At 43.6% G+C, this 72,078-nt stretch overlaps 1 long non-coding RNA gene across 1 annotated transcript; it reads left to right on the forward strand.

The window, feature by feature from the left end:
- Window positions 1-25,196: 25,196 nt before the first annotated feature.
- On the forward strand, window positions 25,197-60,547 carry LOC138847919 (uncharacterized). The gene is made up of 3 exons (XR_011385794.1): window positions 25,197-25,660; window positions 58,472-58,673; window positions 59,562-60,547. It is a non-coding gene; the product is annotated as an uncharacterized lncRNA (long non-coding RNA).
- Window positions 60,548-72,078: the final 11,531 nt, after the last annotated feature.

Here is a 72,078-nt window from a genome sequence, read left to right on the forward strand (position 1 = left end):
CACTCTGTCTGCATCCATGTCTGATTTCTGAACTTAGAGGTGCAAATATTATATAACTTTATAACTGTTATACCTATTACTGGATTGACCATTTTGTCATATTTTATCTTTATGTCTTGTAGCAGTTTTTGTCGTAAATCCTGCTTTTACTATTTCCCATTTCTTCAGTTTTAAAGATTTTTTTTATTTATTTGAAAGGCAGAGTTACAGAGAGGCAGAGGCAGAGAGAGAGGGAGCATTGGTTCACTCCCTAGATGGCTGCCATGGCCAGAACTGCACCAATCCAAAGCCAAGAAACAGGAGTTTCTTCTGGGTCTCACAAGCAGGTGCAAGGGCCTAAGGACTTGGGCCATCTTCCACTGTTTTCCCAGGCCAGAGCAGAGAGCTGGATGGTAAGTGGAGCTGGTGGGACTTGAACCAGCACCCATTTAGGATACCAGCACTGCAGATGGTGACTTTACCTGCTATGCCACAGCACTGGCACCAATCCTACTTTTCTTATAGTGATAAAATCTCTTCTGTTTTTGATTGCTACTTTCATGAAATAGCTTTTCTCCATCCTTTAAGTTTCAAAATATGAATATGTTTATATCTGAAGTGAGCCTCTTTTTAAAATGATTTATTTATTTATGAAAGTCAGAATTACACAGAGAGAGAAGAAGGAGAGAGAGAGAGAGGGAGGGAGGGAGGAGAGGTCTTCCATCAGCTTTTTCACTCCTCAAATGGCTGCCATGGCCGGAACTGCACCAATCTGAAGTCAGAAGACAGGAGCTTCGTTTGAGTTTCCCATGTGGGTGCAGGGGCCCAAGGACTTGGGTATCTTCCACTGTTTCCCCAGGCTATAACACAGAGCTGGATGGGAAGTAGAGCAGTTGGGACTCGAATTTTCCCCCATATGGGATGCCAGCACTGCAGGGGAAAGCTTTACCCACTATGCCACAGCGCTGGCCCCTGAAGTGAGTCTCTTATAGATACTATATAGTTTTCTTCTGTCAATTTTTATCCATTCAGGATACCTTTCTCATTGATAAATTTTATCCATGTACTGGCAAATTAATTATGATAATAAAGTGCTTAGTTTTGCAATGTTGTTTTCTGATGTCTCTAGGTCTTATATTTTCTTTTCCTGTGTTGCCTAAATTATTGGTTTACTTTATGTTTAATTGATTTTTTATTACTTTTTCATTTCCTTTTTATACATAAAAATATATTATGGTTATTATGGAGATTATACATATTGTTCTAAAGTTGTAATGATTCATGTTAAACTGATACCAACTTAACTTCAGATACATGCAAATATTCCAGTCCTTAGTAGTTTGTTATTTATGATAATTAATGTTACATCATTAATGTTTGTTCTTAATATCACAGATTATTTCTTTGTATACCATATACTTATTAATATAGATTTATAATATTTTATGATTTAAATTTTATAACCCAGTAGAAGAATGAAAATGGAGTTAGAAACCAAAATTTCAATAATACTGATGTTTATATCTTTTTATTTTTCTTTCCTGCTGAAATTTCTATATTTATATGTCTTTGGTTTAAAATACAGTGTCCTTTTACCTTCACTGAGAAAATCCCACATAGGTCTCCCACAAGTTGCAGGGATGTAAGTACGTAAGCCATCATCTGATGTTTTCCCTGACACATTAGCAGAAAACTAAATCAGAATCAGAGTAGTCAAGACTTGAAGCAGGCACTCCTATGTAGGATGTAGACACAGAAAGTACTAGCCTAATCCTCTGTGCCTTAATGTCTACCCCTTCATTTTGTAAAATTAGAAAATAAACAGTACTGCAGTTTTATTCATTTTCAAGATTGTTTTTGACTATTTAGATCAAACTGAAATTCTATATGAATTGTAGGATGGGCTTTTCCCATCTTTCAAAATTCAGTTGGAATTTTGACAGCCACTTTGTATCTGTACATTATATTGGGTAGTATTGCTATCTTTACAATAGTAATTTTTCCAATGCATGGATGTGGGATATCTTTCCATTTGTTGATGTTTAATTTCTTTCAACCTGGTTTTATAGTTGTCACTGAACAAATCTTTAAACTCATTGGTTAAATTAATTTCTAAGTATCATATATTGGTGTCATTTTAAATGGAATTATTTTATTCATTTTACTTTAACATTGTTCATTATATATTAATGAATAAGAATATACCTGATTTTTCATGTTCCTTTCCTTCATGAATTTTTCTGAATGAATTGTGAGATCTAACTATCTTGTGATCAATGAACTGGGCTTTTCTACAAATAATACCATTCCATCTGTGAAGACACTGAATTTTTTTGTTTGTTTTGTATAGGAACATTTTTGTTTTACTAGCTCTGACCATAATACTGCAATGTTGAAAGCAAACAGGAAAAACAAACATTTTTATTGATTTTAATATTAACAGTAAAGCTTCACTATTTAAGATCAAATATGATGTTAACTATAGTTATTTTCTACATTCTTTTATTTGCTTGAAGAAATTTCCAGTTTATTTCAGGATGGATGATACAGTTTGTAAATTTTCTTCTTGCATCAATTGATTTGATAATGTATGTGCTTTCCTCTTGATTCTGTGGGTATGATACATATATTTATTTTTTAAGATTTATTTTATTTATTTGAAAGACAGAGTTACAGAGAGAGGTAGAGATAGAGAGAGGTCTTCCTTCTGCTGGTTCATTGTAGATGGCTACAATGACTGGAGCTGCTCCAATCTGAAGCCAGGAGCCAGGAGCTTCTTCCTGGTCTCCCACACAGGTGCAGGGGTCCAAGGACTTGGGCCATCTTCTACTGCTTTCCCAGGCCATAGCAGAGAACTGGATCGAAAGTGGAGCAGCTGGGACTAGAAGTGGCTCCCATATGGGATGCTGGTGCTTCAGGCCATGGCTGAACCCACTGTGCCACAGCACCAGCCCTCTCATACATTTATTTTTGTATGTTGAGCCTTCCTCCATTCTATGAATAAAGTCCACCTTCATTTTTAATTTTTTATTTTTTAATATTTTATTAATAACAATTATACATATGTATGAGGTACATTGTGATATTTATTTTTCTCTTCATGCTCCTAGAAGCATTTTTGTAAATTTATTTGTAGATTCAATATTTTTAACATTTTGTCATATTTACTTCATCTGTAAATATTATATATGCATTCATGCATACCATTTTTGTGTTAAAATTGAAATATTAATGTTATATAATTTAGTATTCATTAAATTATTGTAAAGTGAAAAGAAAGGTATATATAGATGGTATAATTCAGTGAAGGCCAAATTTATAACTATGTATATACCAAATAACATGCCATCACACAGTTTTATACTGTATATTAATTTCTTACTTATTAATTTATTGCTCTATATTAATGTTTTGTGTCTTTTTTACTGCATTAACATAATCATCTCCATTTCCATCCATCTTGATACACATATCAGAATTTAATTATCTTTATGAATAATATTCCATCACATATGTGTGTACATGTACATTCACATATGTGTATATATACTAAATTTTAATTATCCATTATCAGTTAATGGACATCTAGGTTGATTCTGTATCTTCTCCATTGTGAATTTGGGTGTTATAAATATGGGAGTGTAGGTATGTGTTTTGTACCCTGACTCTATTTCCTATCTATATATTCCCAGAAACACGATAGCTGAATCCTATGGTAGATTATTTCTCCCTATTGGGGGAGTCTTCATACTGTTTTCCCTAATGGTTATACTAATTTGCAACCATATCTCAATGTATTATGGTAACCTCTTCTCTACAACATCACCAACATGTGTAATTATTTGATTTTTGGAAGATACCCATTTTAATGATAGTGAGATGATACCTTGTTATATTTTTATTGCACTTCTCTCATGGCTAGGATACCTGAAGATTTTTTCATATGTCTGTTGGTCACTTGTATTTCCTCCTCTGAAAAATGTCCGTTCACATCTGTTGCCTATCTCTTTATTAGATTGTCAGTTTTGCTGTTGTTATGTTTCTTGAGCTCATAATTTATTCTGGATAATAATCATTTACCAGATACAGATTGCAGATATTTTCTCCAATTCTGTCCATTTTCTATTTGCTCCTTTCTTCAAGATGCAGAAGTTTATTAGTTTGATATACTCACATTTCTGTATTTTTGCTTTTTGTCCTATGCTTTTGGGGTTCAACAGTATGAAATAGATGAAAGTTACCAAACCAGTAAACTTTACTCTGAAACTTTGTTTAAATGATGAAAATGTGTTTATTTTACTTTTGGTATCAAAAACTACTCATTAAATCTTGATGTGAATGGAAGGGGAGAGGGAGTGGGAAAGGGGAGGGTAAAGGGTGGGAGGGACGGTATGTGGGGGAAGCCATTGTAATCCATAAATCGTACTTTGGAAATTTATATTCATTAAATAAAAGTTAAAAAAATTACTCATTAAAATGTAGAATCATTAGTAAATAGCACAGTACCATATTAATGAAGAAATTCTTTATATCAGCATGCCAGGATTACATCATTTTTTGCACATTGTGGAATACAATATGATGTTAGGAGAATGGGTAATAATTGCAAATTGAGCTTGTATTATAAACACACAAACCACCAGAAAGGGTTCATGTGTAGAAACATTTTATGGGTAGGAGGCAAGATGGCGGAATAGGAAGGGAGCACACTGATAGTTCGGGGAGAGACAGTTTAATAAAAGTGGAGATACTGCAGGTTCAAGGAAGAGTAGGGGAGGAAACAGCAGAAGAAGCTCTTCCGGAACGCGTGATTCACAGTGGACCTGCGTGGAGAGCGTGGGAGCCCACAGTTCGGGACACCAGCGGCAGACTCAACACACCAGCGCTGGAACGCGAGGTGAGCCGAACCTCAATAGCCCGAGACACCGGCAGGCAAGCGGAGAGAGGAGACTAGAGGGAACAACCCCCGGGGCGGGGGGAAAGTTCACCAGGCTAACTGGAAGAGAGAGAGAGAGAGAAAAAAAAAGGTGACTGGTACAGACATGGGTTTCTCTCTCTCCGCTCACCTCTCAAGGGCGAGCAAGACAAAGAACAGGCGCCATCTTGGACATACGTCATAAGCAGAGCGACCTCAGGTCTGCACTGGCCCTGAGCCTAGCAGAAAAACCTGAATCTGGGTGGGGCGAATTAACAGGAGATTAGGACCTAGTAAATTTGTGGTGCTACTGAACTGAGACTGTGAAAAAAGAGATGGTGGGGGAGAATTCACGTGAGTACTCTCCAGAGACGCTACAATTCCATAACTTTGGCAACCCAGTGGGAGACTGAAATAGAATTTGAGCCCACTCTGAGGGCCGAACAGATTCCCTGTGGGGTTCTTGGGAAAGAGCTTCCGATCTCTGGCTCCTGTGGGTATATCATTTGCCTGCTAACTACCTCCAACTTCGTTCAGCTGTGCAGAATTACTTCCCTTTTGAATCAAAAAAAAAAAGAAAGAGAGAGAGAGAGAGAGAGAGAGAGGTTTACCACGCCTAACCTGGGAGTGTCACCTTTGGCACACCAAACAGAGCTCTCAGGCCACACCCATCTCAAGCCCTAAGGCTCCATCAAAAACAGACAGTCTACTTAATCTAGAGTCATAGTATAACAAGAAAAAACACCACAGTGAAGAAACCAAATATCTCCAATATGCCAAATAACAAACGCAAAAACCGAGATAATAGAAACAAGGAAGTCACCATGACGCCCCTAAATGAAAAAGGCACCCCAATTCAAGATTATGAAGATGATGACATAGAAGAAATGCAAGAAGCAGATCTCAAAAAATTGATAAGAACATTAAGAAGTTCTCAAAAACAAATTCTTGAACTACAGAAATCCTTAATGGACAAGATAGAACATCTCTCTTGTGAAAATGAAATATTAAGGAGGAATCAAAATGAAACGAAACAACTAGTACAACAGGAAACTGTGATAGTGACAAGAAATCATAATGAAGTGAAGAATTCAATAGATCTAATGAAAAACACAATAGAGAGCCTTATGAACAGAATGGGTGAAGCAGAAGAGAGAATTTTGGACTTAGAAGACAGAGAACAGGAAAGGATACACTCAGACCAAAGAAAAGAAGAGGAAATTAGAAATCTAAAACATATTGTCAGGAATCTTCAGGATACTATTAAAAAACCCAACATTCAGGTTCTAGGAGTTCCTGAAGGCATGGAGAGGGAGAAAGGATTAGAAGGCCTTTTTACTGAGATATTAGCAGAAAATTTCCCAGGTTTGGAGAAGGACAGAGAAATCCTAGTACAGGAAGCTCACAGAACCCCTAATAAACACGACCAAAAGAGATCCTCACCACGACACGTTGTAATTAAACTCTCCACAGTGAAACAGAAAGAAAAGATCCTAAAATGTGCAAGAGAGAAACATCAGATTACTCTCAGAGGATCTCCAATCAGACTCACAGCTGACTTCTCATCAGAAACTCTAAAAGCTAGGAGGGAATGGCGAGATATAGCCCAGGTACTAAGAGAGAACAACTGCCAGCCCAGAATATTATATCCTGCAAAGCTCTCATTTGTGAATGAAGGTGAAATAAAGACGTTTCATAGCAAACAGAAATTCAAAGAATTTGTTGCCACTCGTCCAGCCCTGCAAAAGATGCTTAAAGATGTGTTGCACACAGAAACACAGAAACACGGTCATCAATATGAAAGAAGGTAAAGGAAGGAAACCTCACAGCAAAAGATCACAGGGAATTCAAAGCATGTATTAGAACTTATCTTTGGCAAATGGCAGGGCAAAGTTACCACTTATCATTAGTCACATTGAACGTGAATGGCCTGAACTGTCCAGTTAAAAGACACCGATTGGCTGATTGGGTTAAGGAACAAAACCCATCTATTTGCTGCTTACAAGAAACACATCTTTCCAACAAAGATCCATACAGACTGAAAGTGAAAGGCTGGAAAAAGATATACCATGCCAACAGAAATTAAAAAAAGAGCGGGCGTAGCCATCTTAATATCGGACAACATAAACTTTACCACAAAAACTGTTAAGACAGACAAAGAGGGACACTATATCATGATTAAGGGATCAATACAACAAGAAGATATAACAATTATCAATGTATATGCACCTAACTACAGGGCACCGGTTTATCTAAAAGATTTGTTAACGGACTTAAAGGGAGACTTAGACCCCAATACAATAGTACTGGGGGACTTCAATACTCCACTCTCAGAAATAGACAGATCAACAGGATACAGTAGATTTAAACAACATTATAGCCCAAATGGATCTAACAGATATATACAGAACTTTCAATCCTACAGCTAAAGATTTTACATTCTTCTCAGCAGTACATGGAACCTTCTCTAGGATTGACCACATACTAGGCCATAAAGCAAGTCTCAGCAAATTCAAAAGAATTAGAATCATACCATGCAGCTTCTCAGACCATAAAGGAATGAAGTTGGAAATTAGCAACTCAGGAATCCCTAGAGCATACGCAAACACATGGAGATTGAACAACATGCTCCTGAATGAACAATGGGTCATAGAAGAAATCAAAAGAGAAATCAAAAATTTTCTGGAAGTAAATGAGGATAACAGCACAACATACCAAAACTTATGGGATGCAGCAAAAGTAGTGTTAAGAGGAAAGTTTATATCAATAGGTGCCTACATCAAGAAATTGGAAAGGCACCAAATAGATGAGCTTTCAACGCATCTCAAGGATCTAGAAAAACTGCAGCAAACCAGACCCAAATCTAGTAGGAGAAGAGAAATAATTAAAATCAGAGAAGAAATCAACAGGATTGAATCAAGAAAAACATTACAAAAAATCAGCCAAACGAGGAGCTGGTTTTTTGAAAAAATAAACAAAACTGACACTGCATTGGCCCAACTAACTAAAAAAAGAAGAGAAAAGACCCAAATCAATAAAATCAGAGATGAAAAAGGAAACGTAACAACAGACACCACAGAAATAAAAAGAATCATCAGAAATTGCTACAGGGACTTGTATGCCAGCAAACAGGGAAACCTATCAGAAATGGATAGATTCCTGGACACATGCAACCTACCTACATTGAACCAGGAAGACATAGAAAACCTAATCAGACCCATAACTGAGACAGAAATTGAAACAGTAATAAAGGCCCTCCCAACAAACAAAAGCCCAGGACCAGATGGATTCACTGCTGAATTCTACCAGACATTTAAAGAAGAACTAACTCCAATTCTTCTCAAACTATTCAGAACAATCGAAAAAGAGGGAATCCTCCCAAATTCTTTCTATGAAGCCAGCATCACCTTAATTCCTAAGCCGGAAAAAGATGCAGCACTGAAAGAGAATTACAGACCAATATCCCTGATGAACATAGACACAAAAATCCTCAATAAAATTCTCGCCAATAGAATGCAACAACACATCAGAAAGATCATCCACCCAGACCAAGTGGGATTTATCCCTGGTATGCAGGGATGGTTTAATGTGCGCAAGACAATCAATGTGATGCACCACATTAACAGACTGCAGAAGAAAAACCATATGATTCTCTCAATAGATGCCGAGAAAGCATTTGATAAAATACAACACCCGTTCATGATGAAAACTCTAAGCAAACTGGGTTTGGAAGGAACATTTCTCAATACAATCAAAGCAATCTATGAAAAAATCACAGCCAACATCCTGTTGAATGGGGAAAAGTTGGAAGCATTTCCACTGAGATCTGGTACCAGACAGGGATGCCCACTTCACCACTGCTATTCAATATAGTTCTGGAAGTTCCAGCCAGAGCTATTAGGCAAGAAAAAGAAATTAAAGGGATACAAATTGGGAAGGAAGAACTCAAACTATCCCTCTTTGCAGATGACATGATTCTTTATTTAGGGGACCCCAAGAACTCTACTAAGAGACTATTAGAACTCATAGAGGAGTTTGGCAGAGTAGCGGGGTATAAAATCAATGCACAAAAATCAACAGCCTTTGTATACACAGACAATGTCATGGCTGAGGAAGAACTTCTAAGATCAATCCCATTCACAATAGCTACCAAAACAATCAAATACCTTGGAATAAACTTAACCAAGGACGTTAAAGATCTCTACGATGAAAATTACAAAACCTTAAAGAAAGAAATAGAAGAGGATACCAAGAAATGGAAAAATCTTCCATGCTCATGGATTGGAAGAATCAATATCATCAAAATGTCCATTCTCCCAAAAGCAATTTATAGATTCAATGCAATACCAATCAAGATACCGAAGACCTTCTTCTCAGATCTGGAAAAAATGGTGCTGAAATTTATATGGAGGCACAAGAGTCCTCGAATAGCTAAAGCAATCTTGTACAACAAAAACAAAGCCGGAGGCATCACAATACCAGATTTCAGGACATACTACAGGGCAGTTGTAATCAAAACAGCAAGGTACTGGTACAGAAACAGATGGATAGACCAATGGAACAGAATTGAAACACCAGAAATCAATCCAAATATCTACAGCCAACTTATATTTGATCAAGGATCTAAAACTAATTCCTGGAGCAAGGACAGTCTATTCAATAAATGGTGCTGGGAAAACTGGATTTCCACATGCAGAAGCATGAAGCAAGACCCCTACCTTGCACCTTACACAAAAATCCACTCAACATGGATTAAAGACCTAAATCTACGACATGACACCATCAAGTTATTAGAGAACATTGGAGAAACCCTTCAAGATATTGGCACAGGCAAAGAATTTCTGGAAAAGACCCAGGAGTCACAGGCAGTCAAAGCCAAAATCAACTATTGGGATTGCATCAAATTGAGAAGTTTCTGTACTGCAAAAGAAACAGGAGAGTGAAGAGACAACCGACAGAATGGGAAAATATATTTGCAAACTATGCAACAGATAAAGGGTTGATAACCAGAATCTACAAAGAGATCAAGAAACTCCACAAAAACAAAACAAACAACCCACTTAAGAGATGGGCCAAACACCTCAATAGACATTTTCCAAAAGAGGAAATCCAAATGGCCAACAGGCACATGAAAAAATGTTCAAGATCACTAGCAATCAGGGAAATGCAAATCAAAACCACAATGAGGTTTCACCTGACCCCGGTTAGAATGGCTCACATACAGAAATCTACCAACAACAGATGCTGGTGAGGATGTGGGGAAAAAGGGACACTAACCCACTGTTGGTGGGAATGCAAACTGGTCAAGCCACTATGGAAGTCATTCTGGAGATTCCTCAGACACCTGAAGATAACCCTACCGTTCGACCCAGCCATCCCACTCCTTGGGATTTACCCAAAGGAATTTAAATTGGCAAACAAAAAAGCGGTCTGCACCCAAATGTTTATTGCAGCACAATTCACAATAGCCAAGACCTAGAACCAACCTAAATGCCCATCAACGGTAGACTGGATAAAGAAATTATGGGATATGTACTCTTTAGAATACTATACTGCAGTAAGAAACAATGAAATCCAGTCAGTTGCAACAAAATGGAGGAATCTGGAACACATCATGCTGAGTGAAATAAGCCAGTCCCAAAGGGACAAATACCATATGTTCTCCCTGATCGGTGACAACTGACTGAACACCAAAAAGGAAACTTGTTGAAGTGAAAGGGACACTATGGGAAACGGTGACTTGATCAGCATAGCCCTGACTGTTAATGAACAACTTAATACATTATCCCTCTTAGTAGTTTTTTTGTCTGTTCTACTTAGTATGACTGGTTTAATTCTGTAATTAATACACAGTTATTCTTAAGTGTTGAAAATTAACTGAAATGTGATCCCTGTTAAACATAAGAGTGGGAATAAGAGAGGGAAGAGATGTATAATTTGGGACATGCTCAAGCTGACTTGCCCCAAATGGTAGAGTTAGAAACATACCAGGGGATTCCAATTCAATCCCATCAAGGTGGCATGTACCAATGCCATCTCACTAGTCCAAGTGATCAATTTCAGTTCACAACTGATCATAATGAAAGGACTAAGAGTCAAAGGGAGCACATAAACAAGTCTAGTACCTGCTAATACTAACCGATAGAATAAATAAAGGGGAGAGTGATCCAACATGGGAAGTGAGATACTCAGCAGACCCATAGAATGGCGGATGTCCTAAACAGCACTCTGGCCTCAGAATCAGCCCTAAAGGCATTCGGATCTGGCTGAAAAGCCCATGAGAGTATTTCAGGCATGGAAAGCCAAGACACTGTGGAAAAATAAAAAACACCTAAATGAAAGATCTCTGTGAGTGAGATCCCAGTGGAAAGAACAGGTCTTCAAAGAAGGAGGTACCTTTCTCTGAAGGGAGGAGAGAACCTCCACTTTGACTATGACCTTGTCTAAACAAGATAAGAGTCGGAGAACTCAAGGGGCTTCCATAGCCTTGGAAACTCATGACAAGAGCCTAGGGTGATTACTGAGGCCATAAACAAGAGTGTCAATTTGTAAAGTCAACAACAGGAGTCACTGTGCACTTACTCCTCATGTAGGATCTCTGTCCTTAATGTGCTGTACATTGAGGCTTAATGCTATAACGAGTACTCAAACAGTATATTTCACTTTGTGTTTCTATGGGGGTGCAAACTGTTGAAATCTTTACTTAATGTATACTAAACTGATCTTCTGTTAAAAAAAAAAGAAGAAATTATCAATTTCCAACTGGACTCTCACTGGCATTAAACATGACAATAGGTCTGATCTGATTTCATCATCATTTAAAAAATCATCTATTATTTTTCACTTTATGTTTCTGTGTGGGAGCAAACTGTTGAAATCTTTACTTAATGTATGCTAAACTGATCTTCTGTATATAAAGAGAATTGAAAATGAATCCTCATGGCGGAGCCAAGATGGTGGAATAGTGAGGGCGCGCACCGATAGTCTGGGAAAATTTAGTTTAATAAAAGGGGAGTTACGGTAGCCTCAGAAAAAAGAACCAGGAAAATATTGCAGACAAAACTCTTCTGGATCCAGTGGGCGTGAATCGGAGGACCTACTGGGAGAACAAGGTCGCCCACCGTGCGCGAAAGCCGAACCGCAGGACCGAGCCGTGGGACTGAGCCGTGGAAGCCGAGCCGCGGGAGTGAGCTGAGCAAGCTGCAGGGTCTGCGCGCAAGTGCTCGAAGGGGAGTGCAACAGCGGGGAGACTTGGGAAGTCCAGGGCTCCGAGTCCACACATCGGCGCTGGAAGGGGAGCAGACCTGCGTGGAGAGCGTGGGAGCCCACAGTTCGGGACATCAGCGGCAGACTCAACACACCAGCGCTGGAATGCGAGGTGAGCCGAACCTCAATAACCCGAGACACCGGCAGGCAAGCGGAGAGAGGAGACTAGAGGGAACGACCCCCGGGGCGGGGGGGACTTCACCAAGCTAACTGGAAGAGAGAGAGAGGGAAAAAAAAAAAAAAGGTGACTGGTATGGACACGGGTTTCTCTCTCTCCGCTCACCTCTCAAGGGCGAGCAAGACAAAGAGCAGGCGCCATCTTGGACATACGTCATAAGCAGAGTGACCTCAGGTCTGCACCGGCCCTGAGACTAGCAGTAAAACCTGACTCTGGGTGGGGCGAATTAACAGGAGATTAGGACCTAGTAAATTTATGGTGCTACTGAACTGAGACTGTGAAAAAAGAGACGGTGGGGGAGAGAACTCACGGAATTCACGTGAGCACTCTCCAGAGACGCTACAATTCCGTAACTTTGGCAACCCAGTGGGAGACTGAAGGAGAATTTGAGCCCACTCTAAGGGCCGAACAGATTCCCTGTGTGGTCCTTGGGAAAGAGCTTCTGATCTCTGGCTCCTGTGGGTATATCATTTGCCTGCTAACTACCTCCAACTTTGTTCAGCTGTGCAGAATAACTTCCCTGTTGAATCAAAAAAGAGAGAGAGAGAGAGAGAGAGAGAGAGAGAGGTTTACCACGCCTAACCTGGGAGTGTCACCTTTGGCACACCAAACAGAGCTCTCAGGCCACACCCATCTCAAGCCCTAAGGCTCCATCAAAAACAGATAGTCCACTTAATCTAGAGTCATAGTATAACAAGAAAAAGCACCACAGTGAAGAAACCAAATATCTCCAATATGACAAGTAACAAACGCAAAAACCAAGGTAATAAAAACAAGGAAGTCACCATGAAGCCCTCAAATGAAAAAGACACCCCAATTCAAGATTATGAGGATGATGACATAGAAGAAATGCAAGAAGCAGATCTCAAAAAATTGATAAGAACATTAAGAAGTTCTCAAAAACAAATTCTTGAACTACAGAAATCCTTAATGGACAAGATAGAAAATCTCTCTCGTGAAAATGAAATATTAAGGAGGAATCAAAATGAAACGAAACAACTAGTACAACAGGAAACTGGGATAGTGACTGAAGTGAAGAATTCAATAGATCAAATGAAAAACACAATAGAGAGCCTTACAAACAGAATGGGAGAAGCAGAAGAGAGAATATCGGACTTAGAAGACAGAGAACAGGAAAGGATACAGTCAGACCAAAGAAAAGAAGAGGAAATTAGGAATCTAAAACATATTGTCGGGAATCTTCAGGATACTATTAAAAAACCCAACATTCGGGTTCTAGGAGTTCCTGAAGGCATGGAAAGGGAGAAAGGATTAGAAGGCCTTTTTAGGGAGATATTAGCAGAAAATTTCCCAGGTTTGGAGAAGGACAGAGAAATCCTAGTACAGGAAGCTCACAGAACCCCTAATAAACACGACCAAAAGAGACCCTCACCACGGCACATTGTAATTAAACTCTCCACAGTGAAACATAAAGAAAAGATCCTAAAATGTGCAAGAGAGAAACGTCAGATTACTCTCAGAGGATCTCCAATCAGACTCACAGCTGACTTCTCATCAGAAACTCTACAAGCTAGGAGGGAATGGCAAGATATAGCCCAGGTACTAAGAGAGAACAACTGCCAGCCCAGAATATTATATCCTGCAAAGCTATCATTTGTGAATGAAGGTGAAATAAAGACTTTTCATAACAAACAGAAATTGAAAGAATTTGTTGCCACTCGTCCAGCCCTGCAAAAGATGCTTAAAGATGTGTTACACACAGAAACAAAGAAACACGGGCATCAATATGAAAGAAGGTAAAGGACGGAAACCAAGGAAGGAAAGCTCACAGCAAAAGATCACAGGGAATTCAAAGCATATATTAGAACTTATCTTTGGCAAATGGCAGGGCAAAGTTACCACTTATCATTAGTCACATTGAACGTGAATGGCCTGAACTGTCCAGTTAAAAGACACCGTTTGGCTGATTGGGTTAAAAAACAAAACCCATCTATTTGCTGCTTACAAGAAACACATCTTTCCAACAAAGATCCATACAGACTGAAAGTGAAAGGCTGGAAAAAGATATACCATGCCAACAGAAATGAAAAAAGAGCAGGCGTAGCCATCTTAATATCAGACACCATAAACTTTACCACAAAAACCATTAAGAGAGACAAAGAGGGACACTACCTAATGATTAAGGGATCAATTCAACAGGAAGATATAACAATTATCAATGTATATGCACCTAACTACAGGGCACCGGTTTATCTAAAAGATTTGTTAACGGACTTAAAGGGAGACTTAGACCCCAATACAATAGTACTGGGGGACTTCAATACTCCACTCTCAGAAATAGACAGATCAATAGGACAGAAGATCAACAAGGATACAGTAGATTTAAACGACACTATAGCCCAAATGGATCTAACAGATATATACAGAACTTTCAATCCTACAGCTAAAGATTATACATTCTTCTCAGCAGTACATGGAACCTTCTCTAGGATTGACCACATACTAGGCCATAAAGCAAGTCTCAGCAAATTCAAAAGAATTAGAATCATACCATGCAGCTTCTCAGACCATAAAGGAATGAAGTTGGAAATGAACAACTCAGGAATCCCTAGAGCATACGCAAACACATGGAGATTGAACAACATGCTCCTGAATGAACAATGGGTCATAGAAGAAATCAAAAGAGAAATCAAAAATTTTCTGGAAGTAAATGAGGATAACAGCACAACATACCAAAACTTATGGGACGCAGCAAAAGCAGTGTTAAGAGGAAAGTTTATATCAATAGGTGCCTACATCAAGAAATTGGAAAGGCACCAAATAGATGAGCTTTCTATTCACCTCAAGGATCTGGAAAACCTACAGCAAACCAGACCCAAATCTAGTAGGAGAAGAGAAATAATTAAAATCAGAGAAGAAATCAACAGGATTGAATCAAGAAAAACATTACAAAAAATCAGCCAAACGAGGAGCTGGTTTTTTGAAAAAATAAACAAAATTGACACCCCATTGGCCCAACTAACTAAAAAAAGAAGAGAAAAGACCCAAATCAATAAAATCAGAGATGAAAAAGGAAATGTAACAACAGACACCACAGAAATAAAAAGAATCATCAGAAATTACTACAAGGACTTGTATGCCAGCAAACAGGGAAACCTATCAGAAATGGATAGATTCCTGGACACATGCAACCTACCTAAATTGAACCAGGAAGACATCGAAAACCTAAACAGACCCATAACTGAGACAGAAATTGAAACAGTAATAAAGGCCCTCCCAACAAAGAAAAGCCCAGGACCAGATGGATTCACTGCTGAATTCTACCAGACATTTAAAGAAGAACTAACTCCAATTCTTCTCAAACTATTCAGAACAATTGAAGAAGAGGGAATCCTCCCAAATTCTTTCTATGAAGCCAGCATCACCTTAATTCCTAAGCCGGGAAAAGATGCAGCACTGAAAGAGAATTACAGACCAATATCCCTGATGAACATAGATGCAAAAATCCTCAATAAAATTCTCGCTAATAGAATGCAACAACACATCAGAAAGATCATCCACCCAGACCAAGTGGGATTTATCCCTGGTATGCAGGGATGGTTTAATGTGTGCAAGACAATCAATGTGATACACCACATTAACAGACTGCAGAAGAAAAACCATATGATTCTCTCAATAGATGCCGAGAAAACATTTGATAAAATACAACACCCGTTCATGATGAAAACTCTAAGCAAACTGGGTTTGGAAGGAACATTCCTCAATACAATCAAAGCAATCTATGAAAAACCCACAGCCAACATCCTATTGAATGGGGAAAAGTTGGAAGCATTTCCACTGAGATCTGGGACCAGACAGGGATGTCCACTCTCACCACTGCTATTCAATATAGTTCTGGAGGTTCTAGCCAGAGCTATTAGGCAAGAAAAAGAAATTAAAGGGATACAAATTGGGAAGGAAGAACTCAAACTATCCCTCTTTGCAGATGACATGATTCTTTATTTAGGGGACCCAAAGAACTCTACCAAGAGACTATTGGAACTCATAGAAGAGTTTGGCAAAGTAGCAGGGTATAAAATCAATGCACAAAAATCAACAGCCTTTGTATACACAGACAATGCCATGGCTGAGGAAGAACTTCTAAGATCAATCCCATTCACAATAGCTACCAAAACAATCAAATACCTTGGAATAAACTTAACCAAGGACGTCAAAGATCTCTACGATGAAAATTACAAAACCTTAAAGAAAGAAATAGAAGAGGATACCAAGAAATGGAAAAATCTTCCATGCTCATGGATTGGAAGAATCAATATCATCAAAATGTCCATTCTCCCAAAAGCAATTTATAGATTCAATGCAATACCAATCAAGATACCGAAGACCTTCTTCTCAGATCTGGAAAAACTGGTGCTGAAATTTATATGGAGGCACAAGAGACCTCGAATAGCTAAAGCAATCTTGTACAACAAAAACAAAGCCGGAGGCATCACAATACCAGATTTCAGGACATACTACAGGGCAGTTGTAATCAAAACAGCATGGTACTGGTACAGAAACAGAAGGATAGACCAATGGAACAGAATTGAAATACCAGAAATCAACCCAAACATCTACAGCCAACTTATATTTGATCAAGGATCTAAAACTAATTCCTTGAGCAAGGACAGTCTATTCAATAAATGGTGCTGGGAAAATTGGATTTCCACGTGCAGAATCATGAAGCAAGACCCCTACCTTGCACCTTACACAAAAATCCACTCAACATGGATTAAAGACCTAAATCTACGACCTGACACCATCAAGTTACTAGAGAACATTGGAGAAACCCTTCAAGATATTGGCACAGGCAAAGAGTTTCTGGAAAAGACCCGGGAGGCACAGGCAGTCAAAGCCAAAATTAACTATTGGGATTGCATCAAATTGAGAAGTTTCTGTACTGCAAAAGAAACAGTCAGGAGAGTGAAGAGACAACCGTCAGAATGGGAAAAAATATTTGCAAACTATGCAACAGATAAAGGGTTAATAACCAGAATCTACAAAGAGATCAAGAAACTCCACAAAAACAAAACCAACAACCCAATTAAGAGATGGGCCAAGGACCTCAATAGACATTTTTCAAAAGAGGAAATCCAAATGGCCAACAGGCACATGAAAAAATGTTCAAGGTCATTAGCAATCAGAGAAATGCAAATCAAAACCACAATGAGGTTCCACCTCACCCCGGTTAGAATGGCTCACATTCAGAAATCTACCAACAACAGATGCTGGCGAGGATGTGGGGAAAAAGGGACACTAACCCACTGTTGGTGGGAATGCAAACTGGTCAAGCCACTATGGAAATCAGTCTGGAGATTCCTCAGAAACCTGAAGATAACCCTACCGTTCGACCCAGCCATCCCACTCCTTGGAATTTACCCAAAGGAATTTAAATTGGCAAACAAAAAAGCGGTCTGCAGCCTAATGTTTATTGCAGCACAATTCACAATAGCTAAGACCTGGAACCAACCTAAATGCCCATATACGGTAGACTGGATAAAGAAATTATGGGATATGTACTCTTTAGAATACTATACTGCAGTAAGAAACAACGAAATCCAGTCATTTGCAACAAAATGGAGGAATCTGGAACACATCATGCTGAGTGAAATAAGCCAGTCCCAAAGGGACAAATACCATATGTTCTCCCTGATCGGTGACAACTGACTGAACACCAAAAAGGAAACTTGTTGAAGTGAAAGGGACACTATGGGAAACGGTGACTTGATCAGCATAGCCCTGACTGTTAATGAACAACTTAATACATTATCCCTCTTAGTAGTTTTTTTGTCTGTTCTACTTAATATGACTGATTTAATTCTGTAATTAATACACAGTTATTCTTAAGTGTTGAAATTTAACTGAAATGTGATCCCTGTTAAACATAAGAGTAGGAATAAGAGAGGGAAGAGATGTACAATTTGGGACATGCTCAAGCTGACTTGCCCCAAATGGTAGAGTTAGAAACATACCAGGGGACTCCAATTTAATCCCATCAAGGTGGCATGTACCAATGCCATCTCACTAGTCCAAGTGATCAATTTCAGTTCGCAATTGATCATAATGAAAGGACTAAGAGTCAAAGGGAGCACATAAGCAAGTCTAGTACCTGCTAACACTAACCGATAGAATAAATAAAGGGGAGAGTGGTCCAACATGGGAAGTGAGATACTCAGCAGACTCATAGAATGGCAGATGCCCTAAATAGCACTCTGGCCTCAGAATCAGCCCTAAAGGCATTCAGATCTGGCTGAAAAGCCCATGAGAGTATTTCAGGCATGGAAAGCCAAGACACTCTGGCAAATGATCTCTGTGAGTGAGATCTCAGTGGAAAGAACAGGTCTTCAAAGAAGGAGGTACCTTTCTCTGAAGGGAGGAGAGAACCTCCACTTTGACTATGACCTTGTCTAAACAAGATAAGAGTCGGAGAACTCAAGGGGCTTCCATAGCCTTGGAAACTCATGACTGGAGCATAGGGAGATTACTGATGCCATAGACAGGAGTGTCAATTGGTAAAGTCAACAACAGGAGTCACTGTGCACTTACTCCTCATGTAGGATCTCTGTCCTTAATGTGCTGTGCATTGAGATTTAATGCTATAACGAGTACTCAAATAATATATTTCACTTTGTGTTTCTATGGGGGTGCAAACTGTTGAAATCTTTACTTAATGCATACTAAACTGATCCTCTGTAAAAAAAAAAAAAAAAAAAAAAAGAAAAGAAAAGAAACTATCAACTCCCAACTTGACTCTCACTGGGATTAAACATGACAATAGGTCTGATCTGATTTCATCATCATTAAAAAAAATCATCTATTATTTTTCACTTTATGTTTCTGTGTGGGAGCAAACTGTTGAAATCCTTACTTAATGTATACTAAGCTGATCTTCTGTATATTAAGATAATCGAAAATGAATCTTGATGTGAATGGAAGGGGAGAGGGAATGGGAAAGCGGAGGCTTGTGGGTGGGAGGGACGGTATGGGGGGAAGCCATAGTAATCCATTATTCGTACTTTGGAAACGTATATTCATTAAATAAAAGTTAAAAAAAAATGAATCCTCATGTGAATGGAAGGGGAGAGGGAATGGGAAAGGGGAGGGTTGCGGGTGGGAGGGACGTTATGGGGGGGAAGCCATTGTAATCCATAAGCCGTACTTTGGAAATTTATATTCATTAAATAAAAGTTTTAAAAAAACATTTTATGCTGTATTTGTTTATTTGAAATTCAAAATTACACAGAGAAAAGAAGAGACAGAGAGGTATCTTCCATACACTATTTTACTCACCAGATGGCCACAACAACCAGTGCTGGGCCAAGCCAAAGCCAGGAGCCAGGAACTTCATCTCATCCACCATGTGAGTAACAGGGGCTCAACCACTTGGGCTATCCTCCAGTCATTTTACCAGGAAATTAGCAGGGAGCTGGCCCAGAAACGAAGCAGCTGGGTCATGAACCAGAGCACATGTGAGATGGTGGCATCACAGGAAGAGGCTTTACTGGCTGTACCACATCACCCCCCCGCCCCCGGAAAGCTTCTTAACTATAAAAATTATCCTACTATCATCTAGTCACTTCTACACGGGCATGGGGCAATGAAAATATGTATTAATCATAACTATGATTATGTACTAGAATGGTGTTAGATAACAAAGTTTTTATTGTTTTCTATAGGTATATATACTAAAATCTAACACTTAATCAATTTTAAGTGCATGATTAAGTGCCAAGAAATACATAACATTGCTTTGTAACATCAGCACCATCCCCCTAAAGAAGTTGTTTAACCATCAGTCAGTAATTCCCTGTCCCCCCCACCAATATATCTAATCAATAACTGCTCTACTTTCTTTTTTTAAAGATTTATTTATCTACTTGAAAATCAAAGTTACTCAGAGAGAGAAGGACAGGCATAGAGAGACAGAGAGAGAGGTTTTCCATCCGCTGGTTCACTCCCAAATTGGCCACAATGGCTGGAGCTGTGCCAATCTGAAACCAGGAGCCAGGAGCTTCTTCTGGGTCTCCCACGCAGCTGCAGGGGCCCAAAGACTTGGGCAATCTTCACCGCTTTCCCAGGCAACAGCAGAGAGGTAGATAAGAAGTGGGCCAGCTGGGACTCAAACTGGCACCCATATGTGATGCTGGCACTGCAGGCTATGGCTTTTCCTGCTATGCCACAGCGTCAGCTCCTGCTCTGCTTTCTATATATATGTATTTGTCTATGTTAGTGCCTCATATAAGTCAATTCATACAATATTTTTTTCTTATTATTGGCTTATTTAATGTAGCATAATGTCTACCAGGTTCATTTATTTAGAGAATTTGTCCAGATTTTTTAAAAATAAGTAGTTTTTTTCACCATGAAACTAGGATATTATCTCATAAAAGTTGCTCGCTTCAGTCTTTGTGAGGAACACAACTCCAAACTAAAGGGCAAGTTCCTCGCTCTGCTCCAAGCCACTCACAGGGGGCAGCTTCCCTTTGTGAAACCAGAAGCTCCCTCCACTAGCTAATCACTACCCCAGATGCCAGTGTGAGGGGTTCTTGGTGGAATCTGGTATTGCTAGAAGAGCTTTGCTGACACAACAAAAGGCTGGCACCAGAGTCTCTGTCCCTGGGGCATGTCTCTCATATACTTGGGCACTGTTGAGCAGGCATGCCTAGAGTAGCCTGGTGAGATGTACATGGCCCCTAAGAACTGGCCTGCAATTCTTTTAGCCCACCATGGGCTGTGGCTGGATAGTTCTGGCTTGTATATTCTGCAAAGAAGAGTCATGCAATGGGCTGTGGGACACCTGGAAGTGAGAGCCCACAAATGATTGTCTGAGCCATTATATCATAGTCATTCCCAGATGTTCCTGTGACAGTGTAGCAACAGGAGCCCCAGGACCCGGGACCAACATACCAACAGACACTAGTCTTTCCCTGGGATGGGGAACTGCATTGCTACCATCAGCATTACTATGGTTTGAAAATAATTTACAGAGGTTTAGTGCCTATTATGGAATAGTGAGAGGGTTGAAACTTTATAGAGTTTAGAGGTGGTTCCTTTGGGGGATTATTGGAATTAGGTAGGTAATCAGGGAAATCTCCCATGATTGAGTACTTGGGTTTAGAGAAAAGACAGAGACTAAGGAGACACTTGTATGCTCCCTGTCTCTTGCAATGCAGTGCCATGCACGGCTTTTAGGATCTGCAAGCAAGGAGGAGACCATCAACAGATGAAGCTCCATATGCTTCAGCCAGAACTGTGAGCCAGAATACATCTCTTCCCTCTATAACTTGCTCAGTATCTTACATGGTGGTATTGGGAACAGAAAAATAATGCATATATAAATACCCATTTGTTTATCCATGCATCCTTTCCTGGAAGCTTGGGTTGCTTCAACCTTTTATTTATTATAAGTAAAACTGTTATGAATATGGATGTATGAATATCTCTTCCAGCATCTCTTTTATCTCCGTCAGGTGAATTTCTAGGGCCAGAATTTATGATAAATTCTGGATAGTGTGGTAATTTGGTTTCTGTTTTCTAGGATATTCAGTACTACTTTTTTTTTAAACTTTTATTTAATGAATATAAATTTCCAAAGTACAGCTTATGGATTACAATGGATTCTCCCCCATAACGTCCCTCCCACCCGCAACCCTCCCTTTTCCCACTCCCTCTCCCTTTCCATTCACATCAAGATTCATTTTCGTTTCTCTTTATATACAGATCAGTTTAGCATACATTAAGTAAAGCTTTCAACAGTTTGCTCCCACACACAAACATAAAGTGAAAAATACTGTTTGAGTACTAGTTATAGCATTAAATCTCAATGTACAGCACACTAAGGACAAGGATCCTACATGAGGAGTAAGTGCACAGTGACTCCTGTTGTTGACTTAACAAATTGACACTCTTGTTTATGGCATCAGTAATCAACCTAGGCTCTTGTCAAGAGCTGCCAAGGCTATGGAAGCCCCCTGAGTTCACTGACTCTGATCATATTTAGACACGGCCATGGTCAAAGTGGAAGTTCTTTCCTCCCTTCAGAGAAAGGTACCTCCTTCTTTGATGACCCGTTCTTTCCACTGGGATCTCACTCGCGGAGATATTTCATTTAGTTTTTTTTTTTTTTTTTTCCAGAGTGTCTTGGCTTTCCATGCCTGAAATACTCTCATGGGCTTTTCAGCCAGATCCGCATGCCTTAAGGGGTGATTCTGAGGCCAGAGTGCTGTTAGGACATCTGCCATTCTATGGGTCTGCTGTGTATCTCACTTCCCATGTTGGATCATTCTCTCCCTTTTTTATTCTATCAGCTAGTATTTGCAGACACTATTCTTGTTTATGTGATCCCTTTGGTTCTTAGTCCTATCATAAGAGAGGGAAAAGATGTGCAATTCGGGACATGCTCAAGCTGACTTACCTCAAGTGGTAGAGTTAGAAACATACCAGGGGATTCCAGTTCAATCCCATCAAGGTGGCATGTACCAATGCCATCTCACTAGTCTCAGTGACCAATTTCTGTTCACAATTGATCATAATGATAGGACTAAGAACCGAAGTACTACTTTCTATATTGGTTCTATGCTTTTATAGCCACACCAGAAATGCTGGTTCACTCCCACAAAATCTGGGACTGGCCCTGTTTAAAGACAGAAGCCTGGGCATCAATGTAGGTATAACACATGGGTTGCAAAACCCTAACAACTTGAGCCATCACCTGCTGCTTCCTAGGATGTGCATCAGAAGAAAACTGGATCATAAGAGGCGCCAGGACTCAAACTGGCACTCAAAATGGAATGCAGAGCTTCCAAGTGACAGCTTAATCCATTGTGTAGCAATTTCCCCTAAGATAAAATATATAAGGGGCCTGCGCCATGGCTCACTAGGTTAATCCTCTGCCTGTGGTGCCAACATCCCATATGGGTGCCATTTCTAGTCCTGGCTGCTCTTCTTCCAATCCAGCTCTCTGCTGTGACCTGGGAAAGCAGTAGAAGATTGCCCAATCCTTGGGCCCCTGCACCTGTATGGGAGACCAGAGGAAGCTTCTGGCTCCTGGCTTCGGATCAGCACAGCTCTGGCCATTGCGGCCATTTGGAGAGTGAACCAGTGGATGGAAGACCTTTCTCTCTGTCTCTACCTCTCACTGTTTATAACTCTAACTCTCAAATAAATGAATAAAATCTTTCTTAAAAAAAGATAAAATATGTGAAACATAAATATATGTTTATCTGTATCAAGCATAATTTAGGTAGTACTGGAAGACATATAATAAAGAGAATTTTCAGAATAATTTTTTTTTTATCACCTGTAAAGTCCATCCTATATATATATATATATATGTGTGTGTGTGTGTACATATGCAATCAACATATGAATATATGACATGATGTGATAGTTTTGCTTTAAATCATATATAATTTAAAGAAATAAAGAGAATATGGGCCAGCATTGTGGCACAGCACATTAAGCTTCTGCCTGTCATGCTTATATCTTGTTTGAACACCAACTTGAGTCCTGGCTGCTCCACTTCCAGTCCAGTCCCCTGATAATGTGCCTAAGAAATGAGAAAAATATGTATTATGTGTTTGGGCCTCAGTCACCTACATGGAAGACCCAGATGAAAGATCTGGCTTAGGTCTGACTTAGCTCCTCACTATTGTGGCCACTTTAGGGTGAGCCAGCAGATGGTAGGTCTTGTTCTTTTTTTATTTTATTTATTTATTTTTTAATTTTTTGACAGGCAGAGTTAGACAGAGAGAGAGACAGAGAGAAAGGTCTTCCATCCATTGGTTTACCCCCCAAATGGCTGCTACAGCTGGTGCACTGCACCAATCTGAAGCCAGGAGGCAGGTACTTCCTCCTGGTTTCCCATGAGGGTGCAGGGCCCAAGCACTTAGGCCATCCTCCACTGCCTTCCCGGGCCACAGCAGAGAGCTGGACTGGAAGAGGAGCAACCAGGACAGAACCGGCGCCCCAAATGGGAATAGAACCCGGGGTGCCAGCACTGCAGGTGGAGGATTAGCCTAGTGAGCTGTGGCACTGGCCTGTAGGTCTTGCTCTTTGTGTCCCTCTCTGTAACTCTGCCTTTTAAATAAGTCTTTTAGAAGAAATCAGGCAAATAAACAAATGTATATTTCCTTTGATCTGTCCACACACATATTTACCAAGATATCTGTGAACTCTAAAATCAAATACAAGTGATAAAGGAGATTATCAGAAAGATCAATATTAAATATATATTACTACATACTAGGAAGAAACAAATAGGAAATATTTAGGGGCAATAGGCAGATGATAAAAAAATGGCAAGAGTAATGGTAAACTGATTACATTAGGTGATAGCTGTTAACATTTTTAAAATCAATATTTAAAAAAACACAAATGACTCAACCGAAAAATGCATCACATATCTGGTGAAAATGTAAGGCTCTGAAGGCAATAAACAGCCATTGAGTCATAACTGTCCTGAAGCAGGTTACTGGCACTGTGCAGGTAGGATCTTGTCAGGAGCAGGAACCAGGGAGGCAGGAGAGAGCCCAGCAGGGGGCAGCACCAGGGGTGAACAGCCCTCCTGCCCCAGGGATGGTGGCACCTGGAGAAATCAGTTTTGGTACAGCACCCAGGACTGGCCTCTTATAGTTTCCTATCTGACAAGACATGAAAAGATGTGTCAGCGCTGTGGAGGAAGTTCTCACAGCTATCTAAACTGTCCAATCAGGAGCGGCTGCGTTAGTGCCTCATAATCACAGGGAATTGTGACGTCACAATTGTCTTCCAGTTCTGCGGCGAGAGAGGTCCAAAGAGGACCTGGTGCAGGTGAGTGTAGGGCGGGCTGCAGGGATGGGGAGGTGGTGTTGGCGGTGAAACAGGCTGGCAGGAAGCGGGCCTCCCAGAGGTCTCTGGAATCTGCGGCCCCATCTCGCTGCCGGCCAGCACGTCCTTGGGCTCCCTCTGGTCCGCAGTCTGGGGGCTGGACTGGCACCCGGGACTCCAGGAGCCCTGTCCCTTCCAGGCAGGGACTCGGCCTGGGAGCCCAGGAGCCTTCTCTGGGCAGCTGTGTGGCGGCAGCCTCGCGTCTTCCTCCATTGTGCACCCGGGAACCGGTAGTCGCTGGGGACAATGCTGGCTGTGCAAATGGCATTCGTGCAGATGAGGCGCTGTCGTTTGTGGGGTCCTCGGTGCCTCCTTTCTCCCCAGGGTAACCTGACTCCCCGTTTTCCGAATACGTCGGAAGCAGGGTCTCAATCATGGACCCTGACCTCTCAGCACAGCTCTTTCTGGGGGTTCTGAGCTCATTTTCTGATGCCAACAGCAGTGTCGTGGACTAGGTAAGTTAAAAACTAAACAGTTTTATTTGGCTCAGGGATTCTGTCCAAGTTTTGGGGGGACAGGAGGACACTGTAATTTGGTAGTTGGTCGACAGGCTGTCATTTGTCTTTGAATTTTAAAAGTAGAAATTTTAGCTAGTCACATTTATGAGGATTTTAAATATTATTTCTGTTATAGGATAACCTTCCCAATCATGTAGATACAAGCCTAGACTCCTAAGCTATTTTTAATTCATATTTTAATATAGGATAATATTTCATGAATATTGGAGATTAGTTAACAAAATTTTTATATCTTCAAGGTCTGCAACCTTATGCTTTGATATGTGAGGGGACATTTAAAAGTTTATGGAAAATTCACATTATCTGCTATCTAACCTTTTTGTGCCCCCTGTGGGATAATTGCTGAGGCAATAAACAGTCCCACATAGAACATGCCGAGAAACTGATAAATTATTTTTCAAGTGGCTGCTGTAGTTTACTGGAAGTGTATGAGGATCCCATGACCTCCATGACTCTGTTAGTGTTTATCTATGGTTGAATTGGTCATTTCAGTGAATGTGAAGTGTTATTTTCCTGAGGTTTACATTTGCATTTCCACAGTGACTGTTATTAATCATATCCTTTTTGAAATATCAAAATGTCTTTCTGAAATCACTGCTTCATTTTTAAAATTGTGTGCTTGTTCTTATCTTTTGTATTTTTTGGTACAAAATCCAAGACTTTTCTCTTAAATTTCTTAGTGGTATTTTCACTTTGATTCTACCTTGAATGTTAATTTATTTTCATCATGTTCGTTGCTACTATACAGAAATATAATTGATACTTATATCTTTAGTTTATATTCTGCAAAATTACAGATTTTACATTGAGTTCTTAATGGATTCCTCAGATTTCTTTTACTTACAGGGTTATGTCTTGGGCATTACAAGTCATAAACATGACTTTTTTGTTTGCATTGCTCTTTTGTTTGCAATCTGGAGATTTTTCTCTTTTATGTGATTTCTTTAGCAGAATCTTCCACTACACTCTCAATTACAAATGATGACAGTATCTGCCTTGTTCACATTGCATAGGAGTTTACTGTAGATTTTCCATTGGTGCCCTTCCTGTGGTGGAAATTCTCTTCAACTAATTTCATTTAGGGTTTAATCATGAGCTGAATTTAGTCAATTTTGTCTTATCAATGACATTATAAAATCTTGATATTTTGTTATCATAGCTTATTTTATTAAATATTGATAATTAATTTTTTTTAACTTGAGAGGCAGAAAGAGAGAGTGAGATCCTATCTTCTGGTTTACTGACCAGATATCAGCCATGACCAGGTCTGGCCTGGAACTGGAACCAGAGACAAAAGCCAAAAACACAGTCCTGGCTTCCATTGTGGGTGGTAGGGACCACAATTACTTGTCCAATCACCACTGTCTCCCATATTCTTCATTGACAGGGTGCTAGAGTCACAAACCAGAACTGAGGATTGAACTCAAACACTAATATGGACTGCGGGCAGCTTTAATGAGCATGTTAACTGAGAGGCCAAATGCCCACCCTTAGCCTCTCCATGCCATTCCTTTGTTCTGTGTCTCTGTTTTTATGTTAATACTGCACATTTTGATTACTTTTCCTTTTGAATTAAGGAAATCTGAGTCCTCTAATTTTGAACTTATTTTCAACTATATTTTGGGTATTTGGATCTTTTGACATTCCATATGAGTTTTCTGTATAGTTGTTAATATTTTCTGTTCAAACAAACTATAGGGGTGTTAAAAAGAAACATTTGAAACTATAGATCACTTAGGAACATGTTGATTTCTTATACACATTTTGTAACCCATGAACACAGGTAATATTCCCATTTATTTGTGTGAGCATTAATTCCCTTCAGTAATCCTTTATAGTTTCAGTGTTTAAATATTTTATTTCCTTGGTTAAGTTTAGTGCTAAACACTGTATTCCTTTTGTGCTATTGAAAATCCAATTGATCTGTTTATTTATTTTTCATTTTAAAATATTTTATTTAAATAGGGTGAACAAATTTCATGATTTTCATATATATATATATAGGTTTAGGAGCATAGTGATACATCCCACCCTAATCTCTCTCCTACCCATGCTTCCAACCTCTTTCTCCCCTTCCTTTCTTATTTTTCTTTTAAATTTTACTATGATATGCTTTCAGTTTATGTTTTAATCCCAAGCTTAACCCTGTACCTTAGAATTCAGTAAATAGTAAATAGAAAAAAAATCACTGTTCCTTGAGTATAGACAAGGCTGTAAACATTATTCAAATCTTAAAATGTCACAGTCACTCATATGCATCTCTTTTTTTGTAATCTATATATTAGTAAACATAAATCAGGAAAAATATATGGTACTTGTCCTTTGGGGACTGGCTTATTTCACTAAACATAATGGTTTGCAGTCCCATCCATTTTAGTGCAAAAGACAGGATTTTTATCTTTTTTTAAGGCTGAATAGTATGCCATAGTGTATATATGGCACATTTTGTTTATCTAGTCATCAATTGACTGACACCTGGGTTGATAGCATATCTTTGTTTGAGTTGTTCAAGATTACTTTACCTATTCAGGGACTCTTTTGTTTCCACAGCATTTTAGCATTGATTGTTCTAGATCTGGCATTTTGATTGGGATTGCAGTGAATCTCTAAATTGCTTTGGGTAGAATTGACATTTTGATGATATTAATTCTTTCAATCCATGAACATGCAAGAGTCTTCCATTTTTTGTGTCTTCTTCTGTTTCTCTCTTTAATGTTTTATAATTTTCATTGTACAAATCTTTCACATCTTGGTTAAATTTATTTCAAAGTATTTATTTTTTGTAACTATTGTGAATGGTACTGTTCTTACAAGCTCTTTTTTCAGACATGCACTATATATACAAAGGCTATTGTTTTTATGTGTTTATTTTATATTTTGCAACTGTATCAGACTCTTTTATGAGTTATAGTCGTCTCTTGGTGGGACTCTTGGTTTCACTATATATAGGATTGTGTCATTTGCAAACAGGGATACTTGGACTTTCTCCTTTCCTGTTGATATTACTTTGGTTTATTTTCCTTGTCAAAATGGCTCTGAATAAAATTTTCAGAACAGTATTGACTATCAATGGTGAGAATGGACATCCTTGCCTGGTTCTTGGTCTTAGAAGAAATGCTTCCTCATTCAGTATGAGGCTGCCTGTGAGTCTGTCATATATTGCCTTGAATATGTTAAGGCATGAAGGTTTTTTCATGAGAGGATGTTGTATTTTATCAAGTTATTCTTCTGCATCTTTTGAGATAATCTTATGTTTTACTTTTATTTGTTAATGTGATCTGTCATATTTATTATGTTCTGTATGTTGATAAATCCCACTTCATATGTGTTGTTGGTTAGCTAGTATTTTGTTGATGATTTTTGTATCAATGATCATCTGGAATATTGGTCTATAGTTCTTTTTCTCTTTTGTATCTTTTTTTTTAAATTTGGAATTTAGTTAATACTGGCCTCACAGAAACAGTTTTGGAGTGTTCCCTCCCTTTCAATGTTTTGAATAGTTTGGTAATTGGAACTAGTTCCTCTTTAAAAGTTTGGTAGAATTCAGCAGTGAAACCATCCCGTTCTGTGCTTTTATTTGTTAGGAGAGTCTTTATCATTGATTCAATCTCCATCTTGATTATTCCTCTGCTTAGGTTTCCCATGGCTTCAGGAATCAATTTTGGGCGATTGCATGTGACCTTTATTACTTACTCAATCTCCATCTTGCTTATTGGTCTCTTTAGGTTCTTATGCCCTCATGAATCAATTATGCAAATTAATATTCCAGTTAGAGTAATATTCTCAGACCAAAAAATGCTGATGAAGATGTGGAAAAAAAGGGGAAGGGGTCCTTATAAATTATTAGAATGAAATCGAATATTACCATTTTAGAGAACTATCCCTCATCTAATCATAAGTGTGAATGAAATTAAATGAACACATGCAAGAGAGCTCCTGTGTCCAACACTATTCTAAATGGCAAGGTATGAAATCAACATAGGTGTCTATTGACACATGAATAGATGAAGAAAATGCAATATATAAAATTAAAAAAATTGTCTATAAAAAGAATGAGTTTCTAACATTAGCCACGAAATGGATTTAACTGGAGGTTATTATGTTAGATGAAATCAGCCAGACATAGAAAGTTGAATGTTACATTTTATCCCTGTCTTGTGGAAGTTTATCAAATGTAGACCTGAGGTTGGAATAATGATTAGTAAAGACTAAGGATTTTGGGGGCAGGATAGAGAAAGGTTGGATAAAGAGTACCAAAACAGAATAAATAAATTTTAATGTTCCACAGCACAAAGAGGTGCCTGCAGCTCATAATAATGTATTTTGTGTTTACTTCTTTGAAAACAAATATATTAGGATCACAAAATGGATTCATGGCAGTGATCATAACATGGGGAAAGTGGCATATTCTCATATACATGGTATAATTCAGAAAAGCAGTATTTATAACTGTATACAAATATATATCCATGTAATTATTATACTCTGTTCATATAATCTTCCACAAATAACAGAAGATATGTGATATAGTTGCTTCTGGGTCTGTCTTTTCACTTAGCATGAGTGTGTCCCTTTTGTGGCAAATGTCAAGAATTCATTCATTTTTTGAGGCTGGGTCATATTATGCCATGTATATATAATATTTGCTTTATCTGACTTTCAGTTTATGGAGATCTTGACTGATTCCATATCCTTTCTGTTGTGGATTTGGCTGCAATAAACATGGGAATGGGAATAACCCTTTGATATCCTGATTTCATTATATTTAATTTTAAATATGCTGATTTCAATAGAATTTTGTTATATTTCCCTGATTCAGATAATTGGATCATAAAAGAAATGCACCTTGAGATTATTGAGGTTTTCCACAATAGTTATGATAATTTGCATTCCCACCATGTTGTAATAGGGTACCCTTTTCTCTACAGCCTTTTCAGCATTTTTTACATTTTGATTTTGGCATCATAGCCATTCTGGCTTGGGTGAGATGAAATCTCATTGTGGTTTTTATTTTCATTTCCCTAATGGCTAGTGATACTAAGCATTTTTATGTTTCTGTTGGTAATCTGTGTTTCTCCCTTTGAAAAATATCCATTGTTATCCTTTGTCCATTTCTTTACGAGATTATATTGTTATTGATTTTGTGGGCTCTTTATATATTCTGGATATTAATATTTTATCAGATACATAATTTGCAAGTATTTTCTTCTATTCTGTCAATTTTCCTTTTGCTTTGTTTCCTTTGCTGTGCAGAAACACAATATGATTGATATAATCCCATTTCTCTATTTTTTGCTGTATTGCTTGCGCTTCTGGGGTGTTATACAAAAATTTTTTTTGCCTAGAGTAATCCTCTACAGCATTTCCTCTATGCTTTCTTCCAGTAGTGTGATAGTTTCAGATGTTAAGGTTATATCCTGCATTCATTTTGAGTCAACTTTTTATATAAAGTAGAGGTCTTGTTTCAATCTTCTGCATGCAGAAATCCAATTTTCCCAGTAACTTTTCAAGGAAATTTTTAGCATGTTTGTCAAAGATTAATTGATTATAAATGAGACGACTGTCCAGCGCCGTGGCTCACTAGGCTAATCCTCTGCCTGCGGCGCCGGCACACCACGTTCTAGGCCCAATCGGGGTGCGGATTCTGTCCTGGTTGCCCCGCTTCCAGTCCAGCTCTCTGCTGTGGCCCGGGAGTGCAGTGGAGGATGGCCCAAGTCCTTGGGCCCTACACCCACATGGGAGACCAGGAGAAGCACCTGTCTCCTGCCTTCGGATCAGTGCTGTGCGCCAGCTGCAGCAGCCATTGGGGGTGAACCAATGGCAAAGGAAAACCTTTCTCTCTGTCTCTCTCTCTCTCTGTCCACTCTGCCTGTCAAAATAAATAAATAAATAAATGAGAAGAGTTATTTCTGGTGTTTCTGTTCAGCATTGAGTTAAATGTTTATGCAAGTGCCATATTGTTTTGATTATAATAGCCCTGTGTCTTGAAATCTTGTATTGTGGTACTTCTAGCTTTGTTTTTATTGTTTATGATTTCCTTGGCCATTTGATGTCTTTATATCTCCATATTGAATTTAGGATTTTTTTCTGTGAGGAATGCCCTTAAAATAATTTTGATAGGGATTACAATTAATCCATAAGTTTGGGGGTTGGTATGAACACTTAGAATAATATTAATTTCTCCAATAGTTGAACCATGGAAAATTGTTTTCATTTTTTGTATCTTCTGTTTATTTCATTAATATTTTATGATTTTCATTGTAGAGATCATTCATATATTCTGTTAAAATTATCCCATTATTTAATGTTTGGTAGCTTTTCTGAATGGCATGGTTCTCTAAGTACTTTCTCAGCCAGATAATTGTTGGTATGTATCAATGATATCAATTTTTGTGTGTTGATTTTGTATCCTAAAATTGCTGAATAAGTTTGTAAATTCTAATAGTCTGTTATGAGTGACTTTTTGTTTCCCAGTATAAAGAATCATATCATCTGCAGTAATATTTTTATTTCCAGCTTTCCAATTTGTATCATTTTAGTTTCTTTTCCTTGCCTTATTTCCTTCAAGAACTATATTGACTAACAGAGGTGTCAGTGGAGATCCTCGTCTGGTTCCAGATCTTAGTCAAAATAGTAGCAGTGTTTCCCCATTCTGCATGATGTTAGCAGTGGGCTTGTCATACTTCCTTTATTGTACTGAGGTATGTTCCTTCTGTACCCATTTCTTACTATTCTATAGTGAAATAGTATTGTATTTTATCAAATGCTTTCTCTTTATCCATTGAGACAATAATTTGGATTTATTCTTTATTTTGTCAATGTTATGCATCACATTAGTCATCAGTGTATGCTGAAACATTCCTGAATCACTTTCAGGTACTACATATAAAAAGTAAAATCACTATTTCATCTCAATTTAAATCCGACTTAAGACATTAGAAATATGAAAATATATATTATGTAGCTGTCTATTAAATATTATGTAATTTCTTATTATAAAATATACTCAATTTGAAATATGAATTTCTATTATCAGCCTTTTCTTTCTTCTATGTCATTTTTACTTAAGTTTTGACAAATTCAATGCCTTTCTTTTTAGTTTTTTTTTCTTTTTTTTTAACTTTTATTTAATGAATATAAATTTCCAAAGTACGACTTATGGATTACAATGGCTTCCCCCCCATACCGTCCCTCCCACCCACAACCCTCCCCTTTCCCACTCCCTCTCCCCTTCCATTCACATCAAGATTAATTTTCGATTCTCTTAATATACAGATCAGCTTAGTATACATTAAGTAAGGATTTTAACAGTTTGCTCCCACACAGAAACATAAAGTGAAAAATAATAGATGATTTTTTTAAATGATGATGAAATCAGAGCAGACCTATTGTCATGTTTAATCCCAGTGAGAGTCAAATTGGGAGATGATAATTTCTTTTTTTTTTTTTACAGAGGATCAGTTTAGAATGCATTAAGTAAGATTTCAACAGTTTGCACCCATAGAAACACAAAGTCAAATATATTGTTTGAGTACTTGTTATAGCATTAAATCTCAATGCACAGCACATTAAGGACAGAGATCCTACATGAGGAGTAAGTGCACAGTGACTCCTGTTGTTGACTTTACCAATTGACACTCCTGTCTATGGCATCAGTAATCTCCCTATGCTCCAGTCATGAGTTTCCAAGGCTATGGAAGCCCTCTGAGTTCTCCGACTCTTATCTTGTTTAGACAAGGTCATAGTCAAAGTGGAGGTTCTCTCCTCCCTTCAGAGAAAGGTACCTCCTTCTTTGAAGACCTGTTATTTCCACTGGGATCTCACTCACAGAGATCTTTTGCCAGAGTGTCATGGCTTTCCATGCCTGAAATACTCTCATGGGCTTTTCAGCCAGATCCGAATGCCTTTAGGGCTGATTCTGAGGCCAGAGTGCTATTTAGGACATCTGAAATTCTATGGGTCTGCTGAGTATCTCACTTCCCATGTTGGATCACTCTCCCCTTTATTTATTCTATCGGTTAGTGTTAGCACGTACTAGACTTGTTTATGTGCTCCCTTTGACTCTTAGTCCTTTCATTATGATCAATTGTGAACTGAAAGTGATCACTTGGAATAGTGAGATGGCATTGGTACATGCCACCTTGATGGGATTGAATTGGAGTCCCCTGGTATGTTTCTAACTCTACCATTTGGGGCAAGTCAGCTTGAGCATGTCCCAAATTATACATCTCTTCCCTCTCTTATTCCCACTCTTATGTTTAACAGGGATCACATTTCAGTTAATTTTCAACACTTAAGAATAACTGTGTATTAATTACAGAATTAAACCAGTCATATTAAGTAGAACAGACAAAAAAACTACTAAGAGGGATAATGTATTAAGTTGTTCATTAACAGTCAGGGCTATGCTGATCAAGTCACCGTTTCCCTTTGTGTCCACTTCACTTCAACAGGTTTCCTTTTTGGTGTTCAGTCAGTTGTCACCAATCAGGGAGAACATATGGTATTTGTCCCTTTGGGACTGGCTTATTTCACTCAGCATGATGTGTTCCAGATTCCTCCATTTTGTTGCAAATGACTGGATTTTGTTGTTTCTTACTGCGGTATAGTATTCTAAAGAGTACATATCCCATAATTTCTTTATCCAGTCTACCGTTGATGGGCATTTAGGTTGCTTCCAGGTCTTAGCTATTGTGAATTGAGCTGCAATAAACATTTGGGTGCAGACCGCTTTTTTGTTTGCCAATTTAAATTCCTTTGGGTAAATTCCAAGGAGTGGGATGGCTGGGTCGAGGTAGGGTTATCTTCAGGTGTCTGAGGAATCTCCAGACTGACTTCCATAGTGGCTTGACCAGTTTGCATTCCCACCAACAGTGGGTTAGTGTCCCTTTTTCCCCACATCCTCGCCAGCATCTGTTGTTGGTAGATTTCTGCATGTGAGTCATTCTAACCGGGGTGAGGTGAAACCTCATTGTGGTTTTGATTTGCATTTCCCTGATTGCTAATGACCTTGAACATTTTTTCATGTGCCTGTTGGCCATTTGGATTTCCTCTTTTGAAAAATGTCTATTGAGGTCCTTGACCCATCTCTTAATTGGGTTGTTGGTTTTGTTTTTGTGGGGTTTCTTGATCTCTTTGTAGATTCTGGTTATCAACCCTTTATCTGTTGCATAGTTTGCAAATATTTTTTCCCATTCTGTCGGTTGTCTCTTCACTCTCCTGACTGTTTCTTTTGCAGTACAGAAACTTCTCAATTTGATGCAATCCCAATAGTTGATTTTGGCTTTGACTGCCTGTGACTCCTGGGTCTTTTCCAGAAATTCTTTGCCTGTGCCAATATCTTGAAGGGTTTCTCCAATGTTCTCTAGTAACTTGATGGTGTCAGGTCGTAGATTTAGGTCTTTAATCCATGTTGAGTGGATTTTTGTGTAAGGCGTAAGGTAGGGGTCTTGCTTCATGATTCTGCACATGGAAATCCAATTTTCACAGCACCATTTATTGAATAGACTGTCCTTGCTCCAGGAATTAGTTTTAGATCCTTGATCAACTATAAGTTGGCTGTAGATGTTTGGGTTGATTTCTGGTGTTTCAATTCTGTTCCATTGGTCTATCCATCTGTTTCTGTACCAGTACCATGCTGTTTTGATTACAAATGCCCTGTACTTTGTCCTGAAATCTGGTATTGTGATGCCACCGGCTTTGTTTTTGTTGTACAAGATTGCTTTAGCTATTCGAGGTCTCTTGTGCCTCCATATAAATTTCAGCACCAGTTTTTCCAGATCTGAGAAGAAGGTCTTCAGTATCTTGATTGGTATTGCATTGAATCTATAAATTGCTTTTGGGAGAATGGACATTTTGATGATATTGATTCTTCCAATCCATGAGCATGGAAGATTTTTCCATTTCTTGGTATCCTCTTCTATTTCTTTCTTTAAGGTTTTGTAATTTTCATCGTAGAGATCTTTGACGTCCTTGGTTAAGTTTATTCCAAGGTATTTGATTGTTTTGGTAGCTATTGTGAATGGGATTGATCTTAGAAGTTCTTCCTCAGCCATGGCATTGTCTGTGTATACAAAGGCTGTTGATTTTTGTGCATTGATTTTATACCCTGCTACTTTGCCAAACTCTTCTATGAGTTCCAATAGTCTCTTGGTAGAGTTCTTTGGGTCCCCTAAATAAAGAATCATGTCATCTGCAAAGAGGGATAGTTTGAGTTCTTCCTTCCCAATTTGTATCCCTTTAATTTCTTTTTCTTGCCTAATAGCTCTGGCTGGAACTTCCAGAACTATATTGAATAGCAGTGGTGAAGTGGGCATCCCTGTCTGGTACCAGATCTCAGTGGAAATGCTTCCAACTTTTCCCCATTCAATAGGATGTTGGTTGTGGGTTTTTCATAGATTGCTTTGATTGTATTGAGGAATGTTCCTTCCAAACCCAGTTTGCTTAGAGTTTTCATCATGAACGGGTGTTGTATTTTATCAAATGCTTTCTCGGCATCTATTGAGATAATCATATGGTTTTTCTTCTGCAGTCTGTTAATGTGGTGTATCACATTGATTGTCTTGCGCACATTAAACCATCCCTGCATACCAGGGATAAATCCCACTTGGTCTGGGTGGATGATCTTTCTGATGTGTTGTTGCATTCTATTGGCGAGAATTTTATTGAGGATTTTTGCATCTATGTTCATCAGGGATATTGGTCTGTAATTCTCTTTCAGTGCTGCATCTTTCTCTGGCTTAGGAATTAAGGTGATGCTGGCTTCATAGAAAGAATTTGGGAGGACTCCCTCTTCTTCGATTGTTCTGAATAGTTTGAGAAGAATTGGAGTTAGTTCTTCTTTAAACGTCTGGTAGAATTCAGCAGTGAATCCATCTGGTCCTGGGCTTTTCTTTGTTGGGAGGGCCTTTATTACTGTTTCAATTTCTGTCTCAGTTATGGGTCTGTTTAGGTTTTCTATGTCTTCCTGGTTCAATTTAGGTAGGTTGCATGTGTCCAGGAATCTATCCATTTCTGATAGGTTTCCCTGTTTGCTGGCATACAAGTCCTTGTAGTAATTTCTGATGATTCTTTTTATTTCTGTGGTGTCTGTTGTTATGTTTCGTTTTTCATCTCTGATTTTATTGATTTGGGTCTTTTCTCTTCTTTTTTTAGTTAGTTGGGCCATTGGGATGTAAATTTTGTTTATTTTTTCAAAAAACCAGCTCCTCGTTTGGCTGATTTTTTGTAATGTTTTTCTTGATTCAATCCTGTTGATTTCTTCTCTGATTTTAATTATTTCTCTTCTCCTACTAGATTTGGGTCTGGTTCACTGCAGTTTTTCTAGATCCTTGAGATGCGTTGAAAGCTCATCTATTTGGTGCCTTTCCAATTTCTTGATGTAGGCACCTATTGATATAAACTTTCCTCTTAACACTACTTTTGCTGCGTCCCATAAGTTTTGGTATCTTGTGCTGTTATCCTCATTTACTTCCTGAAAATTTTTGATTTCTCTTTTGATTTCTTCTATGACCCATTGTTCATTCAGGAGCATGTTGTTCAATCTCCATGTGTTTGCGTATGCTCTAGGGATTCCTGAGTTGCTAATTTCCAACTTCATTCCTTTATGGTCTGAGAAGCTGCATGGTATGATTCTAATTCTTTAGAATTTGCTGAGACTTGCTTTATGGCCTAGTATGTGGTCAATCCTAGAGAAGGTTCCATGTACTGCTGAGAAGAATGTAAAATCTTTAGCTGTAGGATTGAAAGTTCTGTATATATCTGTTAGATCCATTTGGGCTATAATGTTGTTTAAATCTACTGTATCCTTGTTGATCTGTCTATTTCTGAGAGTGGAGTATTGAAGTCCCCCAGTACTATTGTATTGGGGTCTAAGTCTCCCTTTAAGTCCGTTAACAAATCTTTTAGATAAACCGGTGCCCTGTAGTTAGGTGCATATACATTGATAATTGTTATATCATCTTGTTGTATTGATCCCTTAATCATGATATAGTGTCCCTCTTTGTCTCTCTTAACAGTTTTTGTGGTAAAGTTTATGTTGTCCGATATTAAGATGGCTACGCCCGCTCTTTTTTCATTTCTGTTGGCATGGTATATCTTTTTCCAGCCTTTCACTTTCAGTCTGTATGGATCTTTATTGGAAAGATGTGTTTCTTGTAAGCAGCAAATAGATGGGTTTTGTTCCTTAACCCAATCAGCCAATCGGTGTCTTTTAACTGGACAGTTCAGGCCATTCATGTTCAATGTGACTAATGATAAGTGGTAACTTTGCCCTGCCATTTGCCAAAGATAAGTTCTAATACATGCTTTGAATTCCCTGTGATCTTTTGCTGTGAGGTTTCCTTCCTTTACCTTCTTTCATATTGATGACCGTGTTTCTGTGTTTCTGTGTGCAACACATCTTTAAGCATCTTTTGCAGGGCTGGACGAGTGGCAACAAATTCTTTGAATTTCTGTTTGCTATGAAACGTCTTTATTTCACCTTCATTCACAAATGAGAGCTTTGCAGGATATAATATTCTGGGCTGGCAGTTGTTCTCTCTTAGTACCTGGGCTATATCTCGCCATTCCCTCCTAGCTTTTAGAGTTTCTGATGAGAAGTCAGCTGTGAGTCTGATTGGAGATCCTCTGAGAGTAATCTGACGTTTCTCTCTTGCACATTTTAGGATCTTTTCTTTCTGTTTCACTGTGGAGAGTTTAATTACAACGTGTCGTGGTGAGGATCTCTTTTGGTCGTGTTTATTAGGGGTTCTGTGAGCTTCCAGTACTAGGATTTCTCTGTCCTTCTCCAAACCTGGGAAATTTTCTGCTAATATCTCAGTAAAAAGGCCTTCTAATCCTTTCTCCCTCTCCATGCCTTCAGGAACTCCTAGAACCCGAATGTTGGTTTTTTTAATAGTATCCTGAAGATTCCCGACCATATGTTTTAGATTTCTAATTTCCTCTTCTTTTCTTTGGTCTGACTGTATCCTTTCCTGTTCTCTGTCTTCTAAGTCCGATATTCTCTCTTCTGCTTCACCCATTCTGTTTGTAAGGCTCTCTATTGTGTTTTTCATTTGATCTATTGAATTCTTCACTTCAGTCACTATCACAGTTTCCTGTTGTACTAGTTGTTTTGTTTCATTTTGATTCCTCCTTACTATTTCATTTTCACAAGAGAGATTTTCTATCTTATCCATTAAGGATTTCTGTAGTTCAAGAATTTGTTTTTGAGAACTTCTTAATGTTCTTATCAATTTTTTGAGATCTGCTTCTTGCATTTCTTCTATGTCATCATCTTCATAATCTTGAATTGGGGTGTCTTTTTCATTTGAGGGTGTCATGGTGACTTCCTGGTTTTTATTACCTCAGTTTTTGCGTTTGTTATTTGGCATATTGGAGATATTTGGTTTCTTCACTGTGGTGCTTTTTCTTGTTATACTATGACTCTAGATTAAGTGGACTGTCTGTTTTTGATGGAGCCTTAGGGCTTGAGATGGGTGTGGCCTGAGAGCTCTGTTTGGTGTGCCAAAGGTGACACTCCCAGGTTAGGCGTGGTAAACCTCTCTCTCTCTCTCTTTCTTATTTTTTTTTTGATTCAAAAGGGAAGTAATTCTGCACAGCTGAACGAAGTTGGAGGTAGTTAGCAGGCAAATGATATACCCACAGGAGCCAGAGATCGGAAGCTCTTTCCCAAGGACCACACAGGGAATCTGTTCGGCCCTCAGAGTGGGCTCAAATTCTCCTTCAGTCTCCCACTGGGTTGCCAAAGTTACGGAATTGTAGCGTCTCTGGAGAGTGCTCACATGAATTCTGTGAGTTCTCTCCCCCACCGTCTCTTTTTTCACAGTCTCAGTTCAGTAGCACCACAAATTTACTAGGTCCTAATCTCCTGTTAATTCGCCCTGCCCAGAGTCAGGTTTTTCTGCTAGGCTCAGGGCCGGTGCAGACCTGAGGTCTCTTTGCTTATGACGTATGTCCAAGATGGCGCCTGCTCTTTGTCTTGCTTGCCCTTGAGAGGTGAGCGGAGAGAGAGAAACCCGTGTCCATACCAGTCACCTTTTTTTTTTTTCTCTCTCTCTCTTCCAGTTAGCCTGGTGAACTTTCCCCCCGCCCCGGGGTTCGTTCCCTCTAGTCTCCTCTCTCCGCTTGTCTTCCGGTGTCTCGGGCTATTGAGGTTTGGCTCACCTCGTGTTCCAGCGCTGGTGTGTTGAGTCTGCCGCTGGTGTCCCGAACTGTGGGCTCCCACGCTCTCCACGCAGGTCCACTGTGAATCACGCGTTCCGGAAGAGTTTCTTCTGCTGTTTCCTCCCCTACTCTTCCTTGAACCTGCAGTATCTCCACTTTTATTAAACTATCTCTCCCCGGACTATCAGTGTGCTCCCTTCCTATTCCGCCATCTTGCCTCCCACATCTTTTTAGTTTTTATGATAACATATCTTAAATTTACATTACAGTAAATTGGCTTAATACTACGCTAGATGGGGAGTTTAACAAGCAAAAGGACCCCAGTTTAGTCAGAATATATACAGAGGCTATAAACCTGTATGCATTTTTGCCAGCTAGTCCTTCATAATTTCTTTCATTGAAACAGAACCCATGATAATGTAATAACTAAATATTTCCTGTGTGGTTACAAAATAACAATTAAGTTAATTTAGCTTCTAAGCCATTTCCTCTGAGTTTATGCTCAGGAATATATTTATACCAATTGCAATGCGAATAATTATACATTATGTTTTTGTATTAGTTACCACAGATCAGGGAAAACATGGTATTTCTCTTTTTATGAATGGCTTATTCCACTAAATATAATGGTTTCCAGTTACATCCATTGTTTGTGAAAGACAGGATTTCACTCTTCTTCACAGCTGAGTAATATCACATAGTGTATATATAACATATATTCTTTATCCAGTCATTCATTGATAGACATCTAGGTCGATTCCAAATCTTAGCTATATGAATTGAGTTGCAGTAAACATGGGGGTCCAGAAAGCAATTTAACATGCTGATTTAATTTCATTTGGGAAAATTCCTAGAAATGGAATGGCTGGATCATATAGTAGATCTATTTTCAGCTTTTTGATGTATCTCCATACTGTCTTCCACAATGGCTATACTAATTTACATTCCCACCAACAGTGTATTAGGGAACCAATTTCCCCCATCCTCAGTGTGAGAGCCATTCTAACTGGGTTGAGTTGAAACCTTAGTGTGGATTTGATTTGCATTTCCCTGATCACTGGTGATCCTGAACCTTTTTTCATGTATCTATTAGCCATTTGAGTTTCCTCTTAAAAAATGCCTGTTAAAGTCCTTTACTCATTTCTTAACTGAATTATTTTGTTGTTGAATTTCTTGAGCTCTTTATAGGTTCCAGATCTTCATGCTTTATCAGTTGTATAGTTTGCAAGCATTGTCTCCCATTCTGTCAGTTGTCTCTTCACTTTGTTAAGTGTTTCCTCTGCTGTGTAGATGCTTATTAAATTGATGAAATTCCATTAGTCTATTTCTGCTTCTATTTCCTGTGCTTCTATGGTCTTTTCCAATAAATTTTTGGATATGCCAGTGTCTTGCAGAATTTCCTGAATGTTATTCTCTAGTAATTTGATGGCCTCAAGTCATAGATTTAGATCTTCAATGCATTTTGAGTTGACTTTTGTTTAAATTTTAAGGTTGGATCTTGTTTCATACTTCCGCGAATTGGAGATCCAATTTTCCCAGCACTATTTGTTGAAGAGACAGTTCTTTCTTCAGGAATTGATTTTAGATCCTTTGACAAAGACTAGTTGGTTGTAGATGTGTGGATTGACTTTTGGGGATTCTATTCTATTCTGTTGGTCTACATGTCTATTTTTGTGCCAGTACCATGATATTTTTATTATAACTGTAGTATGTCTTGAAGTCTGGCATTGTTATGCCTCTGAGTTTGTTTGTGTTGTTTAAAATTTCTTTAGCTATTTGGTGGTCTTGTGCTTACATATGAGTTTTAGCATATTATTTTTCTAGATCTGAGAAGAATCTCTGGTATTTTGATTGGGATCACATTGAATCTGTAAATTGCTTTCAGTAGTATTTACATTTTGATGACATAAATTTTTGAATCCATGAAGATGGAAGGTTTTTCCAATTTTATGTGTCTTTCTTTAATGTTTCATAATTTTTCTCATATAGGTATTTTTCTTCCTTGTTTAACTTTATTCTAGTGTGTTTAAGTTTTATGTAGCTAATGTGAATGGAGCTGATCTTACAGGTTCTTTCTCAGCAATGTTTTTGTCTCTATATTCAAAAGCTCTTGATTTTTCTGTGTTAATTTTATATCCTTCAAATTCACCAAACTCTGTTATGATTACTTGTTCTTGCTTAATGTCGATGTCTAACACTTCCAGAATTATATTGAATAGCGTTGGTGAAAGTGGGCATCTTGTCTGGTGCTAAATCTTAATGGAAATGTTTCCAGCTTCTCCCCATTCAGTATGAGGATGGCTGTGAATTTGTCATATATTGCCTTGATTGTGTAGAGTAGTGTTCCCTCTATACCCAATTTGCTTAAGGTTTTCATCATGAAAGTAGTATTTTACCAAATGCTTTTTCTAAATCTGTTGAGTTGGTCACATGGTTTTTATTCTTTAATTCATTAATGTGATGTATCACAACTATGGATTTGCAAATTTGAACCATCCCTGCATAAAAGATAAATCTCATTTGGTCTGAGTGAAGGATCTTTCTTATGTGTTGTTGTATTCAATTAGCTAGTATTGGAAATGCATGTTGTGAAAAATCTATGCATGTGTTTCAGAAGATTTCAGCCCAAAATATCCTTATGTCTTTTTTTAAAAAAATAAGATTTATTTGTTGGAAGGATAGAGTGATAAGGAAGAGGAGAGACAGAGACCTTTTATCACTGGTTTACTCCCCAAATGTCCAAAACTGCCAGGACTGTGGCAGGTTGAAGCCAGGACCCAGGAGCTCCCTCCAAGTCTCCTGGGTGAGTGACCTCAGTACGTGGGCATTACTTGTTGTCTCCCAGATGTATTAGCCAGATGCTGGACTGGGTGAGTGGAGAGGCCAGGCCTTGAACCAGGCACTCTAATGAGGGATATGGCAGTCAAATTCACTGCACCACAACACCCACCCCGAAACTCCTCATCTGTTAATTCCAATTTCCCGTGAATATTGACATGTGTGTACACATACACACACACATGCAAGCATTCCTACAAGATGGCAGCAATGTTAAGGAATTGCATAGTTAATACTCGTTTAAACGTGTGTGTATACCTTTTTATGTCCTCTCCTTAGTTTTTGTCTTATTGCACAAATCCACTCATTGCTCTGGGTTGGCTGACCTCGGGTTCTGTCGGCTTTACTGTGTGAGAGGTACTTCTAGTACGCCTGCACACTTGTGTCCTGTTTCTGCAGCATGTGTAAAACTAGGAGGCCTTTAGCTGTCTTTTGTCACCTTAAAGATGACCCAATGTCCTCAGACATACTTTGTCCATTGAAAACCTAGATTTCAGTCTCCCTGAGGGCTGTCAGTGTTCCTGGGGGCTTTTGGTGTCCCTGGGGTTGTCAGTGTTCCTGGGGGCTTTTGGTGTCCCTGGGGGCTGTCAGTGTCCCTGGGGTTGTCAGTGTTCCTGGGGGCTGTCAGAGTTCCTGGGGGCTGTCAGTGTCCCTGGGGACTGTCAGCGTTCCTGGGGGATGTCAGAGTTCTTGGGGACTGCCACTGTTCCTGGGGTTATCAGTGTTCCTAGGGACTGTCAATATTCCTGGGGGCTGTCAGTCTTGCTGGGCTGTCAGTGTTTCTAGGAGCTGTTAGTGTTCTTGGGGATGTGTTCCTGGAGACTGTAGGTGTTCCTGGGGGCTGTCAGTCTCCCTGGGGACTGTCAGTGTTCCTGGGGGCTCTCAGAGCTCCTGGGGGCTGTCAGTCTCCCTGGGGGCTGTCAGTGAGTATTCCAGAGGGCTGTCAGTCTCCCTGGGGGATGTTAGTCTCCCTGGGGGCTGTCAGTCTCCCTGGGGGCTGTCAGTGAGTGTTCCAGGGGGCTGTCAGTCTCCCTGGGGGCTGTCAGTGAGTGTTCCAGGGGGCTGTCAGTCTCCCTGGGGGATGTTAGTTTCCCTGGGGGCTGTCAGAATTCCTGGGGACTGTCAGTCTTTCTGGGGCTGTCAGTGTTCCTGGGGGCTATCAGAGTTCCTAGGGGCTGTCAGTGTTCCTGGGGGCCGCTGGTCTCCCTGGGGCTGGTTTAAAAGTCTCACAGTTTCTCACTTCCACACTTTGCAACCTGAAGTATTCCCCTGCAGGTTTGACCTCAGTGGCTAAAGCATCATGTGCCAAATGCTGTGTGCATATCCATGTGCATCATCCTCTGTGTGGCTTAGAGTGCCATGTGCATATCCATGTGTGCCACCCTCTGTGTGGCTTACACAGTGCCTTGTGAACTTGGGGATTCATATTTCTCATCAATTCTGAACATTTCTGGCTGAAACTTCTTCACGTATCAATTCTTTTCTTTCTGTTCTCTGAATGGGTCTACAGATAGATGTGATTTTCCTCCTCCTTCAGATATTTCTCTTTTTTTAAAGATTTTATTTATTTATTTATTTGAGAGGTAGAATTACAGACAGTGAGAGGGAGAGACAGAGAGAAAGGTCTTCCTTCCATTGGTTCACTCCCCAAGTGGCTGCAATGGCCCAAGCTGCGCCGATCCAAAGCCATAAGCCAGGAGTTTCTTTCGGGTCTCCCACGTGGGCCATCTTCCACTGCTTTCCCAGGCCACAGCAGAGAGATGGACTGGAAGAGGAGCAACTGGGACTAGAACCAGTGCCCATATGGGATGCTGGTGCCGCAAGCAGAGGATTAACCTAGTGTGCCATGGGACCGGCCCCGCAATATTTCTTGTGCTCTCTTCTCTACTTTTTGTCTTTCTTTCCATTCTCTATATTGAATATTTTCTAACGGTCTATGATTCTGTTCATTAGTTCCTTCTCTGCTATGTTTTTTCTATTAGCAAACCCTGTCTCTCAAGTTCTTAATTTCAGCTATTCCATTTTTACAAGGCTGTAATTTGTAATTCTTTTTTTTAAATATTGTAATTCTGTTGTGAATTTTTCTGCCTCATCACCTATCTTCCATGTTTTTGTTATTTCAAACCTGCATCTGACACCTCCAGCACATGGGCACCTGTCCGTCAGATTCTCCAGCACATGGGCACCTGCCCGTCAGATCCTCCAGCACATGGGCACCTGTCCATCTGATCCTCCAGCATGTGGGCACCTGTCCATCTGATCCTCCAGCACGTGGGCACCTGTCCGTCAGATTCTCCAGCACATGGGCACCTGCCCGTCAGATCCTCCAGCACATGGGCACCTGTCCATCTGATCCTATTGCCTGTTTCTTCTCTTGTGTGCATTTCATCAGACACCTGCTGGTCTGAGCATCGGGTCTCAGTCACACAAGTGAACACTTCAGGGGATTTGTAAACATCTCAGTTTCCCCAGATGTCTCTCTCCATCCTCCCGAATGCAGCTCAATGCCATCAGGCTAAGACCTCATGCAAGGCTGGGGTTTGAACCTTTTATGGCCAGGCGACTTCTGTTGGGTCTCTAGTGTTAGGAGACAGCTTTCACATCTACAGCCCAGGCATCACTCAGGCCCTCCTTCTTGACCCATATGGCCATCACTGTGTGACCACACGGCCAGGCTCACGTGGGGAGGTGTGCAGTGTCAGCCTCCTCTGTGTCCTTCCTCTCTTCCTCTGTGTGTGTGTGTGTCCTTCCTCTCTCTCCCCCCACCTTTGCATCCTTCCTCTCTGGGGTCTGAGCCCCTGCAAGCTGCCCACTTTCCCATCTCTCCACTTTTTTGCTTCCTCCCCAGGTTGACGTTTTCTTCATGGCAGGGCCAGTTTTCTGCTGCAGCCTTGTCAGAACCATGAGAGAAACCCTTCATTCCCAGGGTTCATGTACTCCTGATATCCGGAACATGAAAATGTTAGGATTGATTGAGAGGCTGTTAAAGTGTAGGTGTTCAATGACCCCAGTGAGAATAACTCTGATGAAAGTTGTTACTGAGATGCGTGCTTCTGCTAACGATGATGATATTGTATAATCAAAACTTCACATTACATTTTGGCTTTGTGGTTTCACGTTCTGTGGAAGTAGGTGTCCTTAGTGTCAGCTCACTTGGTACTGGTATTTCTCACTTTGACATGTGATCCATGTGTGGTTGCTGGTGAGTTTGGTGTGTGTAACAGTAGTATTATAGTGATGCTTATAACAAGTGGCATGTGTTAACAGTGTCAGGAATGGTTCTACTTATTTTGCCTAGATTCCTTGCACCTGCTCGCCTCCACTCATCTCACAAATGCCCCCGAATCACGACACTCTTTGTGGCCAATTTCTCAGCTCCCCAGACCCCTCCTGCTTCTCTCACTCTCTCCTTTGCTCCTGAAGGATTTCATAAGACTGTTTCACACTCGGTGTGCCCGTCTCCCCTGCTTATAGTGCCACACCAAGAGTAGGCTGTGCCATCAGGTTTCCAGTTTCTAATCCACTTAGCCATGAAGCAGGTGCACAGGGACCACATGGAACCCATGGCCCCATAGCCGGGCCATCTGAAATTGAAGTCCATGTGCAGAAAAGCACTCTGAGTGGAAATCCCCTAATACCACAAGAATCTCACAGGTTTCTAGGTCTTTATTATGAGAATACAATTTTTTTTTACTTAAAGTCCTGATTAAGTAATAGGATCCCAGAAATTAAAACTGTGGGGGACCTTAATGAGTTCCTAACCCAGAAAAAATTCTGCTATTCCAGGGAGGCTGTGATGGCCTGAACTGTGAAGCTCCCAAGGCCAGCAATTCTTTGTGAACACTTTGCAAATTTATTAAACCTATTAAACAATTCAGTGGATGCTAAGCAATCACTTGGTGATAAATAATAATTGCTAAAATTATCAGGTGTGCCCTGGTATTAGCCAGGTACTATTCTAAAAATATTCACAAGGGTTTTTAATTTTTTAAAGATTTATTTATTTTTTTTGAAAGGGAGAGTGACAGAAAAAGAGAGAGACAGAGAGGGAGAGAGAGGGAGGGAGAGAGAATCTTTCATCCACTGAGAATCTTTCATCCCATCAAATGGCTATAACTGCCATGACTGAGCCAAGCCAAAGCCAAGAGCCAGAAACTCCATCTGGGTCTCCCACATGGTGCAGGGACCTAAGTACCGGGGTCATGATCCAGTGCTTCTGCCAGCCATTAGTGAGGAGTTGGATCAGAAGTGAAGAAGGGGCCGATGTTGTGGTATAGCTGGTAAAGCCACCACCTAGTTCATGGATATTCCATATGGGCTCCGGTTTGTGTCCCAGCTGCTCAACTTCCAATCCAGCTCTCTGCTAATGCTCCTGGGAAAAAGCAGTGGGAGATGGCCCAGGTGGTTGGGCCCTTGCCACATACCCAGATGACCTGGATGAAGCTCCTGGCTTCTGGCTTCGGCCTGGCTCATCACTGGCCATTGCAGCCATTTGGGGAGTGAACCAGTGAATGGAAAATCTCTCATCACTGTCTCTCCCTCCTGCTCTGTAACTCTGACTTTCAAATAAACAAAAATCTTTAAAGAAAATGGAGAAGCTGGGATTCAAGCCAGCACTCATGTTGGATGCCGGTGTCTTAACCGCCCATGCCCCAATGCCAGTCCCAGCACTCACGTGGCGTGATGGCTGACTTTGCCCAGGTTTTTATCAGCCCTGAGATTGCTATTGGGCATTTTCAGATGTGATTGGTGGCTACAGCCTGTGGACTCCGTGTAGCAGCTGCCCCTCTGGGACACAGGGGTCCTCGCCCAACCTGTAGAAGGCTAAAGAGCAAAGCCTCAGGCACCCTGAGGAGCAGGTGGTTCTGAGCTGAGATGGTGACCTGGAGATTCTGCCCATCAGTTCTCAGCTGAGTGTCCTGCAGGTGGAGGACCTGCCAGCCATCCAGTTGTGTGAGCCAGTTCCTTAAAAGGTTTCTTCTTTCATACACACACAGCCAGTTAGGAAGGTTCCCTCTGCCCTCACTGACTTCCAAGTGCTGTCAGCAACCCACACATCGCACGTAAGCACCACCATGCTCCAGGCAAATCTACCATAAAAATCTACCCAAGGAATTTCAGGAATTATTCATAGATTTTGATAGATGATGATGATGGTGATGATAGAAAGATACATAGATAAATGATAGATAGGGGACAGATAGATGATAGATGATGATCCTAGATAGGTAAGTATATAGATGATAGATAGATAATCATAGATAGATGACAGGTAGATAGATGATCACAGATAGATGATGGATAGATGCTCATAGATGATTAATAGATAATAGCTAGACAATAGATGATGATCATAGATGATAGATAATTATAGATGGATGACAGGTAGATAGACAATAGATGATGATGATCATAGCTAGATGACAGATGGTGATCATAGATGAGTGATGATGATGGACGCATAATCATAGATAGTAGATTTGGTCATAGATGATTAATAGATAATAGATAACAAATAGATGATGATCACAGATGATAATCATAGATGGCAATCATAGATGGTAGATAATGACAGATACATAATCATAGATACAGATGATAGATGATTGATAGAAAATAGGTGATAGATGGTGATCACAGAAGACAGATAATGACAGATGCATAATCGCAGCTAGGTGACAGACAGGCAGACTGGTATCTTCTACAGGCTCTGTTCTGTGGTGCCAGAAGTGCACTGAAGTGCACGTCTTAGTGCCTTAGTTTATGGGACAGCCCTGCAAAGGCAGCCCACTGGCCTGGGCCTGGTTCCCAGTAGGAGCCTAGTGGGGCTTGGAGCCCAAGGCCTTCAGCAGAGCTGAACTGCTGAGAGAGAGAGAGAGAGAGAGAGAGAGAGAGCTCCCAGCAAGCTCCAGAACCTCCCCCAGTTCTTCATGCCACACACCAGTCTGTCATCCAGGCCCAGGGATGAGCTGACCCCGGTCCAGCCTGCAGCCAGGAGCTGCAGGACTGTGCAAGGAGCAGCAGAGGATTCCGCTCTCAGAGGGACTTGCTCGGCCTGGCTGTGTCCAGAGGCAGTGGAACCTTCAAGAGGGGGTCTGGGGGGTGCTGGTCCCTGGGGAGGGATCAGGCAGCTCTGGTGCTGTGGACACACAGAAGCCCGAGGAGCATGCTCCACACGTGGTCATGGCCGGCAGCTCTCTCCATGGCACCTTTGCCGCCGGTGCACCCCCGGCACCCTCTCCAGGGCTGGCTTCCTCCCAGCACCACCACTTGTCACCCTGGGGCTTGCACAATGTATGAATCTCCCTGAGCCGAGCTTCAGTTCCAGGGCCGCCATATCAGATGGCACTAAGCCCATAGCCACAAGGCAGGCATGCAGACACACTCAGCGAGACCTGCGTCCTCAGCCTCCATGGCACCTTGCCATTGGCAGAGCTCGGAGTGAACTCAGGGGCATCAGAGTCCATGCTAGGCTGCGTCCTGCTAGACAGGGCCACTCCCCAGCTGCCAGAGCCACATTGGCCACCCCGAGGTTCCTGGTGTCATTGTTGTGAGCAGGGGGAGCAGCCTCACTTCAGAACCCACATCCTCCATATGCAGGGTTCACCACCTGCCAAGGTTGTCCCCAGGACAGAGGCCGAGGCCCCCAGGCTGTGGCTCCCAGCTGTCAAGGAGATGGAGGGGAGGCCGCCGCCCAGGGCCCCTGTGGTGGTGGGATGCTTGATTCACTGCAGATCAGAAAACTGCTCAGTGTTCCCAGTCTTCCAGGGGAAACAGGCTGTTTCTGAGTAGCCATGGTCCCCTTGCTACACAACATGGCGCTGACTCCTGCCACGCATGGGACCCAGAGCACCCTAGGGTCCACCTCAGTCCCGCCCCCAGCCACTGCTCCCAGCAGCCCACAGGAAAGCCATTCTGGTGGTGCACTGCACGCCCCTGCACTCATGTCATTCCCGTCACCCAGGTCCTCCCCCGTCACTCACGTTCTCCCCTGTCACTCATGTCCTCCCCATCACTCATGTCCTCCCCATCACTCAGGTGCTCCCTGTCACTCACGCCCTCCCCGTGTCACTCACATCCTCCCCTGTTACTCACATCCTCCCCCGTCATGTCCTCCCCCTGTCACTCACATCCTCCCCCTGTCACTCACATCCTCCCCCTGTCACTCACATCCTCCCCCTGTCACTCATGTCCTACCCCTGTCACTCATGTCCTACCCCTGTCACTCACATCCTCCCCCTGTCACTCAGGTACTCCCCCTGTCACTCATGTCCTCCCCATCACTCAGGTCCTCCCCATCACTCAGGTGCTCCCCTATCACTCATGTCCTCCCCCTGTCACTCACATCCTCCCCCGTCACTCACGTCCTCCACCTGTCACTCAGGTACTCCCCCTGTCACTCACATCCTCCCCCATCACTCAGGTCCTCCCCATCACTCAGGTCCTCCACCTGTCACTCATGTCCTCCCCCGTCACTGATGTCCTCCCTGTCCCACCCATTGTCCCAGGCCAGGGCCTCCCTGTGGGACCTGAGCATGGACAGTGGCCACAGTGGGCAGAACTCGGGGTGCCTGCTTGGTGCCCACTGCATCAGGGTGACAGGCGACTGGCAGGAGAGGCCCTGGCTGATGGTTTGGGAAGAAGAAGGCACAAATTACCCACTAGGAAGAGGCTGGGGATGGCTTCTCCAAGCAGACCAGACCCCATGTCACCTGGGACCTTCACCTAATGGCTAGGGAGACCAGGGATGCACTCTGTGCAGGTCAGCACACTTCCCTCCCTCCCCAGCCACCCTGGGGCTGGCTCAGCGGGCTCCCAAACAGCATGACCATGGCAGGTCTGAAGACCTCTCACCAAGGCTGACCCACAGTGGCCACCAAGGACTACACCTGGAGCACGGCCCTGGTCCAGGCTGAAGACACTGGACTTCCCCCATCATGGAGGAGACACAGTTGTCCTCGCAGGAACAAAGGTGTGAGCCTGCACAGGATGTGCCTGCCCCACTGGGGTGCTCCTGCCATCCCCAGCACACATGGACAACCGGACGCAGGGTCCTCCTGACACTGCCTCTGCATGGATGCCACATCTAGCACAGGGCTCCTGTGTGCCGGGTTCACTGGTTGCAAGAGACTTGGCCTCATGGCCCAGCAGAACAGCACACTGGGGGCCCTGAATGGATGAGCGGAGTATGCCTTACCCCCTGTGCCCCAACAACAGGCCTGGGAACGCCAGGTGGCAGCAGCAGTGAGTTCTGCCACTACTGCACCCAAAAATGTGGCAATTAAGTGTTAGCTAGACTAGTAATTGCCACGCTGCTCCCGCTTTACTGGGAATGGGGAGGGGGTGTGAGGGAGGGTGGCTGAGGAAAAGGACTCATGGTTCAGCTCAGAAAACTGACGCTCCCAACACCGAGAAATGGTGACCACCTCTGCTAATGACTCCAGCTGAGGGCTGTACACTGTGTGGGCACACAGACCCCACAGTGCACCCCCCAAGTGCATACAGTTATTATGTGTCCATCACAAACACAAATAGATACAGTGAATTCTCAAGAAAGCAGCTGCTAACTGAATTAAACACTTGGGCAAACACATTCACCCTCGAGAGTACAAGTACTTGGGATGGTAGTTTCAACCTGAGCACTGCGCATCTGGCCAGCAAGTTTAATTGTATTTTTTAAAGAGTTATTTATTTATTTGAAAGTTGCAGTTGCACAGAGAGATAAGGAGAGACAGAGGCAGAGATCTTCCATCCACTGGTTCATTCCCCAGTTGGCCTCAAAGCAGGAGCTATGCTGATGCTAAGCCAGGCACCAGTAGCTTCTTCAGGGTCTCCCACATGGTTGCAGGGGCCCAAGGACTTGGGTCATCTTCTACTGCTTTCTTAAGCCATAGCAGAGAGCTGGATCAGAAGTGGAGCAGCCGGGACTTGAACCAGTGCCCATATTGGATGCCAGCACTGCAGGCTGAGGCTTTATCCACTGCACCACAGTGGGGGTCCCTATTCATATTTTAATTTTTGTCTCTGCAGCTGCTTATGGTGCCAATTTCTGTGTTGTATGTGGTTACTTTGTATTTCTTCAGATAAAATTATCTCAATTGAATGCGTGGCCCATGGCTACTCTGACAAGCGGGAGCTGCTGCCTTCTGCAGCCCATAGGGCTACGTTCTTCACACAGCCCAGGTTCTGTTGCTGCATGCGCTGTCTTTTGTCAGCCAGAGAGGTCAGTTTTTCTTTGCATGAGGTCGACTCTTCTTGGGTTTCATTCCCCTGTGGCTTCACAATCCCAAACTTCATTCAGGAAGAGTGATCCTTGGCCACATGACCCCAGCCTTCTCCCCGATCTGGTTGCACCTGTTGCTGATGGTTAGGGGTTCACACCAATGGCATGTATTTCACGTCTGTCCTTTGCAGCTTTACCATGAACTGGAACCTGATGTGTATGGGGTATCTCCCACCTCTTGCTCATCCAGTGCCTTATGCTGATTACCTCAGCTCTGTGCTGCTTTGCACAGCTTGTGGGAAACTACCCCTCTGCTTTGCTCCTTAAACCCCAAACCAGGAAAGAATCAGAGATTCTTCCACTGTGAATTTTCTCCCATGCAAACTGCAACGTTGACTCACCAGGTGGCAGGTGCTCCTGGACTTCCAAGATGGTCTGTGGTCCCCACATGACCTAATGGACAGTTCTCCTGTCAGGGCAGGACACATCCTCACAGGGATGGGGCTGGGGGCCAGAGGCAAGCTCTGAGCCTGCAGAAGCCACACTCACCTGCCAGGCTTGAGGGCACCTGGTGGCGGGGCCAAGAGTGTGAACCTGGCGAGATCAGTCAGGAGACAGCTGCACTGGCCCAGGGGGATGCTGGCCATGTCTTAGACCATGATGGAAATCCTGGAATTCCAGAGATGTATTAAACAGGTCGCCAGTAGGATTGGTTAGGGATATGGTATGTGGTGAGAAGACAGACGTGAAGGGAGCCGACTGGTCAGGGCCTGAGAGCCTTTGGTTATGTGGAAAAGCAGGCACGAAGGGGCCAGGGACTGGAACCGACCTATGCAGAAATGGCACTGATCCCAGCAGAGCCACAGGGCAGCCTGTCCAAGCCTTCATCCCAGCTCGGCCCCCTGTGCTCAGCCCACGAAGCCTCCCAGGTGTCCTGCCTGAAACTCGAGCCCTGCTCCCAGCATGTATTTTCCGTTAGCAAGTTCCAGGGTCTGACACCAGATAACACTTAGCATCTTCCCGTGGCTTCCCCAGGCAGCAGGCAGCACTTGCTTTTTCTCTTGTGTTCTTCCCTGCACAGATGTAGTAGCTACAAAAAAAAAAAAAAAAAAACAACACTCCTTGAGTTTGTTTCTTGTGAACTCACAATGCTTCTTTTCTTGTGTTATAGCACTGGGAAGACTCTCAGATAAAGGCCGAGTCTCCTGCAGGGCTGTGTGCCAAGGATGCCAGCCTGAGCCTCCTCCCTGCAGGAGGGACCTGAGGCCCATGCTATTTTAACTGCAACACCACTGCTCTCAGATTCCAGCCACCCAGCTAGGGACGCTTTGCCAGATTCTCAGTGGCTGCTTGCAGCGCAGCATCTCTGCACTCCCGGTGGATGTGGGCACCATTCCCACTGACCACAGGGAAGGCAGGGACCAGCTGGGAGGCTTCTGCTCAGCTTTTCCTCCTAGAATTCCTTTGCAACAAAGCCTGTTTTGTGTTTCAGAAGGCCTGGGCTGCTCTCAAGGTGCAAATATGTGCTAATGAGAATCTGGCAGCTTTGGGGACAGCTACTTGTTGATGAACTGCTCTTCCTTCTGCACACTTTTCCTGACCTCATGCCAAAGTGTTCCTCCGAATGATTGCCTTCCCTGGGAGCTTCTGAACATTCTGATAAACCCTCACTCTCGTGAACTCCACCCATGGCCAGCCTCCTCCAGCTCTGTCATTCCTAATTAAAAATATGTTTATCAACTCTGGGCCAGAAGAGGCAAAGCTGGCCTCTCTGCTCTGTCATCAGATGACCATGCTGGATCCCACAGAAAGTCAGACTTCCATTCTCTCTGCAAAGACAGCTGCTTGAGGCCCAGTGGAAGCGAAACACAGCAAATGCCCAGAGGAAGGCAAAGGAAGAGGGGCGGGTGCCAGGGGGAGCAGGGGCAGAGGAAGAAAAGGAGGGTGGAAGAGGAGTGTGTGCAGGACCAGCCATGCAGTGCTGGGCTCCAGGACAGGACTGGACTCAAAAGCAATGACTGGTCAAGGGCCTTGGGTGGGTGGTGGGGGCAGCAGGGTAGGGCTCAGAGACCTGGACAATCTCCAGACCATGATGCAGGCCAAATGCTTGTGAAAGGGGTTGGGGAGAGGAAAGAGGCAAGGAAGAGAGAATCTGAGAACGCCAATGCAGGTGAGTCTGGGCCAGGCCAACAGAGGGACCTGCAGCCGAGCAGTCCTGAGGAGTGCCCTGGACAAGCTGAGTCCAGTTCACTCCAGGTGTGGTCCTGGGCTGGCTACAGCTCACTCCGGGTGTGATGTTGGGACAACTACAGCTCACTCCGAGTGTGATGTTGGGACAACTACAGCTCACTCTGGGTGTGGTCCTGGGCTGGCTATAGCTCACTCCAGGTGTGGTCCTGGGCTGGCTACAGCTCACTCTTGGTGTGGTCCCAGGTTAGCTACAGGTCAACCTGGGTGTAGTCTTGGGCTGGCTACAGCTCACTCTGGGTGTGGTCCCAGGCTGACTGCAACTCCACCAGGTGTTATCGTGTCAGGCAGTCCCCCAGGATCCCAGCCTCCTCCCTTTCCCCATGGGCAGTCACTGCAACAATGTCCACCATGCTTGGACTTGGTACAAAGGTAACCATGAGTCATTTGCTCTTCGGGGTCTGCCCTTCTCCATGCTGTAGCCCATACCAACAGTGGGTGATTTTCATGCCTGAATCAGGATCTGTGAGCCCAGGTCCCCTCCAGAGAGCAGAGTCCCTGGGATCTTGAGTCCTCTGTGTTCAGTGGCTTATCACACACCTGTACTTCCTGCGCATCAGCTTCACATGTGTGAGCCAGGGCCTCACACAACATAAATACGATGAGAATGGCTCCGAGACATCACTATCTAGGTAATGATGGCAGGAGGGAGCTTGTACATTTCAGTACATACATGATTTCTTTTCAAATATTTTCTATCTGTGGTTGAGTGGATCTGTGAATGCAAACATGCAGAGATACAGAGCCAGCGTCGGTATCCAGCATAGCAATTCATGTTCCACAACCTAGATGCTCACTCCATGTGGTGGACATCGAGGGTCTGCACCCAGAGGCCACTGCAGGTGACACCAGCATATGCTACATCTACACAGGTTCTCAGAATGCCTGATTTCACTCCTCTTGAAGTGGCTACTACCAAATCCTAGGGTAGGTGTGCATGAAAGCTTACGAGAAATGACCAAAACCCGTCTGAAACAGCGGTGTGTGTTTTCATTTCCTGCACAGCCATCAGGGAGTCTCACTGTTCCACAGCTTCTGCCAGTGTTCAGCGCTATGAATCTTGAATACAGCCATCCCTCTGGACATGAGGCTGTATTTCATCTCGGTTTTAATTTGTATTTCCGTCATGACTGAAGCGTTTAACACCTCTTGTGTGCTTGTCGGCCGCACATCTCACCTTGGGCAGCAGGTGCTATCTGTCATTTTTCTGCAGTGCCCTGACCTTCTGGAACTGAACTATGGGAAGTTCCTCTGTCTTCTCTGGAACAGCTCGTTGGTCTTGGGATGAGCGTTTCTACTGTACTGCCACACTGTATGGTATTTTCTCCCAGCCAATGCCTGCCTTCTCATTTTCTTAGCAGGATATGCTTTGAATTTTGAGGAAGCTCAAATTGTCTATTTGTTTTCTTTTATGGTTATTGCTTTTTCATCCTGTGATTAAATGTTTGCCTGCTTCAGACTTGCAATTATTTGTTTTTTCCTAAAAGCTTTATAGTTACAGATTTTACATATAAGACTATAATCTCAGTTCAATTTTGTAAAAGATGTGAAATATGCATTGATCTTTTTTTTCTAAATGGGTATGTGATTGTTAAAAAGACTTCCTTTTCTCCGTTGAGTTGTTTTGACATCTTTGTCAAAAATCAATTTACTTTATGTACATGAAGAAATCCAAACTCTCCATTATTTTTTATTGTTCTGTATACATAAGCACCTGCCAACAGCACACTATCTTGTTTATTATGACTTTGTGGAGAACATTAATATAAGTTATAGATGCCCTAGCTGTATTTTAAAGACATCCTTTCTAGGTCATTTATATGCTTATATGACTCCTGGAAACAATTTGTTACTATTAACAAAAAAATGCTTAGATTTTGAGTGAAATTGCCCTGAATCCATAGATATTTTTGGATACAAATGACGTGTTCCTATTACCAATTCTCCCTGTCTATGAACACAGTATGTCTTCCCATTTCTTCCTGAATTGCATAAGCCATATTTATTTATCTCACACTACAAAGCTGTATATAGCATCTGCTAATGTTGTCCTTAAATATTTTGCTTTTTTCTGATTAAATATTGTTTTAATATTATTTCCAATTGTTTGCTGCTGTTATGAAGAAAAATTATTGATTTTAGATTAGTTTGCTTTCTGTGGCTATGCCAAATGTGCTTAATAATCTATTAGTTATTTGTTGTTGCTTTAGATTGATTAGGAATTTTGTATGTAGATGAATGTGCTGTCTGTGGACTTGAAAAGTCTTCCCTCTTTTCTTCCAGATAGTAATGCCTTTCACATGTGTCCTAAGTCAGCGTGGTGTAACTTAGGAGTGAGGCAGTCTTTGCCTTGTTCCAGTTCGTAGAATAAAAACGTTCAGTGCTTTATCATTACGGGATGTGGCCCCAGATTTTCCAGATGTGCACCTTCCTGTTAATGTGGTCAACACACTGATTGGTTTCAAGATCTGCAGTCCTGCACTGTGGGGGAAACCCTGCTTGGTGATGCTTGTTACAGTTTTATACAACACTACCTTCTGTTTGCTGATCTCTTGCTTGCAATTTCTGAGGCATATTAGTCAACACCACTCTTTAGTAATAGGTTTGTTAGGTTTTAGTATCAGAGTTACACTGGCATCATAAAGTGATCTTGAAATAAATATTTTATTTTCCTCTAATTTTTAGAGTATGTATAGTGCTTATACCTTTTTTCTAAGATTTATTTATTTATTTGAAAGGCAGAGAGTTACAGAGTCAGAGCCAGAGAGAGAGAGAGAGAGAGGTCTTCCATCTGCTGGTTCACTCCCCAATTGGCCGCAAAGGCCGGAGCTGCACCAATCCTAAACCAGGAGCTTCTTCAGGGTCTCCCACATGGTACAGGCGCCCAAGGACTGGGCCATCTTCTGCTGCTTTCTCAGGCCATAGAAGAGAGCTGGACATGAAGTGGAGCAGCCGAGACTTAAACCTGCACACATATGGGATGCTGGCAGTACATAGGGCGCTTCACCTGCTACACCACAGCACCAGCCCTGGCGCTTCTACTTTTAGAAAGTTTTATCTATATATCTATTTATTTGAGAGGTACAGAGATAGAGAGGGAGACACAGATAGAGAGTGAGACAGAGCTCCCATCTGCTGGTCCACTCTCCAAGTGCCCTCAAGGCCTGCGGCTGGGCTGAGCCAAAGCCAGGAGCCAGGGACTCAATCTGGGTCTCCCGTGTGAGTGGCTGCATCTCACCATGGCCTCCCAGGGCCTGCATTAGCAGGAACCTGCAGTCAGGAGCCAGAGAGAGGAATGGAACCCACTTACCCCGAGATGGGACACGAGCACCTTAACCCAGGTCTTAGCTGCTAGGCCAACGCCTGTCCTGGATGTCTCTATCTGCAGTGTGAGAGCCTTCAGTGAAGCTATCTGGCCCATAGTTGTCATTATAAGATGTTATTTCACTATTAGTGAGTCGCTGTATAACAGCCATAGGACTGTTATGGTTTTCTAAGTTATTTTTTTCTCACAAAATCTGTCTATCCCATCTAAATCATAATGTATATTGCCATAAATATGTTCCCAATATTCCCTTATTATCACTGTTTTCCATTCAATGCCTGTGCACCCTGTAGTAATATCTTCTCTTTCATTTTGACATTGGTCCTCCTCCTCCCTGTGTGATCGCCTCCTTTGCTAAGGTTCCCCAACTTTGTTATCCATTCTAAATAACTTGCTTTTCACTTTCTAATTTCTTAATTGAAGGTTTTCCATTTTATCTAATTGTGATCCAATTTTCTTTTTTTTTTTTCTTATTCAGCTTTCCTTGGGATTAGTTTGCTTTTCTTTCCTGGCTTCTTAAGGTATATCATTTCTTTTTTGACTCAGGTTATTTACGAATGTGCACCATAACCACCAGCTATTTGGGGTTTTTCTTATTACTAATTTCTAATTTAATTGTGATGTCTTTATCAGCTTTGCTGGCATGCTGAAATAATTTGAAGCTTTCCTCCTGTATTATGTTCTATTGTGGCCAGGGAAGATAATTATGTATAATCAGTCTTGCCTTAGCAAAGATTCCATCCTGAGGACCGTCCCATGCATGGAGGAGAAGGTGTGTTCTCCAGCTGTGGGGTACCAGATTAGAAATGACCATTAGTTCAGGGTTGCTGAGGAGCTGTTTATAAATCTTCTGGGCCCTCAGCTGTTTGGAGTATTTGTCCTACCATGGTGATGCGAGGGTGGGGAATGTATCCATCACTCCCTTTCACTTTGCCAATTTTTGCCTTAGGTGTTTCCCTCAAAAGATGGGATGATCCTATGTATAGAAAATTGCAAAAGTACCAAAAAGCCAAAAGAGCAAATAAACAATGTGTGCATGGCCACCTGATCCAACTTCCACAGGAAAAATCATTCATACATCAACAGAAAGAGCACCCCAAAAAGGCATCCTTAAAAACAGCTCCATGCAAAACAGCAACAAAGAGAACAAAGTAAGTAAGAGAGCTTTCCTCAAAGTTCTGTAGCTGTCCACTGAAAGTTATGCAATATGAGATAAAGATTTAAACAAGTAGAAAGATGTCCTTTGTCCATGGATCAGCAGACAGAACTACCAGGGTGGCGATTCTCCAGGCCCAGTGCAAACCTAAGCCACAACCGTCGGGCTTTTCCTGACGTCCTGGAGCACTGGTGTCTACACAAATACAAGAGGGTAATTTTGAAAGAGGGGAAGATGGGAGACGCCCGCATGTTAACTTCGGCATCTGCTTTGAAGCGCAAGCCAGGAACACGGCATTGCCTCAGGAGTTGGAGACACCATGGGTGCAGAACTGGGAATCCAGGAAGGAACCTTAACACTGATGGGCAATTCACTTTCCACGACACTGATACTTAGGTGGAGAAGTGAATGGTGATGGAGCAGTAGGGTTTCTTCATGAAGAAGAGGGAGGAAGATGAGGAGGAGCAGGACCTAGAACTTCACCTCATACTGTGAGGAAATTTAACTCATGGGCACTGGTGTTGTGATACAGTGGGTTAAGCAGCCACCTGTGACACTAGCAACCTATCAGCTTGCTGGTTCAAGTCTCAGCTGCTCCACTTCTGATCCAGCTCCCTGCTGATGCACCTGGGAAAGCATTGGACAATGACCCAAGTGCCTGGGCCCCTGCACCCACCTGGGAGACCTGGATGGAGCTCCAGGCTCCCAGCTTCGGCCTGGCCCAGCCCTGGCCATTGCAGCTATTTAGAGAGTGAAGCACCAGATGGAAGATCTCTCTCTGTCTCCCTCTCTCTCTCGATCTCTCACTCTGTACCTCTGCCTTTCACATAAATAAAAGTAAATCTTTAAAAAATGTCTGATCATTGTCACTTTAACATTACAGAGGAAAGCGTGGGGGCCTTTGACGACTGTTCGTGGTACTGAGCTTTTTCCACTACAACACAGGAAGCATAATCTATAAAAAAGACACCATAAATGGGACTACATCAAAATCTGAAACTTTTGCTCTCTAAAAGAACCCATCAAGGAAATGAACAGACACACCACAGACCAAATCGTGTCTGGAAATGGAGAACTTGCATCCAGGCTACGTGAAGGACCTGGGGCAGGTCCTGTGGTGCTGAGAGTTGGCCACCATGTGAGATGCCCACCCCCCATCCTGAGTCCTGTCTCTTCTTCCTGCTAACGCACACCCCAAATGCAGTGCATACAGCTCAGTTACGAGGGTCACTCACTCTCATCCTGCCTTCCAAATAAAATAAACAAGTATATTTTCCCAAAAGACACTATATAACCAAAAACTAAGAAGACAAACCATCTAGTGGTAAGGCAGAGGGCTCCCCAGTGAAGACGCGGACATGGTGTCAGCACGTGAGAAGATGTCCGTTATCATCAGGGTTTGTAAAAACACAGAAACCCAAATGAGGTACCCACCACACCCACTAAAACAGCGCAGTCACACTGACCACAGCAGGTGCTGAGGAGGAGGGGGCTGGAACCCTCAGGATACAACTGGAGTGACCACCTTGGACATAATTCTGTCAATTTCTGGAAAAGTGAAGCCTACGCTTATCATAAGCCCAGCCATTCTGCACTCTGGGCGGAGTTCACCCAGGAGGGATGAAAACACATTACACAGAGGTGAGAGTGGGTGTGCGAGTGTCAGCAGCCGCCGGGTGAGCTGGACATTGCTCCTGGAAGCTGAGTTCTGCTCCCCCCCACTGCTCTGAGTGCTTCCCTGGGACCACTTCTAAAATCTAGACCACACATACTCCTGGAGGATGGGATGGAAAGAGTTTATCTTGTGAGACACAAACTTGTGAGATCCATACTTAGGGGCATCAGGGAAAATAGTGTGGAAAAAAATGAGTGCACAAAATAAGCAAACCTTCATTGGATTTTTCGTGCACTTTTTTTTTTTTTGACAGGCAGAGTGGACAGTGAGAGAGACAGAGAAAGGTCTTCCTTTTCCGTTGGTTCACCCCCAATGGCCACTGCAGCTGGCGCACCGTGCCAATCCAAAGCCAGGAGCCAGGTGCCTCTCCTGGTCTACCATGCGGGTGCAGGGCCCAAGGACTTGGGCCACCCTCCACTGCACTCCTGGGCCATAGCAGAGAGCTGGACTGGAAGAGGAGCAACCAGGACAGAATCCGGTGCCCCAACCAGGACTAGAACCTGGTGTGCCAGCACCACAGGCAGAGGATTAGCCTATTGAGCTGCAGCACTGGCCTTTCGTGCACTTTTGAAAGCAGACTTCTGTACACCCTGAGCTACTGTCTGCTTCTGTGCCTCTGACTCCACAGCCCACCCCATCCTTGTGAGGGTTAACTCAGGCTCCACTTCCTTCCTCAGCTTGCGGGTTGCAGTCACTGCTCTCAGGCCACAGTGGCCATCTGCTGAGGGACATGGCATTAATGTCCCTCATCAGAGTCCACAAATGCACAGGGGAGCCCACTGCACTGGAGCAGCTTGGAGACTGCAGAGCCACAGCCGAGCATCCACCTGCCGCCATGGCCATTGCACCTGCCGGGTTTGTGAAGCTCACCTGGAGGTGCGAGACCCACACTTCCGGGAGTGCTGGGGTAAAGCAGCACCGGGACATTGCTGCCCCCATCCCATGCACACCCAGGAGGCCCCAGGGCCCACCCCAGGCAGCCTGAGGCCAGGCTGGAGCCACCTAAGTAGACTGGAGGCCCAGGAAGTGTTCCCAGCAGGGAACCCCAGAACCAGGCACAGGAGGGGAGTAGGAGTCGGGTTACACCTGATGGGCACAGGAGGACCTCATAGAGTATCCAGCACCCAGCATGGGTGTCCAGGGTGAGGGGGCAGGAGGGGTGATGGGGTGAGGATCAGGGAGTGAGGTGAAGAGCCAGTGGGTGAGGGGTGGGGGGCAGGGTGTGGGGGGCAAGGGGGCTGGTAGGAGTGAGGAGAGGAGGGGTGGGGAGGGTGGCCAGGGGCGAGGGGATGGGGGAGGGGTTGGGGAGGGAATGGGGGGAGAAGGGTGGAGGGAAGAGGGAGTGGGGAGGGCCAGGGGAGTGAGGGGGCCAGGGCCAGAGGCTCCTCTGGAATGGACAGGGTGTTCTCCCAGCACAGTCTGCATGCAGGTGCTAGGAACCCAGCTGTTTTTTGCAACCCGTGAGGTGAGAGTGAAAGCCAAGAGCAAGCCTTTGGAAACGTTTATGGAAAATCGACAGAGTCCTTCTGTGTCTGTGGAAATTAATAACAAAAACACTTGGGTTTCTTTTCTTTTTTTTTTTTTTTTTGAGCTTCTTGCTGTAATTTTCAAAATACCATCGGTGATGGACAGAAAAACACCAGCCTTCTGCCTCGGATGGTGGAGAGGCACCCATAAGCTGTGTGTGATAGGGGTGGAGCCTAAGGGACAGGAACCAGGCCAGGCAAGGCCACATGAATGGACTGGCCAGCGTGTCTGAGCTGCCTGTCCCACATGACAGGAAGCGCTCCTGGGTTTCTGGCAGGTGGATGTGGTTCGATTTTTCTGGGTGATAGTCCCAGGGCTTTGAGGGAGAAGGCCTGGAAGGAGGGAGGCCAGGCTGGCCTTGGGGATGCATCTGTGACATTGTCCAAGAGACCAGGGGCTGGCTCTGGGCAGCTCTGCAATGACACAGCCTGGCATCCGGGTCCCTTGAGAGCAAGGGCCTTCAGCTCTGCTCTGGACCACAAGTGGGGCCCTGGAGAGTCTCCTAGGGGCAGGGGGTGAAGACTTGTGAGGGGGCCTTGTGCAGATGGCACACCTGCCCTGCACTGGGTGAGGAGTGAGAAAGGAGGTCCCCTTAGTGTTGCATGTGGAAGAGACCCTTCTCTGCAGTCACCTGGGTCCCCACTCACTGGGACCCTGCAAAACCAGGACCACACATGCAGGGCAGAGACACAAAGGCCCCTCCCCTGTGCTGGCACTGAGCTGGGGCTCCCTGGTTCAGTGGGGAGCAGGCCTGCCAAGCAGAAGTGGGCTGGGCACAGCGAGGGTGCCCACTACTGGAGCAGGCTCAGAACTCTGCCTCCCAAATATCAAATTGCTGAAATTAGGAGTTCTGTTCATCAAAAGACACCAAATAAGGCCACAGGCAAGGCACAGAGTGGGAGATGTTTGCAGCATCATAACCGGAGACACAGCTCATGTCAAAGGGTGCTTTTAAAAAAATCATACAGAGCAATCAAAAGACAAAAATCCCTCCCACAACCCCTCCCCAAAGTAAAATGTAGGCAAAAGCCAGGAATAGATGCAGGAAGAATATCCAAACAGCCGACACACATATTTCAAATGCTCTGGCCCAGGCCATCGGAGAATTAAACATGAAGTCAGCACATCTTGTGTTGCCAGCACAGCCAGTCCTGGGGCAGCCACTCACAGAGAAAATAGTTCACTTGGTTCATAGCTGAAGAGGTGCCAAGTTCAAGCTCAGTGAACCTGCTGGGTCAGCCCCTGTGGAGAGAAGGCACCAGTGAAAGGTCACAGTGGGCAGCAGGTCAGAGGGGCCGGCACCCCACACACCCTCCCGAGGGTCCTCAGGGACCTAAGGACCTCTCAACACTGCACTGGGGACAAAACTCCCAGCACATGAACTTGAGAGAGGAGAACCACATCCGTGCCACATCCTGCCTACCAGAGTGAAAACCAGTACATAGGGGCCAGCACTGTGGTATAGCAGGAAAAGCCTTTGCAGCCTACTGCAGGCTACTGCAGGCGGCAGCTTTACCCGTTATGCCACAGCATGGACCCCTATATTCTCTTCACTTTTGAAGTGCACTTTTGAATTTGCTGATTGACTTTTACACTGTTTGAAATAATAATTCATTACAAATAGTCTATCAAAAAAATGAAAAAGGCTTAACCTCAGAACAATCTATGATGTAATCGCCATTCAAGGCACCAAACTAAAGAAAACAAGACCTTGACAAGGTCAGCGGAAGCAAGACCTCGGTCTTGGAAATCCAGCATACGTTGAAGAACTCAAGGCAAGACCTACAGGGCGTGCCGTCCTGACCTACGCTTAGCCCTGTGCTGTGGCTGCCAGCGGACACCATGTTGGGGTTCACTGGGGAGTGATTTACTCATCACCAGCTCTGCTGCCCAGTTCTGTCCAACAAGGGTCAGGAGAAGAGCAAGAGGTGGGAGAAAGACTCCAGAGGGGCCAGAGCATTCTCTCCTGCAGAGGACACAGGTGCCCACTCGGGCGACAGCAGAATCTGCAGGCTGCCAGAGTCAACCAGAATTGTGTGTAAGCTCCTGCTGCTTTTCCCAGGCACATTAGCAGGGAGTTGGATCTGAAGTGGAGCAGCTGGGACTCGAACCTGCACCCATAGAGGATGCTGGTGCCAAAGTCTGTGACTTTAGCCATTGTGCAAACACAATGCTGGCCCTAAGATGATAGAATTTAAAACAGAGTGAGGTGGGCTCCCCAACACTTCACAGAGAGGAGCCGGGGTCCACACAGGGAAGATACACACAACTTTGTGAACCATGGAAGCCCAGGTGAAGCAGGAATTAGATTTCTCCCTGCACTGCCCATGTGATGGGCAGAGTGTGCCAGGCTTGGTGAGGATGAGGCCCTGCTGATGGGGACACAGCCTGCCTTGCCTGCCCTGTGTCTGGTGGTGTGGCTCTCCCCCTGCTTGGCATGGGCAGGGTTCTTGGAGAGCCAGTGGCCATGTCTGGAGGAGCAGGACCGGTGGGATGGGCAGAAGCCTGCAGTGCAGTGATGACCACGGGTTCCTGCCAAAACACCGATGCAGCCATCAGACATTGTCACGTGAAGACCTGGGAGCAGCTGAGGCCCATGGCAGGGTAACTTGTGTGGAAATTCAGGACACACGCATGATTTTGGAAAGCACAGTCTTCAGAACTACACAAGTAATGGGCAGATAGAAACAGAGGAGAAGGGGCGGCCCTGTCTGCTGGGAAGGGAGCGGTGGGAGTTAGGCTTCTGGATCCCAAAGGCAGGGGCATGGTGGCCATGGTGCACCAAGGAGTGAGGGCCATGCCGGGGGGCCCTTTACACACCATGGGCCAGGACCATGGCTGCCAGACGCTGATGCGTGGGCAAAGCCACGCTTTCAGAGCCACCTGGGTGTGGCACCCTCCGATGCCTCTGGGTAAATGTGTGACCCTGAGGCTGTGTGGCCTCGATTTTCTCCAGCACCTAAACAAAAGGACAGCAAACCTGCCTCTGGTCTTTTTTTTCCCCAAAAAAATGAAGCCCAGATGAAAATGCAAACCCAGGAAAAAGAGGAGGCTGGTTGTTCTTCAGCCGTGGAGACATGTAACAACCCAGACTGATGCTAAGTCTGCGATCAACAACATGGGCGACCACACTTCCATAGAGCAGCCTTCATGGCTACGGTCACCCAGCCCCAGCAACGTACCCCCAGCCCGCCAATCATAAACCTGATTCTCGATAGGCAGTTTGCTCCAGGGGACAGCAGCCCACAAGCCCTGCCCCTTGCTGCTCTGCAGGAACCTGGTGCAGCTTCAAGGTTGCAGCCTTTTGTCTGGGTGACCCTTCCAGTGTTGACAAGGATCCTCAGGGCCACCTTACAGAGACAGTGTGAGGATATTCTTCAAGAGGTCACTGGCCAGGCAGGAGAAGCCAGCTGGCCTCACCCGGAGTGCACGGGAAAGCAGCAGCATCCCTGAGCAGGTTTCAGTGATGCAGTCAACAGCTGATGCATGCGTGTGTGCCTGGCCATGGGGCTTTGCACACTCACAGAAGTGATGAAGGCACTGCCTCAAGGCAGGCACTCTAGCAAGCTCAGCCCCAGTGTTAGCACTGAGACAACACCAAGGTTTCTGTAACCAAAAGTAAATGTTGAAAGGAATTGTGATGATTCTTGTGTTATCAAGAGCTCATATCAAAAAGTAAAAATGGGATAAACGCTAGTGGGACACACGGGACATGAGTGTTACCTGCAGTTCACAGGCAGGTTCAGAACTCACCGGACACCGCGTTCTGGACACAGGACAGCACTGCCCAACCAACCGTGTGCTCCAGAAAGACTTATGTTAAAGATACGGATGTGTGGGGCCTGCGCTGTGGTACAGTGGGTAAAGCCTCTGCCTGCAGCAGTGGCATCGCATATGGACGCCGGTTCGAGTCCTGGCTGCTCCACTTCTTTTTTTTATTTGATTTATTTATTTTTTTGACAGGCAGAGTGGACAGTGAGAGAGAGAGACAGAGAGAAATGTTTTCATTTTGCCGTTGGTTCACCCTCCAATGGCCGCCGCGGCCAGCGTGCTGTGGCCGGCGCATCATGCTGATTCAAAGCCAGGAGCTAGGTGCTTCTCCTGGTCTCCCATGCAGGTGCAGGTCCTCCACTGCACTCCTGGGCCATAGCAGAGAGCTGGCCTGGAAGAGGGGCAACTGGGACAGAATCCGGCGCCCCGACCGGGAATAGAACCCGGTGTGCCAGTGCCGCAGGCAGAGGATTAGCTTATTGAGCTGCAGTGCCAGCCACTGGCTGCTCCACTTCTGATCCAGCTCTCTGCTATGGCCTGGGAAAGCAGTAGAAAATGGCCCAAGTCCTTGGGTCTCTGCACCCATGTGGGAGACCTGGAAGAAGCTCCTGGCTCCTGGCTTCAGATTGGCTCAGCTCTTGCAGTTACAGCCAACTGGGGAGTAAACCAGCGGATAGAAGACTCTCTCCCTCTCTCTCTCCCTCTCCTCTCTCTGTGTAACTCTTTCAAATAAATAAATAAATATTTTTAAAAGTTGGATGCTGGGAACAACTCCAGTGCTCACCATCCCTGACACAACTCAGTCTGCCAAGGTGGCTTCTCACAGAGACAGCCCACCACAGCTGTGTGTGGTGACACAGAGGAATCCCCAGGAATAGGGCTACCCCCTGGGGGCTCTGCATGCTTGCAGTGAGCCAGCCTTCTCCCCTTCAGGCTGCTTCACATCAAAGATGACTCCGTTGCTCCATGACGTGCAGGTGGCTGGCTGTGGCAGTGCCCTTCCAAGGTGGACAGTGGGAGGAGGCCTGTGTCAGGGGCCTGAGCAGGCTGCCGTCCATGGAGTCCCTTCACAGAGTTTGGAGAGCCTTCTCTGCCACTTGTGCCTGTGTTCATCCCAGGCCCTGTGGTGTTCCTTTGGCGCAGGGAGTTGGAGCCATGCTGGGAAGAGTTAAGCTTTGCTGCAAGGTCATGAATGACGCCTCCACACTGAGGCAACCAGGGCTGCTATGTCCTGTTGTCATGGAGACCGGTCATCCCCAGGCCAGGGTGGACATCCCCAGGTCAGTGTCCCTTGTGCTGCCATATAGCACGGGCTGCAGCCTGGAGACACTGTTACTGACTGGCACATCTGCTTTTTCACATTCTTTTTTTATTTTACTTTGTTTGAAAATCAGACTTAGAGAGAGATTGATCTTTCTTCTGCTGGTTCACTCCACAAATGGCTGCCATGGCCAGGGCTGGGCCAGGCCAAAGCCAGGAGGCAGGAGTTTCTTCCAGGTGTCCCACGTGGGTTCAGGGACCCAAGCACTTGTGCCATCTTCTACTGCTTTCCCAGGTCATCAACATGGAGCTGGATTGGAAGTGGAGCAGCCAGGATTGAACCAGTGTCCATTGGGATGCCGGCACTGCAGGTGGTGACTTAACCCACTGCACCACAGCACCAACAACCACAGAGTTCATGGGAAGTGGAATTAAAAGCTGCTCAATTTGGTAGAAAAACATTTTGAAATCTGTGCACAGATTTTCATCATATACATTTTTCCACAAGCATTTTGAATATCCCTTGGGTATTCTAAGACGCTGTTGTCAGAAGGACACTGCACCCAGATGAGCACTGACTGCACGGTTCTCCTCACCTAAATCCGGGGGACTATGGTGACACAAGGAATTCGAACGGAGGGCTGTGGCCACAGGAGCAAGAGATGGCCAGCTGACCAGGAGGGCTCACTGGTGTTAGTAGATATTTCCTCCCTGCCTCCCTCCCTCCCTTCTTTCTTTTCCTAGATTATAAATTGTGCTCTTCCATATTCGTATTCATTTAAGAAAACAGTTTCTCTGAGGAAGCGTAGGAAAATGTTGCTAATTCCCAAAGCCCCTTGAGAGGCAGAGAATTAAAGATGCACCACACTTGTCAGCCTAAATTATTAGATTTGCAAGGGCTATTTAAATGCTTGCCAGGTCTGTTTGCCAGTCACACAGCTGAAGTACAAGAAAAGAAAATCAAATGTACCACATTCATTAATTCCACTTAAAACCTTAAGGAGATGTAATTATCTTGGTTTATAAATAGGATCAAACATTAATCAAAGTTCAATCTAAAGGAATGAATGTGTGTTTTAATGCGTGGTTTTGATAAAAGTAATAACTTTCAGATCATAAGTGACTCTGGGGTCATCTTCTCAGGGGATGGGAGTGGCTTTCCAGGATGGGGGACATCACAGGGACTGCAGAGCGGCCAGAGGAACATGGGCACTGGGCGCCCTCCTGGAGCTCCTGCTGCCCTCTTGTTGTCGGCGTCCTGCTGTGATATTTCTCAGCTGCCACACCTGGCCACAGCCACCCCATTGTGCAGGCTGCTCCCACTGCGCCCAGCCACAGCCACCCCATGGCACAGGCTGCTCCCACCACACCCAACCACAGCTACTCCATGGCACAGTCTGCTCCCACAGTGCCCAGCCACAGCTGCCGCATAGCACAGGCTGTTCCCACTGTGCCACCAAGCTCCCATAGGACATCTTTGTCACAGAGACCTTCAAACCAACTCCAGTTCAGAACCATCCTGCTGTCCAAGAAGAGGAAAGAGAGTCACTGAGCCAGGACCCCAACTCCTGGGCCCCAGGGGTCATGCCCTGCAGCCCCTCTGGGGCCCACGTATGAATGTGGCCTCATGTAGATTCAGTGGTGCTAGGGAAGCCAGCAGGTCCCCAGCTTATGTAGACAGTGTCCAGGACCTGTGCAGAAACCCGGGTGTTCCCCAGGCCCTCGCTCTCCAGAGATCTCCTGTGTTCACACTGGGCATTTCCCTCATGCCCAGCCAAGGCTGCACAGTCAAATTCTCACAAAATACTCCTGAGGGGCAGCATCACCTTTGACCTTTATGTCCATGCTGGGCCCTGGGAACTCAGCTCTGAGGACTTTGGATGGCGCCATGCTCCTTTCTGTTCTGCAAAGAACCCTCTGCATCCAGGATGCGTGGGCCCTGCCCTGTCACCGTGGCTGCCAGGAAGGCATCGGTGTCCCTGGGAGCAGAAATCACAGTGTCCATGTTGCTGATGGCTGGAGAAGGAGCCCTCATCCCCACAGTCCTTCTGGGAGCTGCCAGCCTGATGATGGCTGAGGCCAGGGATGATTTCCCCTGGTCCACCCACCCCAGGGCCCCCACATCCTCCTGCTCAGGGTGACTGAGGTGCCCTCTCATCCCAGGAGGTCCACAGTGCCCTGCATCAGATCACTTCCTCCCAGGCCAGGAGCAGGTTTTGCTGGGTCCCAGGGAGGGTGGGTTGCAATACAGCTGAGAGAGAAATGGGAGAACAGGCAGCAGGGGCCCAAGGGTCCTTGGCTGGCCCATTGCAGGTGGCAGCAAAGGTCTCCTCTGCCTGCCGAGTCCTCTGGTCCTAAGTCTGATCCTTGTGGATGTTGGCTTGGCTGCAGCACAAGAGGGAGCAAGTGTGAGCCGGGCCTCACCTCTGCTCCCCAGGTCTCCACTAACTTCCCCAGGAAGTGGCCAAGGCCAGCTGTGCTCAGGGGCCCAGCACAGTGCCTACAGCCTCAGGCCCCAGCCCAGTGGGATCATTCCTCTTCCAAGGAGCCAGATGCTTCTTCTAGGGGGAGCCCTGAGCACTACGACCCTCTGTCCAAGAAAGTGTGGAGGGAGCAGTGGCTGGGAATCAACACCGCATGGACAGAGGGGGAGGCCCCTTCCAGCTGGGCTTGGCCACTGAGCTGGGACATGCCGACTGCTTCTCCCATGTTGTTTCAAAGGGTCCACACAAAACTGCACACACATTGTCCACGTACCCTTTCACAAGTGAGAATATGGAGATGAAAGTCCAAGAGGTGTGGTGGTCTCTCCAAAGTCCCACTGTGGACACAGCCTGGACTGGGATGAAGCAGCTCTTGTGCTGGGGTCAACACCCTGCCCTGCTCCTGACTCCAGCTGCCTGCTAATGCAGACCCCAGGAGGCAGCTGGTGGCTCCAGTGACTGCGTCTCTGCCATCCAGGATCAGAGGAGACACCATGAAATATGGGTATTAGCTACATGCAGACAGGGTGGAGCTATCTGAAAATTCCCAGGTGGCTTCATGCAGGGAGAGGCAACACCCTTACCTCAAAAAAGAAACAAACAGCTGAGGGTGGGGAACATGAGCTCTTTCCCCTCCTCTTCCTCCCTGTGGACCATGGCTGCAGGTGCTATGCAAGGGCTCCCATATCCCCTCCTACACCTCTCCTCCCTTTGGGAATCCTCTGGCCACTTGGAATAGGTATTTCTCTGTGTGGGGCAACTCACACTCATGTGTGTGTGTTCACTCTCTCACCATTTGCATAAATTCCATTATCACTTTGTGCACTTTATACGTGTTTGCACTCACAAGTCTTGTCTTTGGCTGAGGTAAGAGCCAGAAGAAAGATTTACACACCCAAGCCCACATCAGTGTGACTCCAGAGCCTGCCTATATTCAGTTTTTATTTATTTTCATTTTATTTGAAAGGGGGAGAATCTTCCATCTGTTGTTCCAAAGCCCTCAAGAGCCAGGACTGAGCCAGGCCAAAGCCAGGAGCCTGGAACTCCATGTGGGTGTCCCACACAAATGGCAGCGCCCTGAGTCCTTGAGCCTTCACTGCTGCCTCCTAAGGTGCACATCAGCAGGAAGCCACAATCGGAAGCAGAGCTGAAACCAGACCCCCACATGAGGGTCCCTAAGGCAGATGCAAGCTCTCCCCAGGACCAAGCCTCCCACATTTGCTCAAGGTGCCCCTGCCCCACTGTTGTGTTAGCTGAGTAGCCATGTATCCAAAGGAATTCACCAATCGGCCTTGGAAGGTTCTCAAGTAATGAGAATCACCTCACCAGGTATTGCTTCCAGGGAATTCTGGCCTAGGACGGGAGGCAGCTACAGCCTGCGTGTAGCCCCTAGACTGGCTAAATCCCACACAGCCATCATGAAAACTCCTGGAAGAGTACAGCATCGCCAACCAATCAAAAGAAGGTCATGAGCACCACTGACCAATCAGGTCTGTGCACATGAGCTGAACACCCACCTCTCAGCCAACAACTTCAACTCTTAACCCATTGGCCTGTCCAGCTCTCCGATCTGTATTTTGCAGATTATTTTTTAAATATTTATTTATTTGAAAGGCAGAGTTACAGAGAGAGAGAGAGAGAGAGAGAGATAGAGAGAGGTCTTCCATCTGCTGGTTCACTCCCCAAATGGTTGCAATTACTAGAGCTGAGCTGATCAAAGCCAGGAGCCAGGAGCTTCTCCCAGGTCTCCCATGAGGCTTCAGGGGCCCAAGGACTTTCCCAGGTGCATTAGCAGGGCACTGGATTGGAAGTGGAGCAGCCAGGACTTGAACCAGTGCCCACATGGGGTGCCAGCACTGCAGGCGGTAGCTTTACCCACTCCACCACAGTTCCGGCCCCTCCTCCTTCCTTCTACCCCCAGATGTCAGTGATCAATTTTCTGTGCGTGAGACGAGTGGACCCAGGCTTGGGAATCTGCAGAACCTCCTCAAACCAGTTAGGGAGCTGCCCAGTAACACAGCCAAGACTAGGACTCAAGCATTGCGACAAGGAGACAGAAGTCTCAAGTGGCATCTTAACGACTGCACCAAACACCCACCCCAAGAGCTTGCCTAACCAAAACTTGTAAATCAGGCAAAACGGTGGCTTCCAACACCATGCTAGGGTGCTAAGTGGCCACACGCACAAGAGGTTCAGCCTCACCTGGGCTCTCGCTGAAGCAGCACCGCAGGAATCTCTTCTGGGACTTGCTCTTTGCTGCCAATTAGGACCACGTTAAGGGTCCTACCTGTCACCTAAAGGGTTCTGCCCAGCAGAGGCACAGATGGCTTCTGCCTGGCAGAGAAGACAGCCTTGAGCTCACGCCGGTGGTCCGGTTTGGTCTTTCAGCTAGCCGTCTGGTTTAAGCTTGCCTGTACTGGCTCACCAAACAGCATCTGTGCTTCAGATTCTCCCCTGGATCCATTTCACAACACTGCCTGCTCCCTGTTCAAGGAGGCAAATCTAGCTCTGATGTTTGTTCACTCTGTCTGAAAGGCATGGTTGCAGCTTTAAGAATGACACGTTGATTGCCTCTCATCCCAGCCACGCTCCTTCCCCGAGCAGCCTTTGGAAAGATGTTCCACCTCCCAGATCTGGTTCAAGGACACTTCCTCTTTCATTTCCTCCTTATTTTAAAATATTTT

Source organism: Oryctolagus cuniculus (assembly GCF_964237555.1).
Source record: "Oryctolagus cuniculus chromosome 17 unlocalized genomic scaffold, mOryCun1.1 SUPER_17_unloc_3, whole genome shotgun sequence".
Classification (NCBI taxonomy): Eukaryota; Metazoa; Chordata; class Mammalia; order Lagomorpha; family Leporidae; genus Oryctolagus; species Oryctolagus cuniculus.